This window comes from Phalacrocorax aristotelis, chromosome 6 (assembly GCF_949628215.1).
Source record: "Phalacrocorax aristotelis chromosome 6, bGulAri2.1, whole genome shotgun sequence".
Taxonomy (NCBI): Eukaryota; Metazoa; Chordata; class Aves; order Suliformes; family Phalacrocoracidae; genus Phalacrocorax; species Phalacrocorax aristotelis.
The window spans coordinates 23,039,951-23,101,892 of NC_134281.1; the positions used below are offsets into that span (position 1 = coordinate 23,039,951).

The 61,942-nt window shown below is 47.8% G+C and overlaps 3 protein-coding genes and 1 long non-coding RNA gene across 13 annotated transcripts in view; all 4 read left to right on the top strand.

Moving 5' to 3' along the window:
- The window catches only part of LOC142058795 (antigen-presenting glycoprotein CD1d-like), a 3,306-nt gene extending 2,787 nt beyond the window's left edge, over positions 1–519 (top strand). For 4 of the 8 annotated variants that reach the window (XM_075096624.1, XM_075096622.1, XM_075096620.1 and 1 more), the window contains one exon: positions 235–519. In XM_075096624.1, coding sequence (XP_074952725.1) covers positions 235–253 — 19 coding nt within the window. In that variant the 3' untranslated portion in view covers positions 254–519. The other 4 variants (XM_075096621.1, XM_075096625.1, XM_075096623.1 and 1 more) reach the window with 2 other exon arrangements.
- Positions 520–3,565: 3,046 nt separating this feature from the next.
- Positions 3,566–7,020, top strand: LOC142058796 (T-cell surface glycoprotein CD1b-3-like). Of its 2 annotated transcripts, none has more exons than XM_075096628.1 (6): positions 3,566–3,662; positions 5,002–5,262; positions 5,811–6,092; positions 6,204–6,488; positions 6,610–6,706; positions 6,839–7,020. In XM_075096628.1, the coding sequence occupies exons 1-6, from the start codon at positions 3,590–3,592 to the stop codon at positions 6,957–6,959; spliced, it is 1,119 nt and encodes a 372-aa protein (XP_074952729.1). In that variant the 5' UTR covers positions 3,566–3,589; the 3' UTR covers positions 6,960–7,020. The 2 variants fall into 2 exon arrangements, with proteins under 2 accessions (XP_074952729.1, XP_074952730.1); XM_075096629.1 differs by having other exon boundaries at positions 5,005–5,262.
- Positions 7,021–8,583: 1,563 nt separating this feature from the next.
- LOC142058797 (antigen-presenting glycoprotein CD1d-like) lies at positions 8,584–14,164 on the top strand. 2 transcript variants are annotated; one of them, XM_075096631.1, is made up of 6 exons: positions 8,584–9,030; positions 10,216–10,470; positions 13,025–13,306; positions 13,418–13,702; positions 13,852–13,948; positions 14,071–14,164. In XM_075096631.1, the coding sequence occupies exons 1-6, from the start codon at positions 8,889–8,891 to the stop codon at positions 14,075–14,077; spliced, it is 1,068 nt and encodes a 355-aa protein (XP_074952732.1). In that variant the 5' UTR covers positions 8,584–8,888; the 3' UTR covers positions 14,078–14,164. The 2 variants fall into 2 exon arrangements, with proteins under 2 accessions (XP_074952732.1, XP_074952733.1); XM_075096632.1 differs by having other exon boundaries at positions 13,490–13,702.
- Positions 14,165–38,157: 23,993 nt separating this feature from the next.
- LOC142058798 (uncharacterized) lies at positions 38,158–47,278 on the top strand. The gene is made up of 4 exons (XR_012661111.1): positions 38,158–38,559; positions 45,756–45,829; positions 45,960–46,071; positions 47,146–47,278. It is a non-coding gene; the product is annotated as an uncharacterized LOC142058798 (long non-coding RNA).
- Positions 47,279–61,942: the final 14,664 nt, after the last annotated feature.

Sequence of the window (61,942 nt, forward strand, 5' to 3'; positions counted from 1 at the left end):
GCAGAGTTCAGATAGGCATAGGAAGGAATCTAGGTCGTACTCCAAATCAACCACACACTTGAATGTGTGTCCTGATTTCATCTGGGATAGTTAATTTTCTTCATAGTAGCTAGTATGGGCCTATGGTTTGGATTTGTGCTGAAAACAGTGTTGATAATGCAGAGATATTTTAGTTGTTGCTAAGTAATGCTTAAACTAGTCAAGGACTTTTTTCAGCTTCCCATGCTCTGCCAGGTGCAGAAGAAGCTGGTAGAGGACACAGCCTGAACAGCTGACCCCAACTGACCCAAGGGATATTCCATACCATATGACATCATGCTCAGTATATAAAGCTGGGGGAAGAAAAAGGAAAGGGGGAGACATTCGGAGTGTTCCCAAGTAACCATTACACATGATGGAGCCCTGCTTTCCTGTAGATGGCTGCACACCTGCCTGCTGATAGGAGCTAGAGAATGAATTCCTTGTTTTGCTTTGCTGTGAGCATGGCTTTTGCTTTACCTATTAAACTGTCTTTATCTCAACCCACGAGTTTTCTCACTTTTACTCTTCTGATTCTCTCCCCCATCCTGCTGGGGGAGATTGAATGAGCAGCTGTGTGGGGCTTAGTTGGCAGCTGGGGTTAAACCACAACAGTGTGGCTTCAAAAGATTTGGTTTCACAGGACAGCTTCATGGCAAAGTTTCACAGGAAAAGTCTCTGGCAGCCATGTGTGAGCCAGCTACCAGCTGAGTCAGAAAAAACCTGATTTGCCTGTGGCTACACCCACCACAATTCCACCAGGACTGCTTCCTCCCCTGGCCAAACCCTGTGAAACACAGTTCTGTGGGCAGGACTGAATTTACCTGACAGCTAGAGTCACCTGCTGGCACCACAGGGCTCAAGGATCTCACTGCAGGAGGAGTGATGCTGAGACTCTCCCAGCCCTTGCTGAGCTAGGTCACACAAATGAAACTTTCAGCTGTGGGCAGGGCTTACCTCAGGACTGGGAGCCCTCAGCCTCAGCACCAACAGTGCACATGGGGCAAGTCATGTCCCAAACAGAGTTGAACACCCTGCAGCAGTTAGAGAACATAGCAGGATGAAGCTTACCCACCAAATCTGGAGAGCAGGTGCACCCAGTGAGCAAACCTAGTAAGAAAAGGTGGTTGTGTGCACAGCCTCCCAAGAGACCCTACAGTAGCACATACCCAAACAGCCAGTACTGGGGAGGTGTCTGCAAGTGTTTGTTCACAGCCCCCCAGGAGATCCTACAATAACACAAACACCCAGGCATTTTGAGAGGTCTTTCTGGGTTTTTCAGCCCAGCTCAGCCCAGTAGCACACCCAGTGCAGTACCCAGAGGCACTGCATACCTGGCCACCCCACTCCAACTCACCCAGGTGCAGTTCTGGTCTCAGGGGGTTTACAGCCCTCACCTGAGGGAGAACTGCCAAGACCAACAGTCAACTGAGGGGACTGCAAGGACCAGTTTTACCTGTGGGGTTTGTGAGGACCAATAGTAACATGAGGTGGAACTGCAAAGTCCTACAGTCACCTAGGGAGGGACAGTGAGGACAAGTGTTCACTTTGGAGGACTCTAAGAACCAGTGTCACCTGAGGGGACTGTGGGAATCAATGGTAAGCTGGGGGAGGTGGGACAGGACGACTCTGAGGACCAACAGTCACCTTAAGTGACTGTGAGGACCAATGGTCTGTATAGATGAACAGCCCCCTGCACCCTTTGATCATCTGCTGACCAAAGGAAGTGACAATATCAAGGAGGAAGAAGTTGAGAGCTGTTGTGCTGCTACCAGCAAGTAAGAAATTGCAAAGAAAAAACAACCAACAAAACATGAGGACAAGTACATTCAATAGAGATGAGGAAGAGCTAAAGCAAAACTTCTGAGGCATTACAACAGTGGGAGACATCTAGAGAGATTATAGAGGGGGCTGAACACATCATGAGCACCTGCAAAGTCAAGTGCCTGCACCTGCCCTATCAGCTACCAAGCCACCAGTGACCTCACATGCACCCGCACAAGCCAGAAGCCTGTTAATGGCCTGTCAGCTGTTCAGCAAGAAGTGACCAACAGCCACCTTAGTAGGGACCGTGAGGACAAATGGCCACTTCATAGGATTGCATGGACAAACATCCTCCTGCCCTTTCCATCACTGGCCACCGCATGGCTGCACTTTGCCATCCCACCAGCCAAACACTCCCCTCTGACCCATAGCACTGGTGGCCCTGCCAGGAGTGATGTGGACATTGTGGTGGCATGGCTGGACATCACCTGGGTGATGCTGTGGGGAGCTCCTGTGGAAGTGGAACCATTGGTGCTATTTCTGGGCCTGCCAGGCCACCGCAGCATCCCTACTTCTCCATGGCACAGTTCCACAGAAGGGAAGTGGTTCAGTGTCCTTCTTTCCACATGTCTGACTCAGTGTCATGGGGTCCTGGAGCTCAGCCCACAGCCGCCCCATATGGGCCTTCCCTTCCACAGCTGGGGACGCCCAAGATGAAGACATGGAGCAGGGACACCTGGTCCCAGTTGTGCTTGGAGGGGTCACATGGTGTCCTGCAACATTGCAGAGGGGACATCTTGGCCCTGGTAGTGTCTGGAAGTTATCAGGGTACCCCACCTCAAACTTCCCCTTGGCTGTGGTTTCAGTTCTGCCTTTGGCCCCACGTGGGCACCTCCAGGGAAGGGGAAGAGAAACTGCAGGGTGAGGGGAGGTGCCAGGGGACAGCTGGGGAGGAGCAGTGGGTAGAGGGCTTTGTGGGGTGAGGCCAGCTCTGGTCACCCTATTGTCCCTCCAGTGCTGGACACTGGTGACGATGGGGACAGACCAGGGGAATGGCCACCACCATTCCTGTTCCCATGCCCCGGGGACACTTGAGGAGGGGGACAGGATTCCCCAGCAAAGATGGTGGGAAGGAATGGGGAGTGCCAGGCTGCAGCCCAGCCCCGGGCCCTCTCCTGGGGGTGTTTACAGGAGAGTTGGAGCTCCCCAGCACAGCTCCCACAGCCATGGGCAGGGTGGGCACTGCTTATCACCTCCTCCCTGTGGAACCTTGTCCCCAGGGTTAGGCAGGCTGTGCTGGAGGAGCCTGAGCTAGAGATGCCGAGGGCAGCCCAAAGCAGCCTTTCTCCCCATGTGGGTCTGAGAGGACAGTAGACATCTTTCTCCAGTCAGGGCAGAAACCCAAAAGCCATCATCACCTCCATTGGAGCTGATGCAGCTCAGCTGATGGGGGCAAGGTTCCGCTAGTGGGGAGCAGGAATCAGGGTGACCCATTTCAGGTCCTTGAGCACCTGTTTCCTCCTAGTGCCACTTTCTGGGCCTCCCTTTCCCTACCCTTTCCTCCTGGCTAGTCTCTTCAGCTCCAGCCTGTCACGGCACTTCATGTTCAAGAACTTATCTTGGCTTTCCTCCCTTCCGCATATACCCAGCCCCCAGTTCAGGACCTCTGGGGTCCTCCCCAACATATCCACACCTGTCCCATTGGTGGAGAGCTACCACCATGACTGCTGGGTGGATTGACACATAGGACCCCACGGGTACTTCCTCCTCCCACAATGACTGCTGCTTCATCCTTGCCGCTTGCACCATGCAACCCCCTCACCTCCTCCTGTTCCTCTTTCTTCCCCTCTTCCTCCCTGGGATGTGGGCAGATCTAGACGGTAAGTGGGAGCCCAGGCTCACCCCAACCGCTCTCATCCCCCCCGTCAGAGGACCCCATAGGTTCCTCAGGGGAGGCTCGGCTAGGCCACTGTCACCTGCATTGGGAGGGATGATGCCCAGCATGAAAGGGCCAACCCCCTACCGCACAGCACCTAAAGGTGCCCTGTCCCTGCCCACCCTCTCTGTTCCTGCCTCCAGCCTGGGGCTTCATGGCCCACCAGCTCCAGTACCAGGGCTCGGGCACTCAAGCAGAAGTGGGGCCAGGGGTCTCCATTCAGGCCTGGGGTGTTGGGGTTCCCCCAAAGGTGCCTTTCTTCTGCAGGGAGCCCATGGGTGCCAGAGGCACCTCAGCTCCTGAGGTACTGTGGGCGTCTTCCAGCAGCCCCTTGTTTGCTGGGGAGCTGCACCTGCAAGAGTGTGTTTCCAGTGCTGCCATCACACAGAGCATTTCACCACAACCCTGTGAGACCTCATGTTTCCGGTGGCGGGGGTGTGCAGCAGCAGCAGACATTGGAACACAGGACTGATCTCTGGGCTGGACTACTCTTCTGCCCCTGTTGGGGTTTCATCTCCTTGAGCTCCCAATGGCCAGCAGCCCCCAAACCTGGACAAATGCCCTTTCCTCTCCTCCATCTTCCATGTCCTCTGCATCACATGTAGTTCTCTGGCAGATCCAGGTCCTGGCATGGGTGCTTCTTCTGGGGGAAGTATCATCCTAAATAAGCACTGAGGTGCCCCCCCACCATCTGCTATCCACAGCTAGACAGCAGGTGCTGGGCAGTAGAGGGACAGGGATGGGAGGGGACAAGGTGCCTGAAATCCTGTATGGGAGAGAAATACCTCACTGAAAGTAAAATAAAGAAGGAAAAAGAGCAGCAGAGGCAGAGGAAGTTCAGACAGGAAAGCAACTTGAAGCAGGCAAGGAGGTGGGAATCCAGCAAAGACATGGTTTGGGGATTGCCAAGGCAGGGCTGGGTGCAGGCTGTTGGGGGTCCCCATGGTGTGGGGTGATGAGCAAAGAATCATAGAATAGTTTGGGTTGGAAAGCACCTTTAGAGGTCATCTAGTCCAACCCCACTCCCACCCCTCCAACTCCCCACAATGAGCAGTGACATCTTTAACTAGAGCAGGTTGCTCAGAGCCCACTCCAAGCTGACCTTGAATGCTTCCAGGGATGGGGCACCTACGACTTCTCTGGGCAACCTGTGCCAGTGTTTTACCATCCACACTGTAAAAATTTTCTTCCTTATATCTAGTCTGAATCCCCTGTTTCCCCTCCAGCCTCCCCACTCATTTTGTCTATCCTGCAGCCCTTCCCATACCCATCCTCTTTCTCAGCAGAGCCACAGGTTTTCCAGCTGCTCCAGACCAGCCTCTTTGCCAACGTCAGCTCTGCTGAGGTGTCCGGGATGACTTTCCTAGGGGATGTGCCCATCTTTGCACTGGATCCTGCCAACTGGAGCATAAACTTCTACTGGCTGTGGGCCCACCAGGCCACATCTGAGGGTGATGCAGAGAAGATCAAGGCCCAGTACAAATTCTTTCTGCGCAATATGGTCCGATATGTCCACAAAATGGCCCAGCAGGCACAAATGGACTGTGAGTATGGGGGCAACCCCAGACAGAGCCCCAGCCCTTTTCCCTGGGTTCCAGCTGTGCCCTCCTCTCCACTGGGGTGGCATTTGTGGGGTTTCATAGGGTACAACAGCTCCTGAAAGGGTACAGGGTAATGCTGCAGCTCACAGGGCACGTGGCTAGCAGGGGTGTGGTGGGCAGTGTACTGAAAACACCCCTCAGGGCCCTGCCATCTGGCACAGGGAAACCCCTCTGCATACTGGGGAGCTGCCACCAAATTTACTGGGGGTGCAGGACCCACACAGCACAGATCAGGGAAAGACAAAGTTGGGGGCAAATATTCTGGGGGCCAACATTCTGTTTGAGCAACGACCTTGTGCTAACTGGTCCCGTATCCACTCCAGCCTTCCAAGGGGACTGAGAGCTTGCAGGGTGTTCCGGGGCTTCCTGAAGCATGGTCCCATGTCCTGCTGCCCATTGCACCCCTGCACATGCCTCCAGCCACATCCTGCCTCATGCTACTCATGACCCATACACTCATGGAATGTCTCCAACGTCTCTGCCCTTGGCAGACCCCTTGGTGGTCCAGATCCGTGCGGGCTGTGTGCTGTACCCCAACAGGACAAGCTGGGGCTTCATGGATGTCGGGGAGGATGGCAGAGACCTCACAGCTTTCAAAATGGAGTTGAGACACTGGGAGCCCCTGCAGCAATCCCGTCTAGCGCAGCTGGTCAGCGAGTCCCTCACCAGCAAGAAGGCCATCACGGGGCTCCTGGAGCACCTCCTCTTAATATCCTGCCAAAGCTTCATCCTTACCCTGTGCAGGTATGGGAGGTCTGATCTGGAGAGACAAGGTGAGACTGCCCTGATCCTGGCACAGCCACCCCAAAGCCCCACACATACTGGGGCCAAGCAGTGCCCCATCAGGGCTCCCCCACCCAAAGAGTGGCTCTCATGTCCCCCAGAGGCCCCCGGGGCCACGGTCTTTGCCCGCACGCCCAGACCAGACCAGCTCCTGCTGGTTTGCCGCGTTACAGGCTTCTACCCACGGCCCATCAGCGTGGCCTGGCTGCGGGATGGCCAGGAGGTGCCACCGGGCCCGGCACTCAACACCAGCACCATCCTGCCCAATGCCGACCTCACCTACCAGTTCCGCAGCATCCTTGCCGTGGCCCCTGGTGATGGGCACAGCTACGCCTGCCGCGTGAGCCACCGCAGTCTGGGTACCCGCAGCCTCCTCATCCCATGGGGTAGGTGCCACCTGTGGGGATGGGGCACAGGGTGCAGGTAACAGCCACTGGCCCTGCAAGGGGCAGCTTCTGCCTGGTGCTGCCACACTCACATGGCTGCCCTCTACTCTCCCTGTCCCAGAAAACAGCAGCACAGCTCCAACAGTCAGCATTGCCATCGCAGTGCTCTTCCTTGCAGCTGCAGCCTCTGCTGGGGGGCTTTGGTGGTGGAAGCACAGGTACAGTCTCCCTCCCGCCACATGGTCTCAGGCTTATGGGCAGATTGGTTGGGCAATGGGTTGCAGCAGCAGCATCTCTGCAGGGATGAACCCCCTGGTCCCAAACATGGCTCACGGTGGCCCCCTTTGCAGGAAAGGTGACGAGGCCATATGGGAGACTCAGGAATTTTGTTATTTAAGGACTGGCTGCCTGTCCAGCAATGAGCTCCCTTGCCACCAGCTCTCCATGATCACCTCATCTCCCATCCCTTGATGCATCATTACCAACAGGTGTTTGCTCCGGAAAACCACTGTATTAAACAGCTACAAACTTCCCCAGCTGCACATGGCTCCTGTGGCCCTAACACTCCTTCCCCTCTCGAGGTCCCCCTAGGAAACCCCCCCAAGCGTGCTGCAGAGACCTCACGTTGCAGCCAGGAAGACGCTCCCTTTTCCTGGACACTGGCCTATCTCCCCTGGCATGTCAGGAGAAGCAATTCCTCTGCCAGCCTCTCCCACACCTCGGCATCTCTGTGGCCAGTGTCTGTCCCTGGCAGAAGGGCAGTGACAACCTTGGGCCAGACCAGCACAGAGCCGCTGAGCAGGCCACAAACCTGGGGGGGATGGAGGGATTTGAGCTGTTTCACTGGGGAGAGAAGGGGAAGGGAGGACCCAAGTGACATCTCCAAGCCTGATGTGGGGAGGCATTTCAAGCAGGTGCAAAGCTGCTCTGGCTCCAGTTCTGATCTCACCCTCTGTCTGGAATGATTTTGGGTCAGATCTCCTCCACTCCTGAGTCCTGCCCCTGCAAAAGCTGGAGGTATTGGGAACAGTCACCCTCCCAACATGCCTGCCAGCCATGAAAGAGCCACACTGAGGCTCTGGGGGACTCTGAACGACATGCCCCCAAGAACGGTGGTGTGGTGGCTTGACCCTGGCTGGCTGCCAGGTGCCCCCCAAGCCACTCTATCATTCCCTCTCTTCAACTGGACAAGGGGTAGAAAGTACAACAAAAGGCTCATGGCTTGAGATGAGGACAGAGAGATCACTCATCAATTACCATCACAGGCAAAACAGGCTCAGCTTGGGGAAATGAATTTAATTTATTGCCAGTCAAAATCAGAGTAGGATAATGAGAAACAAGGACAAATCTAAAAACATCTTCCCCCACACCTTCCTTCTTCCCGGGTTCAACTTCACTCTTGACTTTACCTCCTCCACCCAAGCGGCATAGTGGGCTGGGGAATGGGGATTGCCATCAGATGATTATGCATTATCATCTCTGTCACTCCTTCCTCCTCACCCTGCTTCCTGCTCCACCATGGGTAGTTTCCATGGGGTGCAGTCCTTCAGGAACAGACTGCTTCAGCATGGGTCCCCCCATGGTGTCACAAGTCCTGCCAGAAGACCTGCTCCAGCGTAGGCTCTCCCTGGTGTCACAGACTCCTTCAGGCACATCCCCCTGCTCTGACATGGGGTCCTCGATGGGCTGCAGGTAGATATCTGTTCCACTGTGGTCCTTCACCACAGGCTGCATGGGCACCATCTCTTCTCCAGTGCCTGGAGCATCTCCTCCTCCTTCTTTACTAACTTTGGCATCCCCATAGTTGTTTCTCTCACATATTCTCAATTCCCTCCCCCAGATGATGTTGTGCAGCAGTTTTTACCCCTTCTTAAATACATTATCACAGAGGCACCAACAGCATCACTGACTGATTCAGCCTCAGCCTGTGGCGAGGCTGTCTTGGAGCTGGCTGGAACTGGCTCTGTTTGACATCAGGGTAGCTCTGGTATATTCTCACAGAAGCTACCCCTGCAGACTGCCTGCTACCAAAACCTTGTCATGTAAACACAATACTGTCTGCAAGGGATCTACAGAGTAAACCCCTGGGGGTTACCATGGGAGGAGGTAAAGGCCACCAAGGGCCAGGCTCAGCCTACATCTCTTTGGATGGCTGGGTGCTGCTGCAGCCAGGAGGGATGACCCCTGCAGCCACGAGGGACAGCTTTGCACCCACCCAAATTCCCCTGGCACTTGCAGCAACCAGCCAGCGGGCCCCAGCCCAGCCCTCTCCAGTGACATCATCTCCCCCTGGGGAACACACCCAGCCAGCTCCTCCCCAAAACCTCAGCATGAGCCTCATTGGCTTCTGGGGCTGCCCCACGTTACTGGCACCGCCAGAGCTGCCTAGGCAGAGCAGTCATGGCTCCCGTGGCCCCTTCCACCTCCTGCTACACTTGCTCCTGCACACTTACTGCTGGTACCATGATGCCCCCTCGCCGGCACCGCCTCCTCTTCCTCTTCCTTCTCCTCCTCCTCCCTGTGATGTGGGCAGATCCAGAGGGTAAGTGGGAACCCTGGCTTATCCCCACCTGCTCCCATCCCCGCACTGCAGGACCCCACAGAAGTGGCAGCGGGTGGGCACAGACAGGTGATTATCCCCATCACCAAGGGGCCACCCCCCACTCCATGGCACCCAAAGGTGCTCCATCCCTGCCCACCTGCTCACGGTTCCCTGCCCCACACCACCCTGCCCAGCCAGCACCACTGGTGCTGGGGTTCAGGCACCTGAGCAACCAAGAGGCAAGGGGGCCATCAACGAGGCCTGGGGTGCTGGGGTGCCCCCAAAGACACCTTCCTCCTTCAGGCATCCTGGAGTGAGCAGGATTCTCAGCCCCTCATGGCACAATAGCCCGGCACTGGACTCCAACCCCTTGAGCAGGTCCTGAGCACTGCCCCCAGCCTGCATGATCATTTCTCTTGCAGTTGAAGGGTCCCTGGATCCTCTGCATTCTCCCCCTGTGCAACAACTCTTGAAGGTCCACCCTGCAGCTGCAATGAACCTTCATCTGCATCCCAGCCTGTGTTTTCCATTCTGGGGGCAGGCACTCAGGGTGCCCTGGCTATGGGGGCACCCACTGCTCCAAAGCAAGCTTCACTCTGCACTGTTTACCATCAGAACCTCTTTCAGTACTGCAGCATCGAACTCAGTCTCCTGCCTTCTGTTAGGGTTCAGTCTCAAGCATTGCCTGGGGGCCCCTAAACTGGAGTGAAATGCCCCTCCACCCCAGCCCCCCCAGCCCATGCATTGCATGCAGGGCTCCAGTGTATGTGGGTCTGACACGGGTTCTCGTTGCTGGGGGAAGCATTGTCCCAAACCAGCACTGAGGTCCACACTGCAATCCCTTCCACACAGCTAAGTGACAGCTCCCAGAAGGTCACATTCTCCTTTACCTGTAAATAAATACAACATAATGTATTACCCACATTAGCAGGGGTGGCTAAAAAAAGGAAATTAGAGAAGAAGCAGGGAGAGGCTCAGAGAGGCCATGGAAGGAAATTGCAAACTGAGTGATATGAGGGGATTTCCCCCAACCTGCCTTGTCTCACCCTGCCTATCCCCAGGGACACTGCAAACTACCCTTCCCCAGTGGGGGCTGCCCACAACCACTGGAGCCAGCAGTCCCCTGATTTCCTCCTTTATTCTCATGCACCCCAATGCCACTTCCTCTCCCCTCTCTCCTCACAGGCTCTTGTAAGCTCCACCTTTTCCAGACCTTCATCTTCCACAACAACTTTGTGGACATTTCATTCTGGGCCACCCTAGAGGATATCATCTTTGCTACCAGGCAGAAATACACTGGGAACATCCTCTACCTCCACCCATGGGTCTATCCAGCCCTGCCTGCAGCAGAGTGGGAGAACCTGCAAAACCTCTTCAAGGTCTACGTGCACAACTTTATCCGGTCACTGTCCAGTGATGCCACACTGTACAAGATACCCTGTGAGTACCAGGTGCTCAGCACCTCCTCGCCAAAGCAGGAAGAAGTAAGAAGGAGCTCAGAGCCACCACAAACAGCTTTCCCACACTGGGGCTAGCAGGGGGGCAGGGAATGGTCTTCATCTTTCACCAGCAAGACCCCCAAACCATCCTGTCCTGTGCAGAGGTCACACAGAACCACCCTAGTCCCCAGCACAAACCTCAGCTGCATTTAGCTCCACTTACACCCTCACATCAGTCCTCGCTATTGCTCTCTGGGCACCCAAAATCCCACCAGAGAAGCCTTCTGAGAAAGTGGAGCAGAAGGTCAAAGGGCCCTCTCTGTTAATGTCTGTGGGACCGGACACAGAGTAAGCACCTGGCTCACACTCTGGTGCAGCGCTGATTAACCAAGGGGAATGGGCTGGGCAGAGTGTCACCATCCTCCTACTTACCTGTAGCCTATGTCCCATCACTCCTCCAAAGCAGTGCTTCCTACTTTTCCATGGCTGCTGGCCCTGCTGTAGGCAGAGGTAGTCAAGGACAATGAGCTACGGGACTCAGGACGAGTTTCTCACCAGCAGAGTTTCCACCTGGCATAAAGCACAGCAGTGACGGGGGAATAGAAAAGTATAGAATATAGACTAGACTAGACACTAGAAGAGAATAGTTCAGTTGGAAGGGATGTACAACAATCATCTAGTCCAACCACCTGACCACTTCAGGGTTGTCAAAAAGTTAAAGCAAATTATTAAGAGCATGGTCCAAATGCCTCTTAAAAACTGGCAGGCATCAACCACCTCTATAAAGAAAAGTTTCCTAATGTCAAGTCTGAACCTCCCCCGATGCAGCTTTGAACAATTCCCACACACCCTGTCACAGGATCCCAGGGAGAAGAGACCAGCACCTCCCTCTCCATGTCCTCTCCTCAGGAAGCTGCAGAGAGCTAAAAGGTCAACCTCAGCCTCCTTTTCCCCAAACTAGACAAGTCCAGAATCCTCAGCCATGCCTCACAGGACATGCCTTCCAGCCCCTTCACTAGTTCTGTTGCCTTCGTCTGGGAATATTCTAGTACCTTCACGTCCTTCTTAAACGATGGGGCCCAGAGCACACACAGTACTCAAGGTGAGGCTGCACCAATGCTAAATACAGTGGGATAATCCCCTCTCCTGGCCATCTGCTTATGCTGAGTTTGATGCCCCCCAGAATGCATTTTGCCCTCCTGGCTGCCAGGGCACACTGCTGACTCCTATTGAGCCTGCTGTCAGCCAGCACCCCCACATCCCTTTCCACAGGGCTGCTCTCCAGAAACTCCCTTCCCAGTTGTGTGCATTGTTACTCCATCCCAGGTGCAGAATCTGGCATTTTTAATTGTTGAATTTCATACCATTGATGATTGCCCAATGGTCCAATCTATGTAGATCCATCTGCAAGGCCTCTTGTCCCTCAAGAGAGTTAAGAGACCTCCCAGTTTTGTATCATCTGCAAACTTGCTAATGGTGCATTCAACATCTGCATCCAGATCATCAATCAAAATATTGAATAGCATTGGCCCTAGGAGTGAGCCCTGAGGAACACTGCTGGTGACCAGTCACCAGCCAGATGTAGACCCATTCACTATGACCCTTTGAGCCCTGCCATCCAGCCTGTTCTTCAGCCAGTGCACAGTGAACCTGCTCACCCCACAGTTGGGCAACTTGTCCAGAAGGATGTTGTGAGGGACAGTATCAAAGCCTTACTAAAATACAGAAAAACTACATTCACTGCCTTCCCCTCACCCACTAGGTGGATGACCTTTTCATAGAAGGATATCAAATTCATTATAGGACTTCCCCTTTGTGGACACATTGACTGTGCCTGTTGATTGCATTATCCTTTAAATGCCTTTCAATAGCACCCAGTATGATCTTCTCCATAATTTTTCTAGGTACTGAGGTTAGACTAATAGGTCCATGGTTTTCTGGGTGTTCCCTCACACCCTTCTTGTAAATGGGAATAACAATGACTAGCTTGCAGTCAGCGGGGACCTCCCCAGACTCTCAAGACCTTTGGTATATGATCAAAAGGTGTCCTTCCATAACATCTGCTAGCTCCTTCAGTACTCTGAGATTAACCCCATCAGGCCCCATGGACTTGTGAACATTCAGCTGATACAGCTGGTCCCTTACAATTTCAGTGTCCAGAAATGGAAAGTCACTGTTCCCACAGGCCTCTGACTCAGAGGACTGGGCACCTCAAGGTCTACCAGCATTATTAAAACAGACACAAAAAAAGCATTGAATGCCTCCACTTCTTCTTCATCCTTATTAGTCAGGTGACCATCTTCAACAAGTATCGGTCCAAAGTTTTCTTTAGACCTCCTCTTGCTATTAACATACTTTAAAAAGCATTTCTTGTTGCCTGACAGAACACTGGTGAGTTTCAACTCTGAGCTTCGGCCTTTCGCGTCTTCTCCCTGGGGAGAATGAGTTGGGGTGCAGAGGGAAGGCGGAAAGGACTGTGCCCAAAGAAGTGGGTACCAGGCTGCAAGTTTGGGGTCCAGATCAGCTGCACTCATGATGCCCATCATCCCCCACAGACCCCTTTGTGTTCCAGGGCGCGACTGGCTGCGACTTATATCCTAATGGTTCCTATACCAAATTCTACCATCTCGCCTACAACGCCCACGACTTCCTGAGCTTTGATGTGGACAAGAGCCGCTGGGAGGGGCAGCAAGAGTGTGAGCTGGCAGCGCAAGTTGAGAGGCAGTTCAACACCTTCACCGGCTTCTCTGTGACCCTGCAGCACCTTCTCAATGTCACCTGCGTTGACCACATGAAGAAATTCATTGAGTATGGGAGGTCTGATCTGGAGAGACAAGGTGAGACTGCCCTGATCCTGGCACAGCCACCCCAAAGCCCCACACATACTGGGGCCAAGCAGTGCCCCATCAGGGCTCCCCCACCCAAAGAGTGGCTCTCATGTCCCCCAGAGGCCCCCGTGGCCACGGTCTTTGCCCGCACGCCCAGACCAGACCAGCTCCTGCTGGTTTGCCGCGTCACAGGCTTCTACCCACGGCCCATCAGCGTGGCCTGGCTGCGGGATGGCCAGGAGGTGCCACCGGGCCCGGCACTCAACACCAGCACCATCCTGCCCAATGCTGACCTCACCTACCAGTTCCGCAGCATCCTTGCCGTGGCCCCTGGTGATGGGCACAGCTACGCCTGCCGCGTGAGCCACCGCAGTCTGGGTACCCGCAGCCTCCTCATCCCATGGGGTAGGTGCCACCTGTGGGGATGGGGCACAGGGTGCGGGCAGAGACCCTGGCTCCATGCAGATGCCTGAAGGATGGTGGGTCAGGCTCCAATGGGACCTCCAGCCATGGCCTTCTGTGAGCCTGCAACCTCTCTCTCCTCTCTCCTCCAGGCAGCTCCAAGGTAGCTCTTAGTGTTGGCGTCACCATCGTAGTGCTGCTGACCATGGCTGCAGCCCTTGCTGGGGTCATCTGGCACTACAGGCGCAGGTGAGGTCTCCTCCTCACCCAGCTGCACCAGCTCCATCGGCTCCAGGCCATGGTGGGTGTGAGATGCCTGGCCAGCACTGCCTGCCCTTATCCAGCCTCACTTAGCTCCTACCTTCTTGCAGGAGCTGAGACCATGGGACACACTGCACCACATATGCCTCAGGGCCACACTGGCCACCCACATCTGCCTGATAATAAAGTGCTAATTAATACCCCATGCATGTGGGAACTCCTGGTGTGTCATGCCCAGCATCCACAAGCATATAGCATCACACAGCTCCTGCACAACCCAGGACATATGGGAAGAGTCCCGGTGCCATGCAGGGGCATGCCCACACTCCGCATCCCAGGGTGAAACACTGGGGCAGCCCCCCAACACCAACTGGGTTTCCCTGGCCCCAGCCCCTAGTCCTGGTGGGCACCAGGCTCCCCACAAAACAGCAGGACTCAGCCAGTGTCAACACAGGCTGGGGCAGCAATGCAGCAGGGCGAGGAAGGACCATCTCTCCCCCACCCACCCTTCCTGGGGCAAATCAGCACCACTGCACCAAACCCCAGTCCCTGGGACCAGGGGATGGTGACAAACAGGCGTGAGGCCAGCACACAGCTTGGGGGCACAGGTAGCCCAGGCACATGGCCAGCTGTGGGAACAGGGTTCGCCTCCCCTGTGGGAAACACAACCACACTGGAACAATCCCGCCTGGTTCAGTGCTGGGCGTAGCAGCACCAAGTGGACAGAGATGTCTGTACCATGCAGACCTAGGCTCTCCGGGCATGAGTGGCAGCACATTTCTATCAGGGACAGAACTCCCACCTGCTCCAGGGGTAGAAAAGAGGGGTGTCAGGGTGATGCCAGGTGTCAGGGTGCTGCCATGGCCATGGGGGACCCTACCTGCAGCCAGGGGGATGGACCTGCTCCCACTCACATTCCCCCATCACTTGTGGCCACAGGCCAGGGCACCCCTGTCCAGCCTTCCCATCCTCCTGGGTGACCACACGGGCAAGGGTCTCCCTCTTGCCCGCCCGCCCACCCAGTCACCCACCCTCACGCCCCTCCTCATCCCCCTTCCCACTGTGTCCGTACACCATCTCTTATCCCCATGTCTCCCTCTCCCCACACATCCCCAGCTCTGCCACTGGCCCTGATCCTCACCCCAAACTGCCCATTCCCTGTTCCCCTTCCACAGCCCCACCTGTCCCTCCTCTGACCCCACAGGTCCCTTCCTCCTCCCAACATGTCCCCATATCCCTACCCTGTGGTGCAAGGGCGAGAGGACCTCCTGCGAATCCCATACCCCTTGGCCCAATGCTCAGCCCAGGACCCCCACCAGCAGCCCAAGGCCTGACCTGGCCTCACGGTGCCCAAGTGCTCTGCCAATGGCCATGTGCACTGCACCTGACATCACCAGTCACCAGGCGGAACCCTGTCCCCACTGCCAGGCACCACAGCACTGCTGACCTGCCCCACCCAGGCAGCCTTTCATGGTGCCCCTACCCCCACACCTCCCAGCCTGCCATTGGCTGTGTCACGGCCCATTCACCAATGGTGATCTGCACTGCTTCCAGCATCAGCTCGCAGGGCAGGTGAGGGGTGACCACAGCTGGGGGTGGAGGCGCCCACCAGTGCACTGGTGGAGCTCCATGGAGCAGTGGCTCCATTCCCAGGAGACTGAAACCCTCTCACAAAGCAGCATTTCTGTCTATGGGGCAGCTCTGCCTCAAAGTGCCCAGCCAGCAGGGACACCTGGGCCTGCCTCAGCCCCCACGGAACCTCCTGAGCAGCCCCAGCCTCATCCAAACGCTGGCTACCCATGCCAAGCATCCCCCAGAGCATCCCCCTGAGCCCCCCATCCCCCCCAGGTCCAGACCTCAGCCACCCCAAACCCCAGCACCCATGGGTCCATGCTATCCCAGTCCTCACCAGGACCAGCCTCCCAGGCAGAGCCCATCAGTTGCCATCCCCAAAGGCCCCTTTCTGGCCCACCCCTGCCCTGCCCAATGTCAGCCTGCTGCAATGTCACACCTATGGTGCCTGGGGCTCAGGGCAAGGCCCTCGCTCTCAGCACTGGGGGTCCCTGACCTGGAGGCTGCAACACCCTGTACCCCCTCAGACCTCTTTCCGTGTGTTCCCTCCATCCCATACCCTATCATCCTCTGCCAGACAGGGTCAAAGGCAGCCAATGTGCACTGCACTGCCTTTGGGTCTGCAGGGAGGCCCTCCCTTCCCAAGGAGCCCCTGCTCCCACATGGGGATGCTCTCCTTCCCCAAGTAGGACGAGGATCCCAGCCTGAGATTCAACAAGGCTAAGTGCCAGGTCCTGCACTTTGGTCACAACAACCCCACGCAACGCTACAGGCTTGGGGAAGAGTGGCTGGAGAGATGCCTGGAGGAAAAGGACCTGGGGGTGTTGGTTGACAGCCAGCTGAACATGAGCCAACAGTGCACTTAGGCGGGCAAGAAGGCCAATGGCATCCTGGCTTGTATCAGGAATAGTGTAGCCAGCAGGAGCAGGGAGGTGATTGTGCCCCTGTACTCGGCACTGGTGAGGCCGCACCTTGAGTACTGTGTTCAGTTTTGGGCCCCTCACTACAAGAAGAACATTGAGGTGCTGGAGTGTGTCCAAAGAAGGGCAACAAAGTTGGTGAAGGGTCTAGAGAACAAGTCTTATGAGGAGCAGCTGAGGGAAGTGGGGTTGTTTAGTTCTGGAGAAGAGGAGCCTGAGGGGAGACCTTATCACTCTCTTACAACTACCTGAAAGGAGGTTGTAGTGAGGCCGGGGTCGGTCTCTTCTCCCTAGTAACAAGTGACAGGATGAGAGGAAATTGCCTCGAGCTGTGCCAGGGGAAGTTTAGGTTGGATATTAGGAAAAACTGCTTCACCGGAAGGGTTGTCAAACATTGGAACAGGCTGCCCAGAGAGGTGGTTGAGTCTCCATCCCTGGAGATATTTAAAAGAAGGGTAGACGTGATGCTTGAGGATGTGGTTTAGTGGTGGACTTGGCAGTGATAGGTTAGCAGTTGGACTCGATGATGTTAAGGGTCTTTTCAAACATTAATGATTCTATGATTCTATGATTCCACCTTGTCCTCCTGTCATTGAGGACAAGCGCTGTAGGCACCATATGGGAGATCCCAGGGGGCACGGAGGAACCATGAGAGCAGTCCCTGAAATAGGTGAGGAGAGCAACAGCAAGAGAAGGTCCATGCAATTCCTCACCCTTGGAGGCAAGATCAGCAGCATCTGGTCCTTTGAGCTTGCACATGTGATCAACAAGCTTGACTGTGTGACTGGCTTCTTCACGGAAACATTTGGACAGATTGTCATGCCTTCATAATCAATATGAGATAATTTAAACTTAAACTTCCTGAACGTGCCCAGCACAAAGTCCTCCAGTGCTTCCAAAATGGTGTCCCAGGAATCAACTCTCGTGCTGTCACACAATGAAAAAAATACCCTGGAAAAAGGCAAGTCTTTAAAAACAAATTATCTTCCAAGACTGTAGTGCTTCTTTGAGCCTTTTCCTGCAGCCCCTGCCTCAGTCAAAGGGCTGACATACGGAGTCAGACTGTGTTGTAGCTGCAGCAACACCCCCATATGCCACGCACACAAAGCAGAGGGAGGAGCCACAAAGCACCCAGGAAACCTCTGGGTCCTCCTGCAGAGACAGTGACTGTGGCAGGACTGGGGCTGTCCCCTCCACATTTCTGGAGGCTGTGCTTAGCCCAGGAGTAGCAGTGAGCCTCTGGGACCCTTACATACAGCATCTTTCCCAGCCCGGGAGCAGAAGGAGTGCTCAGGGATCCTTGTACACAGCAGCATGCCAATCAACCAGGAGGGCAGTGGAGATCAGGGACATGTGCCCATAGCACCGTGATCAGCAGTGCTGCTCAGTCAAGCAGCAACTCTCCCACTGACGGTATATCAGCAAGGTCCTGGGATGCAGGCACACAGCTGTGTTCTCAACCAGTGCACTGGTGGAGCTCCATGGAGGAGTGGCTCTATCCCCTGGAGACTGAAACCCTCACACAAAGCAGCATTCCTGTCTCTGAGGTAGCACTGGGGATGCTGGCTCACAGCAGTATGCCCAAACACAGTGCACCAGAGGGGCCTGGAGATGCATGCCCTTAGCAGCCTTTATTTCCATCACGAGTGGCACTAGAGGGATTCAGAGTCCTTGTACACAGAAGCTCTCCCATCCCTGCCAGAGAAGATGGCTCAGGGACCTTGTATAGCATTTTTCTCAACAACACTGCAATGGCAGTGCCTCAGGAATGCTTGTACACAGTGGCAATCTCATTAGCGTGAGACCAGTGGTGATCAAGGAGGACCTGCAGACTGGCTTGTGCAGGTGACAGTGATGTCACTTGTGGCTGAGTAGCTCAAGGGCAGGGGCAGAACCGGCACAAGCCAATGCTCATATCACTGGCAGGTGAGTAGCTGATAGGGCAGGTGCAGGAACCGGGTTTGTGAAGGTTCTTCTCATGTCACTGGTGGCTGAGTAGCTAACAGGGCAGGACCAGGTCTCTGGCTTGTGTTGTCATGCTTATGAGGTCACTGATGGCTGAGCAGCTGTTAGAACATGAGCAGGAACCTGGCTTTTGTAGGTGCTTGTGAGTTCACTGGCAGCTGAGTAGATCATAAGGAAGAGCAGTCCCACAGCCTATGCTGTTTCTTGTAAGCCCACTTGTGGGTGAGTAGCTGATAGGGCAGGAGCAGGCACCTGGCTTGTGCAGATTCTTGTGATGCCACTGGTGGCTGAGTAGATTTGCAGGTTGAGAGAATTGTTGCACCTCTGGTTCCAGTCTGGCCACTTCTGCAGGTGCAGCAATGGTGCAGGAATCCCATTCCTGATACCAATGTTTGGGGAAATTTTTATTGTACCTCTGTGGTGAATTAAACACACTTCTGTGCTGAAGTTTAGACAGGTTTAATGAGTAATGCATTGGACAGAGTCCTACCATCTTAAACTGTTCTACAAGGAACAATTCTGCCTTAAAGTTACTTAAGTGCATGTCTCAGTGCATATCACAAAAGGCAAAAAATACACTGGCTTTTTCAAGTTAGTTCAGTGCAGTATTGCGTTGGGCAGTATGCCTATTGATCCCGTTTGACACTTCAAACCCACCTTGGGTCAAAGCTTATCCTACAAGTACATAGAATAAGCAACCAAATTCTATGTTTTACTGTCTAATATCCTAAATATGTAACTGTGTATTATAATCACATCATTGCAAACTTGCCTATCAAAATATCCCTCAAAAATCCAGAAAAAATGCTTTTTGCATCATAGTTGATTGAATTTTCAGGCTTGAATTAATTATTATCTTTCCTCAACTGGAAGTAATTTGGGGACTTGACTGTGGTATTTAAGCACAACCCATCACAAGAGATAATGCCAAGCAGCTGTGATTCTGGCTGGCCATGGAGAGAAGCAAAATGGGGGCATAAACGTAGGCTGTGTCCCTGGAGGGAAGTTTCTGTCTCCAGGATGCTCTGCTATCTGCTCAGAGTGTGCAGGGAAGGACCTGATGGCTTTCTGGTGCAGCATTTCACTCTGATTGCTCTCTGTGTGGATTGTATCTGTCCTCAGCCAGGTGCACAGTAGCTTTCAGATGAGGAATGGGACTATTCCAGGGCAAAGTGAGCATTTGGCATCCCAAGCCTGTTTTGTTCAAGACAATCAGGTGAAAATGTGGTGTTAAAGCTTACTACATTGCTTACCGTTTTGGTTTCAGTGCTCTTGTCTACTTCTAATGTTACAGTGTTTTTTCTGCAGCATAAAAATTAAATAAAGAAAGCAAGTCTTCCTCACCCACACACAGCCCTTTCCCACAGCTCAAAGTGAAGAAAAAAATCTCTGGGTGTATGTTGGGCAGAAGGCACAGATGGGTTTAACCCCCCATTCTTTAGTTTATGAACTCTCCTCTGCTTGGGGGAAAGAAGGAGCAAGGCAGGGACATTCAGAGTGACAGCATTTGTCTTCCAAAGTCACCATAATGCATGATGGAGCCCTGCTTTCCTGGAGATAGCTGAATACCTGCCTGCCTTTGGGAAGAAGTGAATGAATTCCTTATTTTGCCCATGCGCAGCTTTTGCTTTACCTATTAAACTGTCTTCACCTCAACACACTATTTTCCTCACTTTTACCCTTCTGATCCTCCTCGCTGTCCCAGTGGGTGGGAGTGAACAAGTGGTTGTGTAGGGCTGAGCTGCTGGCCAGGGTTAAAGCACAGTGGTGTCTCTGTCCTATGTTTAGACTAGGAGTGCTTTAGAAAGGAGCTTTCTGCTGGGATTTGCACAGTTCATAGCCCAGATAACCACATCTGTGACCATCACACGAGTTTTACTCTGCCATGCCAAGCTGTGATACAAGGGCTCTGGTCTCCCCCGCCTCCCAGGCAAAGCCAGAAATAGTGTTATATTGTCAAGCTCCTATGGAAAATAAAGGAAGCTTGTAAGGAGATGATTGTGTCTTGCTGCATAGGCTTTGAACTAGCCCTGGTGAAAAAGCTAATCAGCAGATTGTCACTGGAATACACTCAAGCTGCAAGTGTATGTATTTCCCAGGCTTCACTCACATGGAGGGAGGTCTGCTTTGATGGCCGGAAGGACATGGACTGTACAAGCAGGCATTTATAGACCTGTCGTAATTCCGAGTGGAATAATCACCTAGAGAGAAGAAATACCCTACATTTCTGTGGTGTAGAGGAACCCAGTAACTGTTTGCCCCTGCCCCTGCCCTGTTTGTCCTCGTGTTTGCATTGATTCCACAACAAGGCTTTTCAGGAAAAGTGTAGTGAAAACAGCTGGTTGTGCTAATTTCACCCAAGAATGGGACATTCTTGAAGAGGTGAAATGCCTGCTGTTTTGTTTTATCCATGTGTGTTGGTTTTGGCTGAGAAGGCGTTAATTTTCTCCACTGTGGTGTCTGCGGTAGTCAGGGACCTTTCCAGTTTCCTGCACTCTGCCACATCGGCAGAAGGCTGGGAGGGGTGGGGCCACAGCCAGGGCAGCTGACCCCGACCAGCTAATGGGATGTTCATTCCACACCATGTGACACCATGGCCAGTATATTAATGGGGGCAGTTGTGGCTCAGGGAGGTGTGGTGTTGGGTTGGTGGGTGGTGAGCGGCTGCCTCAAGTGCAGTTTGTTCTGGCAGTTCATTTCCCCACCCAGGATCTTGCGCCTCTCATTGTTTTCCTTTCCATGGTATTTTTTGTTGATGTTTTTTTATGTTAATTATTAAACTGTTCTTATCTCAACCCACAAGCTTTACCCTTCTGATTCTCTTCCCCCATCCCACCGGTGGGAGAGTGAGCAAGCAACTGTGTGGGGCTGTGTCTCCTGCTAAACCACAACAGTCTTTTTTGGTGCCCAAAGTGGGGCTCAAGGGTTGGAGATAACAACAGCTGCTGGTCACAGCACCATGTTGTCCTTTTTACAGTTGGTGTTAAAGATTGGTGTTGGTATGTTTAGTCTGCTGTGACTAGTAATGTTTTGCCTACAAGATTTGTTATACAAACACTCGTTTTCAGCTTTATCTGGTATTTGGGGTTGTTGCTGAAACTGTTACTGTACTTTGGATACCACCTTGTTGAGGCAATTAGCGATTACACCTCCTCCTCCGAAAGATATTATATGGAGGAAATACAGAATGGTGTATTTGCAACCTTTTTTTGTGATGTCTCTGCCTTTATTACAACAACCTTTTTGTACCTTGAACATCCTTGGGTGGTTAAGGTATACTTATTATTAGGTTTTGGGCATGTTGTTCTGGTTTTGACTAAGCAATTTAAGATTATCACCCAGAAATCTGCCCCAAGGCTTGATAGTTACGAGTGGCAGGGCACATGGGATAGCATGGGCAAATACCTAGGGCAGCAGGCACCCCCAGCATTTTGGAGCTTCACCCCTGAACAAGTGCAGAATCCTGAAAAGCTAGTAGAATATTTGGAAAAAGTATGTTGTTATGCTGGGAACTACAGACAGACAGAGATAACTGCAACATGCTGGGGCCTGGCCCATGCATACCGAGCCCTGCTCAACAGTATTCAGTGCTCCCAAGGGGAAGAGAATGTCTCTGGATTGAAAGGCAAAGTGACAGCCACTGCAGCCACTCAAAGCACTGTGGAAAAGCACTGTGACTACTCAAACCCCGACAAGTACAGGACCTGACTCAGAGAATCAACCTGTGCCAGTATCAGTCGCCCCCATACACAAGAAGAAATATTGGAAGTGGATGTCAACTCGTTTAGAATGGGATGATGAAAAACCAGGGCCATCACAAGGAGAGGAGGAAGAAGTCATAAATTAAATAGAAACCACTCGATCCCTATCCTTGAGTGAGTTGTGAGATATGTGAAAATAGTTCAGCCGTCATTCAGGTGAGCACATTGTCACCTGGCTGCTCCGATGCTGGGATAATGGGGCCAGTAGCCTGGAATTAGAGCGAAAAGAAGCCAAACAACTGGGTTGCCTTTCTGGGGAAGGGGGTGTTGACAAAGCAATTGGAAAAAGAACACAAGCAGTCAGCTTCTTGAGGCGACTCCTGTCCGGAGTGAAGGAAACGTATCCCTTCAAAGAAGATGTTACATATCCCCTAGGAAAATGGACAACTATGGAGAAAAACGTCCAGTACCTAAGGGAATTAGCTGTGCTTGAGGTGATTTATGGTGACCTGGACGATCAACGGTCATCCAAAGATCCAGATGAAGCTGAGTGCACACAACCCATGTGGTGGAGGTTTGTACGGAGCCCACCATCGACACATAGGAACTCATTGGCAGTAATGTCCTGGGAAGATGACGAGACACCAACGGTGGTGGAGGTGATTGATAGTCTCCGGGATTACGAAGTAAATAGCTCTTCCTCGCTAGTCTCCGCTGTGGAGAAGCTATCCCGAGAGGTCCAGCAACTCAAAGAAGATATCTCCTGCTCCCCACCTCTACAGAGTAGTGTCTCAACTGTTAAGAATAAGCATCCTTTGGCTCAAAGGAGAGGATACACACCACGGGCCACCCTATGGTTCTACCTTCGTGACCACGGAGAGGACATGACGAGGTGGGATGGCAAGCCTAGCTCGACCCTAGAGGCACCGGTACATAAACTGCAAGGAAGAACAATCACTCAGGGAGGTTCTTCCAGGAAAGTTGCTTCTCCAATTTCCAGTGAGCAGGTCCCTAGACAGAGGAGTAGAAGTGCTGATTTTATTTCTGAGCTTAATAGAGAGACTCTTGATTCACATTTGCAGGAAGTGAGTTGTGAATGCCATGATCAAGACTAGAGGGGCCTGCCTCCAGCCAGGTGGAGGAAAGGGATAACTGGGCTTACTGGACTGTGTGGATCCGATGGCCTGGCACATCTGACCCACAGGAATACAAAGCTTTAGTGGACGCCGGTGCACAGTGCACCCTAATGCCATCAAACCATATAGGGGCAGAACCCATCAGTATTGCTGGAGTGACAGAGGGATCCCAAGAGCTAACTGTATTGGAGGCCGAAGTGAGCCTCACCAGGAATGAGTGGCAAAAGCACTCCATTGTGACTGGCCCAGAGGCTCCGTGCATCCTTGGCATGGACTACCTCAGGAGAGGGTATTTCAAGGACACAGAAGGGTACAGGTGGGCTTTTGGTGTAGTTGCCTTGGAGATGGAGAGAATTAAACAGCTGTCTACCTTGCCCGGTCTCTCAAAGGACCCTTCTGTTGTGGGGTTGCTGAGGGTCAAAGAACTACAGGTGCCGATCACCACCACAACAGTGCACCGACGGCAATATCGCACCAACCAAGACTCTCCGATTCCCATCCATGAGCTCATTCACTGACTGAAAAGCCAAGGAATCATCAGTAAGACGCCCTCACCCTTTAACAGTCCCATATGGCCAGTGTGGAAGTCTAATGGAGAGTGGAGGCTATAGTAGACTATCGTGGCCTGAATGAAGTCACTCCACCGTTGAGTGCTGCTGTGCCAGACATGCTAGAACTTCAATACAAACTGGAGTCAAAGGCAGCCAAGTGGTATGCCACAGTTGATATTGCTAATGCATTCTTCTTAATCCCTCTGGCAGCAGAGTGCAGGCCACAGTTTGCTTTTACTTGGAGGGGCACCCAGTACACCTGGAATCGACTGCCCCAGGGGTGGAAACACAGTCCTACCATTTTCCATGGACTGATTCAGACTGTAATAGAACAGGGAGAAGCTCCAGAACACCTTCAATACATTGATGACATCATCATGTGGGGCAACACAGCAGAAGAAGTTTCTGAGAAAGGGAAGAAAATAGTCCAAATCCTTCTGAAAGCTGGTTTTGCCATAAAACAACGTAAGGTGAAGGGACCCGCGTAAGAGATCCAGTTCTTAGGAATCAAATGGCAAGATGGACGTTGTCAGATCCCAATGGATGTGATCAACAAAATAGCAGCCATGTCTCCACCAACCAGCAAAAAGGAAACACAAGTGTTTTTGGGTGTTGTGGGTTTTTGGAGAATGCATATTCCAAATTACAGTATGATCGTAAGCCCTCTCTATCAAGTGACCCAGAAGAAGAATGATTTCAAATGGGGCCCTGAGCAACGACAAGCATTTGAACAGATTAAACGAGAAATAGTTCATGCAGTAGCCCTTGGGCCAGTCCAGGCAGGACAAGATATAAAAAAATGTGCTACACTGCAGCCGGGGAGAATGGCCCTACCTGGAGCCTCTGGCAGAAAGCACCTCGAGAGACTTGAGGTCGACCCCTAGGGTTTTGGAGTCGGGGATACAGCTGGTCTGAAGCCCGCTATACTCCAACTGAAAAAGAGATATTGGCAGCATATGAAGGCGTTTGAGCTGCTTCAGAAGTGGTTGGTACTGAAGCACAGTTGCTCCTGCCACCCCGACTGCCAGTGCTGGGCTAGATGTTCAAAGGAAACGTCCCCTCTACACACCATGCAACTGATGCTACGTGGAGTAAATGGGTTGCACTGATCACCCAGCAGGCTCAAGTAGGAAACCCCAGTCACCCAGGAATCTTGGAAGTGATTATGGACTGGCCAGAAGGCAAAGATTTTGGATTATCACCAGAGGAGGAGGAGACACGTGCTGAAGAAGCCCCACTGTATAACAAACTGCCAGAAGATGAAAAGCAGTATGCCCTGTTCACTGATGGGTCCTGTCGCCTTGTGGGAAAGCACCGGAGATGGAAGGCTGCTGTATGGAGTCCTACACAACAAGTCGCAGAAACTGCTGAAGGAGAAGGTGAATCGAGCCAGTTTGCAGAGGTAAAGGCCATCCAGCTGGCCTTAGACATCGCTGAACGGGAAAAGTGGCCAGTGCTCTATCTCTATACTGACTGCTGGATGGTGGCACATGCCCTGTGGGGCTGGCTACAGCGGTGAAAGCAAAGCAACTGGCACCATAGAGGCAAACCCATCTGGGCCGCCACATTGTGGCAAGATATTGCTGCCCGGGTAGAGAACCTGGTTGTAAAGGTACGTCACATCGATGCTCACATCCCCAAGAGTCGGGCCACTGAAGAACATCAAAACAACCAGCAGGTAGATCAGGCTGCCAAGATTGAAGTGGCTGAGGTGAATCTGGACTGACAACATAAAGGTGAACTATTTCTAGCTCAGTGGGCCCATGATACCTCAGGCCATCAAGGGAGAGATGCAACATACAGGTGGGCTCGTGATCGAGGGGTGGACTTGACCATGGACGCTATTGTGCAGGTTATCCATGAATGTGAAATGTGCGCTGCAATCAAGCAAGCAAAGCAGGTAAAGCCTCTGTGGTAAGAAGGACAATGGCTGAAATATAAATATGGGGAGGCCTGGCAAATTGACTATATCACACTGCCACAAACCCGCCAAGGCAAGCGCCATGTGCTTACAATGGTGGGAGCAACCACCGGCTGGCTGGAAACATATCCTGTCCCCCACGCTGCTGCCCTGAACACTATCCTGGGTCTCGAAAAACAAGTCCTGTGGCAACATGGCACCCCAGAGAGAATTGAGTCAGACAACGGGACTCATTTCCGAAATAACCTCATAGACACCTGGGCCAAAGAGCACGGCATTGAGTGGGTGTATCACATCCCCTATCACACACCGGCCTCAGGAAAAATTGAACAGTACAATGGACTGTTAAAAACTACGCTAAGAGCAATGGGGGGTGGAACATTCAGGTGCTGGGATACACATTTAGCAAAAGCCACATGGTTAGTCAACATGAGGGGATCTGCCAATCAAGCTGGCCCTGCCCAGTCAGAAATCCTACATATGGTGGAAAGAGATAGAGTCCCTGTAGTGCATGTAAAAATTATGCTGGGCAAAAGAGTCTGGGTTCTTCCGGCCTCAGGCAAAGGCAAACCCGTTCATGGGATTGCTTTTGCTCGAGGACCTGGGTGCAGTTGGTGGGTGATGTGGGAGGATGGAGGAGTCCGGTGTGTACCTCAAGGGGATTTGATTCTGGGTGAAAACAGCCAATGAACTGAATGGCACAATGTGAACTGCTATATAGATATTGTGTCATCTCTGTTGTATCAATGATATCATAGTACAAACCTCCCAATCCATGGAAGATAAACTTTGATGAACCAAGCAAAGTGCAGCAGTGATGGAACAATGACTGACTTGGTATGTAGCAACCCAACACCACACATACCATCTCTCCCATCCTGAAAGACTGATATGACAGATGGAGCCCAGAGTCATGGACTGGGTGAACTCAATTGCCATTTTAATGGACATTTTACAGGGAAGGTCCATAAACTAAGGGAATGATGTCTGTGTATTATGTTGAAAGACGGGAAGGGGAGGGGTGGTGGTTGGTAAGGTTGTATTGGATTGTATGGGACCTGGGCATGGTGTAAATGGTATGAAATAAGGGGTGGAGAATGTGCTGGTTTTGGCTGAGAAGGGGTTCATTCTCTTCACTGTGGTGCCTGCGGTGGTCAGGGACCTTTCCAGCCTCCTGCGCTCTGTCGTGTTGGTGGGAGGCTGGGAGGGGCAGGGCCATGGCCGGGGCAGCTGACTCCAACTGGCCAATGGGATGTTCATTCCATACCATGTGACACCATGGCCAGTATATTAATGGGGGCAGTTGTGGCTTGGGGAGGCATGGTGTCGGGTCAGCAGGTGGTGAGCAGCTGTCTCAAGTGTGGTTTGTTTCAGTGGTTCATTCCCTGCCCCCCCAGTTTTGCGCCTCTCGTTGTTTTTCTTTCCATTGCATTTTTTGTTGTTTTTTTTAATTTTATTAAACTGTTCTTATCTCAACCCACGAGTGTTACGCTTCTGATTCTCTCCCCCATCCCACCGGTGGGAGAGTGAGCGAGCAACTGTGTGGGGTTGAGTCGCCGACTGAACCACCACACCATGGGAGGATTTTAGGAGTCCATTTTTGCTCTTGGCTGACTGTACCTTGTTCCCTGACATGGATTTACTGGGATGTTGTGGAGATGGAGCCTCCCCTCCAGCACACTAAGCCCTGGGATGGGAGAGAAGCAGCACAACCCCCAGTTAGCAAACACAGTGCACCAAAGGGGTTGCAGTGCTCTAGGATTTGGGGTTTTTTCCATAGAAATTAACAAGTCAAATCAAAAGAAAAAAAGGGAAAGGTCATAGATGCTCTCAGAGTATTTGGGATGCAGTTCATCAGATCCACTTCATCAGAAGTGAACCAAAGTAAGACCAAGTGTGAATTGGCATGATTCAATATCATTTATTTCTGGTTTTGGAAACGCATTAAAAAACATCTGAACAGTTTGTTTCTTTTTTATGTTTCTAAATAGATGCAAGGTGAGAATGAGTTGCTGATTAAAAACAAAAACAAGCCTCTTATCTTTTTATATCTTTAAGTAGAAAGTGGAATATGCTGCATTAATCAAGCTTTGATTGGACGTCCTGTGTAGGTTGGGTGTACTGAAAAGGGAGACCTGATAAAGCTTTCCTTTCTCAGGCAATTTTCCCTTTCTCAGGAATTCTTCAGCAAGAAACAGAAACCTTTGATAAGAAACTGTCACAGGGAATATTTTTGATGGACTCTTATTTTCTATGTACACATGAATCAAATTTTGGTATGCCAAGGCCTCCTTGAGACAGTTCCTAACTTTCTGGGTACCTAGTGCACCATAGTATTATGGCCCCTAAATATTTTCTACTGTTGTATTTCACTGTGCCAGTGCTCAAATCATGTATCTGAGATTTGTCCCATTAAAGTTAGACTTTTATTTTTTGGTCCTATTGGTGATGGCCTGCTGTCATGAGCTGTTAGTGTTAATAGAAATTGCAAAGGAGCAGAAGAGTTGCTAGACTGTATGTCATCTGCCTCATGACCTACAAAGCACTGCACTTGCATACAATCTGCCAAGTCAAATCAGTGGTCCTGTTGCCTGGGCTTGCCTATACCATAGTAAATCACAGCATTATTTGAGGAAACCAAGTATGACCCCTGACTACCCGTTATCTTTTCTCCACACTTTCCTCAATGTTATGCTACTACCAACCACGTATACAAAGCATCAAGGTTAAACCAGCTTCAAGGAGAAGACTTCCTCAGTCCCTGTGACCCCGCTTGCATGAGGTTATACGTAGGGGATATTTGTGTACTGGGAACCATTCGACTGCATGCAGTGGTTTGTCTGCCATCTACTGTCCAATAAAAGGGGTTTGGCTTTATAAAAATACTTAGAAATGCAGCATTACATGGCCTTTTTGGAGATGTTGTAACCTATTATACTTCTTGTGGTCTAATCAGTCATAGATCCTTAAGATACAGAGCCTCTGTCGTTTGAGTTGTAATTAATCACATTTTTTAGGTGTGGAGGACACTAATACATTTTTTAAAATGGCAGAAAGGTACTGACCTGTCAGCCTCACCTCTGTGCCTGGGAACATCATGGAACTGATCCTCCTAGAAGCTCTGCTAAGGCACATGGAGGATAGGGACATGATTTGAAACAGCCAGCATGGCTTCACCAGGGGCAAGTCCTGCATGACCAACCTAGTGGCCTTCTATGATGGAGTGACTGTATCGGTGGATAAGGGAAGAGCTACAGATGTCATCTATCTGAACTTATGAAAGACCTTTGACATGGTCCTCCACAACATCCTTCTCTTTAAATTGGAGAGCTATGGATTTGATGGGTGGACTGTTCAGTGACCTTTAAAGGTCCCTTCCAACCCAAATTATTCTATTATTTTATGATTCTGTGTGTCTCTGCCTGGATCTTCACACAGCACAATAGGGAGGCTGTAACCTAGCCTCAGGCAAACCACTGATGTCAGTGGTGCCAGCAGAGACCTGAGAAAAGAGCCTGAGACTGCTGGTGTTTCAAAGCACTGCACACAGCTGTGAATCCTTATGCAAATATCTGAGATAATTTATTAAAAATGGGATGATAATAAGGACTGTAGAAATCTATTTTTGCTTCAACACAGACTTCAATTTTTTTCAACTACTATAATGCAAATCAGCGTGACTGAAATAGGAGCCCAAATAATTTGTCCCTTTCTCTGTTTTTCTAAGTGTCTGTGATTTCTAATTATGTTTTTTGTGCACCACTGCATCTGAGGGCTGGAGAAGGTCAAAGTAATCAAATCTCAACTGAAGCAGGAAAGACATGAGCTTTAAAAGGTAATGACACACTCATGGGGCTAGAGTTAGGCTGTGACCTCCTCCTGCAATAATTTCATACCAAAGACAGAAAACTAAATCAGCACATGCAAGAGTTCATTTCTTACGTTATTTAAAAGTGTACAGGCAAGCAAATGCAGCACAGACCCCGCAGTGGAGATCTGCAGCAGAGAAGTAGCTTATTCTTCACCTCCTTATGCTTCAGGAGAAAGGTCTGAGACACACAAGAGGAAAGAGTAATTAATGCACGTTATGCAAGAACTAAATGAAGGGTCATAGTTAAAGCAAGTTATTGGGTAGGCACCAGGCAATTTTTGCCAAAACTGTTTTTGTCAGATAGATGATGCTAGGCATATCTGTTAGATGTTTCAGTTCCTTGCTTACCTGCTCTTGATAAGATGCTCTCTTTGAAAATATCAAAACCTTAATATAAACCCACCACATTCATGGATTGGCATTTTTATGATCCATAACAGGGGTGACTATTTTGCTGTCCATGTTTATGCACATGTGCCTTTGAACAGACAAAGAAAGGTGCATGCCACATGATAACTGAAAAGAATGAATCTTCTGCACTATGTAGTTAAATCACTGATGCTTCCCTTTGATCACATTTTCTGGATTATTAACCTCAACAAAATTTAATTAGGACAAAACAATTTCCACAGATAAGCTTGTCAAAGGGCACATGGGCGTTATAAAGCACCGTTCCCTTTTGTCACAGTCCCTATAAAATTTGCAAATAACCTTGCAAAGGAACAGTGGTGTTTAAAGATCAGTTTTGCATATCCTAAATTAAAAAAAAGGGTATTTTATAGTTTTTATATTCAAGCTTTTGCGGCCAATCATGTTATTTCAAGCAATGGTTAAGGGCCATTGAGTTAATGATCATTCATCTGCAATTACCATCTTGAATAGTTCTGCTTAGAAAGACCTCAGTTATGTCTCCTCAACTTCAGAATAACTGAACAAAGCTAAAATCAGGGCTTGAACTGCTTCGTTCTGTGCCCTTACATAGCAGCATATCTGCTCTGTAACTAGTGCTGTACTATTTAGGATTTGTCCAGCCCTTCTCCCATTTACTCCAGCCAACTATATAAGCAAATGCAAGTTGCTGTATGTTTCTACGGATGTGCCTACAGGTAGATGCTCTGACCACAAATAGAGAGCAAGGATTGAATGGGAAGAAGAAAAAGAGGTTGCTTACTGTTGTTATTTATTTTATAGTAGCACAAAGACTTTTACTATTATTTGAATGTGCTTAGTGTAAAGAAATAAAATAAATAAGCTCCAGAAGTGGTTTTCACTTGGAGCAACTGCATTTGTCACAAATTAATTTGATTGCTCTAAACAGACTCTCAATGCATTTAGGATGTTATAGGCAAAGAGGGCCCTCTGGAAAGCATGTAGGCTGGCAGGGATGTCCAAGACCTTGACATAGTGGACAAGATATAAAGAGATATGGTATAAAATATTTTCCCTGCCAGGATCTGAGAAGTATATTAAAACAAATACATTTCCTGATTTTTAAAAAAGAGACAGAATGAAATTTAATATCAGGCATTCAAAAAGGGTGAGAACTTGCTGTAATTTTCTATGCTTGGTTGAACAGTTACAGTTTGAATCAGCCCACAAAGACTAAGGCTGGAAAAGCATCTGCTTGCAACAGTGGGCATTTCTGATGTGTGTTTCACTGGGGCCAGGATGCCTCCCTGGGGAGAAGGGATGGGGAGATGTTTTTGTTAATTCCATTGCTGTTTACCCTTTCTCCTCCTTTCTGTTTTTACTTCTAAAGACCTTTAGCAAAAAATCAAGATGAAAATGAGGAAAGCTTTAAATAATAAAATACTGAAAATAATGGCTTCTTTTGTTTAACAGATTTATAGTTTATAATATAACAATGCTATTTGTGTTCAGCAGCTTCACAGAGAAATAGATCATAAGCATGAAGGGTTTTGGTGAAGCTTTTAAGGGTTTCGGTGAAGCTTTTAAGGGTTTTATGACATACACTATACATTAAAGGAGACAATACTTAAATGGTTGTATGGACATATGCCAAACAGATTATCTGATAACAAAAACTTGTTAGCAGCAAAAGATGCTGGTCCCCACCTCCTGAGCACAGCCTGCCCATGCTTGGACTTATCAGACACTGGGAGTTATTATGCAGAAGACAGTTGTGTTCAACAGCGTTGTCAGTAGCTGGGATATACTGGAACTTCCTGGGGTTTAAACACTTGAAGTAATGTATTTTTGCTAAGTAATCATAGAAGAATTTTTTAATGTCTGGGCAAATGCTGGTGAGCAAGGGAAGAGACGGAGTGAATAATGATGGAGCAGGATGCTAGCTGAATGCTTTGCTTGGGCTTAAGGCCAGACTTGTCTGTACCTAGAGGTTGAAGCCAAATAATGGACAAATACAAAATTTGCTAAAGTCTGGAGCTATTTAAAACTCAATTGATCATTTCTGCTGGGAAAAAAAAAACTAGGTTTAGGGGGTTTGCTTGTGACGTGATCCATCATTATCTCTCAAACCACTACTGATTCTGATCAAGCAGAAATGGGCTCTGAATACGACATACTAACTAGCTGCTTAAAATGTCAGCAAAAGTGAGTTAAAAATTTTGGGGAGCCTCATTATTCACTTTGCTCAGCCACGCTTTCTTCAGTGGTATGGAAAGTGGTTTTCTCAATCTACACATGCAATTTTTGGCTGGTGTTGCTGTATGCTTCTACGGGAGAACTTATCTTGGGCCGCATCTCCGGGACACAGGGCTCTACCCACCCTGGGGACAGTGATGCACAGACATGAATATGATGGATGCAAAATGTCCGTTTATTTGGCTGCGTCACACGCTTATATAGCTCTTGCGCTTCCTGTTCCTGCCACTCCTATGGGGAGGAGTCTATCTTTCCGTCACATCCCGTGATCTTCCGGTCGCCGATCCCTGTCTATTCCCCTACATCTCCCCCTCCCCATGCTACTAAAAATTCTACAAAGCTACTTGCGTAAGCGGATACATATTGCGGTCAGGTCTATATTCATGTAACTCTTGCAAGCGCTCTTTGATTTGTCTTATAACACAGCATAACAATGGCAGCCCACAAGTAACCATGGTTACTACACACAACAAGATCCCCCCAATTATTACTATCCAATCCCAGTTCATATCTCTCTTTTGCCTCCCTTTCCCAGTGTCGCTCTCGTTGCAATATTGCTTGCGATCTTGTCAAGGAGCTCATTTCTTTTCCCAATGGTACGGCTAGCATGAGGATCCATGTCAGCAGACCCTGCAAAGAGACAACTCAGAAAGGATTATTCATTGTACATCCTTGCACAGTTCTGCTTTCACACACTTTGCAGGCACCCATTCTATGCGCCCTTCGTTCTCAACCGCAGCGTAGCCCCTTCCCAGGCATCTCACTTTCCATCCTCTCTCCCATTGCTCACTGCCTGGGAACCTTACTCGTACCTGCGGATAGCGCTCGCCTGCTTGAGCTTTGCCAAAGTGCTTCTCCACTGCTGTAACTTGCTCCTGCCCGCGTATAAAATGATTAAGCGAATATAATGCACGCATTAAAATAGTTTGCTGAGCTGCTATGGGTATAGCTCCCTTATACCTCTCCCCCTCCCCAAGCTGCATTATCTTTGCTTTCAAGGTGCGATGAGCGCGTTCAACTATTGCCTGCCCTGTGCTATGGTAAGCAATGCCGTGTTTTAATACAATATTCCAACCTTTACACCATTCTTCGGTACTTTGAGCCAGAAAGCATGGTCCATTGTCTGTTTTTATCTCGGTGGGCTTTCCAAGCCACGCCATCACCGTGGTCCAATGCGCAGCCAAGTGCGTTGCGGTCTGCTTCCGATGTTGAGTAACCATGATGACTCCACTATAAGTATCAACTGTAATTGCCAGGTGCCATCCGGGGGCCAACTGTGGACATTGAGTAAAGTCAGTCTGCCAGATAGCATTTGCTTCCAGTCCTCGAGGGTTGACTCCTGCCTCCCACAATGGCGAGTGCTGACAGTAAGGACAGGTGGCTACTACTTCTCTTGCTGCTCTTATTGAGACGCCACACTCCTTTGCCAAGGCTTTAGTACCCAGGTGCAGTTGTTCATGCAGTTTCTTTGCCTCCGCCAATGTCCAGACTCCCGCGGCTGCCTCATCAGCCATGCGATTCCCCTCAATCAGTGGTCCAGGCCCCGTCTGATGACTGCGAATGTGAATTACTGTCACAGTTGCTCCTCGCTGTGATAAAGCAACCTCTAGCATCAAGGCAATTTCCGTGTGTGGTACACCCTCTCGTTTCATGGACGTGACTAAGTTATACACATATAAAGAGTCCGTGCACACATTTATATGCTGATCTATATCCTTTCGCAGGGCCATGTCTAGCGCTTTCGCTTCTAGCCACTGCACACTTTTACCCTGCTCCTCATACGTCTGGCGCATCCAACTATTCTCTTCTTTCCACACTACCGCCGCTCTGTTCATCTTCGAGGAAGCGTCCATGAAATATGTTGGTCTTGGGTGAGGGGTATCCAAAACTCTACTATCCACACTCAAATCCACCACTTTGTCTGTCTCGGCCCACCTCTGTACCGTGCCTGTGACGATTTTTCCTGGATACGAGTATACCACCAATTGTATATCCTCTTCACTCTCTACCACCTTCCGCCATTTCTCCCCATTCCACGGCACTGTCAGCTTACCTGGCTCTTTCCCAAAGATTTCCTTGCTTTCCCTTCGCAGATGCCAAATCATTCCCCCAGCTACCTTGACTTTTGTGGAGAATGCATCCTTGGGAACCTTCTGATATACCCATCACAGTGGCTTTTCTTCCCCCGCCCGTATCTGATATAGCAATCCTAATCCTCCACTGGCGGTTAGAATCCAACCTGCAATTAATTCCTCCTGAGGGTCCCACTGCCATACTCCTTCCTTTTGCATTCGACGTTCTATCATCTGCAACTGCTGGACTGCCTCAGGGTCTAAAGTCCTGGGCTCCCATGGGTCGGTCCCTTTCAGCAACGCATAGAAAGGTTGCATCTCATCACCGGTGACGTGCACGAATGTCCGCAACCACTGCAGTGCTCCTACCAGCTTCTGTACATCATATAAATTTTTAACCTTAGGTGTAAGTTTAATAGGCTGAGCTTGTATGCAATCCCCTTCTATTCTAGCCCCCAGAAATCCACACACTGGTCCTCGCTGTACCTTTGCCTCAGCTACCTTGAGGCCCTGTCCCTCAAGGACCCTTTGGGTGTCTGAAAAGACTTGTTCACACAACGCTTCGGTGGGCGCAGCTATGAGGACATCATCCATGTAGTGGATCATGTAGATTCTCTCCCGATACTGCTGCCTTACTTGCTGCAATGCAGAAGCCACATACCTCTGGCAGATTGCTGGAGAATTTTTCATCCCCTGCGGAAGTACTGTCCACTGCCATCTACTACCTGGTTCTGCGCAGTTCACCGCAGGCAGAGTAAAGGCAAATCTCTTTCTATCATCTAGATGTAGCGGAATGCTGAAGAAGCAGTCTTTGATATCTAAAACAATGACTCGCCATCCTTTCGGGACAGCACTCAGATCTGGTAGGCCGGGTTGGAGAGGCCCCATGTCCTCCATTTGCTGATTCACTGCTCTAAGGTCATGCAGCATCCTCCATTGGTTTTTATCTTTCTTTTTTATAGCAAATATAGGGGTGTTCCACAGGCTCATCGAGGGCTCTAGGTGCCCTGCTTTGTGCTCTCGTTTTACTATAGCTCTTACAGCCTCTGTTTTCTCTGTTGTCAGGGGCCACTGCTCCACCCAGACGGTCTGTTCGGTTTTCCACACTAACTTGTGGTGACGAAGTCCCTCTGAGGCAGTGGCCCCTATGCTAAATTTTTCAACCCGATCCCCATCTGGGCAAGGGCGTCTCGCCCTAACAAGGGGCTTGCTACCCCATCTGCTACTAGTATGGTCACTACGGCCGTGAGGAGCTTCCCTGCCTCCTTGTCCATGACTTCGAGTTTTACAGGGCAAGTACTAGTTCTCATCTGTTGTTCTCCTCCCACCCCTATTATACGCTTTCCCATGGCAAGGGGCCAAGTTGGTGGCCACTGTTCGAGTGGCATCACTGTGACATCTGCCCCGGTATCCACTAACATTCCCAGGCATATCCGTGCCGGGCAACTCGGCTCTTGCAGGGTAATCATCACTGCTGCCATGGGTCTCTCGTCACAGCCTATGACCAAGGCCACGCGGGGGCCGTAACCTGCAAATCTTGCTGGTTCTGCTCCCCTGCCTGAAGGTTCACTCCCCCTTGGCCTGCTACGGTGGGCCAAGCTCCTGGCGCTGGCACCATGATGGGGGCCATTTGACTCACAGGAGGCGCGAATCCCCCTCGCTTCGCCCTCCTTTGGCCGTTTCCCGGCTTCGTAGTTGGACAATCTCTTGCCAGGTGTCCTGGCTTCCCACATGCCCAGCACCTCCCTACTGGGCGCGCTCCTCCTCCATTACGTCCTCCCCTTTCCGCTAGCGGGCACCCAGCTTTAAAGTGCCCTTCCCGTCCACACAAGTGACATCTCGGCCCCACCCCGGCCGCTTGCACCATCACCCTTTCTTCGCTTCCACAGTCAGGGTTCTGGCAGACGTGTGCTCCCGCACCGCCATGCTGATTCAACGCTTCCTGGCGCAAGACATGCCTAATGGTTTGACCCAATGAAGCCCCCACCGGCATGGTGTGGAGGATATCTTGTGTTTGCGGATTTGCTTGATTTCAGAGGCAATCCATAAGGACTGCCTCCTTGGCTGCTGGTGGCAATTCTGATTCTATAATAGCCTTCTGCAACCTGTCACAAAACATTGTAAATGGCTCTGCTAGTCCTTGCTGTATCTTTTGCCAAGGTTCTGCTTTTTTCTCATACCTGCCCACTTCGCTATACGCTTTGCGGGAACTCTCCGTTACCGCTTGCACTCCCTGCCCCTTAATTCTGCTGCTTGCAACTGCGGGGTTTCCAGTCCTTGACTTCTGCCAGTGAGCCGGTCAAGGGTGGTCCCTCTCAGCGGGTGGCCCGGAACTGCCACCGCTTGCTGTACGAGGGCATGGCAGGCACTGTGCATTGCCTCCTTCCAAAGTATGTACATTGTGGGAGCCAATATGGCTTTCGCCAACTGCTTAGCATCAGAGGGGGTCAACGGCGCTGCATGCACAGCGTCCAGCAGCAATCCTACTCCTTCGTCTTTCAGCCCCTTTTCTCTAATTTCTCGCCATAAACTTCGCACTAGCTTGGCATCTATCGGCGTCCACTCCACCCCTCCTCCTGGAGCTAGTCGGACAGGGAAGATCCCGGGCGTCTCTATCCTTACTCCATCGAGGCTACAATCTCTAGCTATCAGCCGCCAGTTAGGTAACTCGACTGACTGTCGCTGGGGCGCCCCCTTCGTTAAGAGTCCCGTCTGCCGCCGAGTTACTTCCCCTAGTGCGCGCATAGCCTGCTGCAGCTTCCGCAGCACGTCCTCCGCGGACCCCTCCGGAGCTGCAGCGCCCCGGACGTCCTTTTTTGATGGTCCCTCTCTTCCCTCACTCTGATTGGTCCTCCGAGTCCCTGCTGCCTTATGCCTCTTTTTTGCGCGCTGCAGGCAAGCTGCCCCCTCTTCCCACATGTGGGCATCGGTTTCTCCCCCAACGTCTGATTCGCTGCTACTCAAGGTTGTTCTATACCCCCCCGTCCTCCCCTCCAGGCACCCCAATCCCCCTCCTCGTCCGACTCCCATCTCAAGGGTTGCCCCGGGAGCCAGTCTCGAGGGTCGGGCAGAGGGCGGCGCCGCTGCCGGCACTGATCATCCTCTTCCTTCCGCTCCGTCACTCCCGTTGCGTCCGCTGCCACGTCCCCCTCCCCGTGCGCAGGTACCCGTGCCTGTGCCAAATCGTCCCAGGGGTATGCAGGGGGCATTCCAAAGGTCCTGCTGGCTCAACAGGGAACACCGCCGCTTCCCAATCCACCTCCCTGGGAGCCTCAGACTGAGTCGCTGGCCAGGCTACTCCGTCCGAACTCTCCCCTTCTTTCCCATCCCCTGCGATGCTTGCCCCTGTCTGCGTCCCCACTGCCCCTCCTGGGTCTATTTCCGGGCTACTGTCGCCTGTAGCACCATGCAGGCACCGCCGCGCCTGCCGCCACGTCTCCCGATCCTCCCGAGCTTTCAATAGCAATCGGTGTATTTTTCCCCAGAGTTGTATGTACTGCGGTTTTCCCCTCATAGCCCTTTCGGCTAACTCCTCTTTAATTCTCGCCCAATTATCTTTATTAAATATGTCTGTGGGACTCCGTATGAGCCCGTGTAATCATCCATTGGATACCCTTTGAGGTAGGCGCCTTCGAAATCGAAGTACCATATTCCCCTCCAATCCCTTCGGTACCTTTACGACTGTACCCATGGTGCGCCCACTGTCCTGCGGCTCCCCGTCCCACCCCTGCGTGCCTCAAGCTATCATTTCTCCCTGGCGAACTTGCCATGCCGCCCCGCTGATCATGTCGGGGTCACCACTTGTGGCTGTACACTTCTGTGGGAGAACTTATCCTGGGCCGCATACCTCCAGGACACAGGGCTCTACCCACCCTGGGGACAGTAATGCACAGACATCAATATGATGGATGCAAAATGTCCATTTATTTGGCTGCGTCACATGAGTATATAGCTCTTGTGCTTCCTGTTCCTGCCACTCCTATGGGGAGGAGTCTATCCCTCACAGCTCATGATCTCCTGGTCCCCGATCCCTGTCTATTTCCCTACAGTTTAGAAATACATGCATGGGAGGGAATAAAAAGTAATACTAAATTCAGAAAGAAAATGGTGGAATTTTGTTTTCCTTGATTCAGATTTCTTCATGAGACAAGAAAACAGGAAGATGATGTTTGTAATTGTCAAGCCGATTGGAAAACACAGAGCTATGCTGCATCCCCTGTCTTGGGAAGCTGTAGTGACATAAGAAAATCTATGCATTTTGTAAGGTACAGAATGGTCAGACCTCTGTGGACCTCATTATCATCACATCATTTCTCTCTTCCTCTCCTTCTGTATGCATATATGTATGTGTATATATAAAAAGTGTGTGTATAAAAATATTGAAAATATTCCAATTTCATACCAAAGCAAGCAAATCTCCCTGTTTGGGTAGGTTATCCTGCAATTCCCAACTTTTTTGTGAAATATCTCTTGCTGACAGGTATAGCAGGCAGAACTCTGAGATGTCACAGTACTGGCACACTTGGGGACTGACACCAGTAAAATAAATTCTTATGAGCTCGAGGAAAAAACTTTATTGTAAAACAAATTAACTGATGGATATTATAAACTGAAAAGATTAAAACATATCTGATTTGCGAACCTTTTACCCATCATTCAAACAATGAGCTCTGTATGCTTTTGAAACCTTCTCACTGGTATCAGTTTATCAGCAGCTGGCTGCAAACCACAAACTGCAGAGCCAGGCATAAACTCCCTGGCATTTGGAGGGGGCATCTGTATGGGCGTTTGGACTCCAGTCCAGCCGTATTAATGACCTGGAAGAAGGACAAGCCCTAAACACTGATAGTCAGGGTTTCCTAGGTCATCGTTTTCTTCCAGATCGTCATTAATCCCCAGAAAATGCATGCTGTGCCTCCGTTGCTAATGCCTAATTAACCCCATAACGGCAACACCTCTGTCACAGCTATAGGTATTTTTTCTTCCCCCCCTTAAATGTGTAGCAGACCCTAATACTTCTCAATCAAGGCACATGCTTTCCAAGAGGCACAGCAGACTGTAGGTTATCAACTACACTCCAATTACTGGGAAAAAAGGTCCCTGTGGAGTATAGCTATGTCAGATGACACTTTGTACAGCTGCTGGAAATGCATTAACCGTTAAAAACCTGATGATCCCAAGACTGTATATGCATCTCAGATCTTTGAATACAATGTTCTCTTGGAAGATATAATGCAGAGAAAGGCTGTCAGCTTTAGTATCTTTTCTTGCAAAATATGCTTTCCCAGGACTTCCTTCAGCTGTTGGACATAGGGTGACTTTCCAGGATTCCCAGAGAATTATGGCTGTCACTGAACCAATCAGAGCAGCAAAGAGCAGCTGTGACTAAGTAGTTAAAAGTTTATTTTCTCTTCACTAGCAGTGGGTGACTCAAGTTTTACCTCCTGCATCCATGATGACTGTTGAGAATTACCAAATCCTTCTGGCTTATGGCATACAGTAAAGGCACTTGTGCTTCACATGTTATTTTCAGCCCTGTGGAGGCAGAGCATATTTTGACCTCTGTTTTAGAGAGGAGCCAAAGCAAAGAGGGATATTTTAATCATCCCTCATTTTGGATGCCCAGGTCAAATAATCTCTGACCAGATTTTTCAGAACACGTGTTAGGATGTAGGTGACCCTCCCACTGCTCCTCATATGGGGAGACACCCCATGCACCTCTGCCAGCAAGATGTTAAGCTTTTCACCTGATGTTAGCTTCTCCAGACTGTTTTGTTAAACTTTTCTGCCTTAGGCAATTTCTCCAGCATCTCTTTAGCAATGCCTGCCTTATTCCTGGTCTGCGAAAACAAGTCATCAGCTTCCCTCTCATGCTTACTGCAGTCGTTCATCAGAGTGGAAAGTGCTGTTTGCCCCCACAGTTTGTGACAGAGAAGTATAAATTCTGTCTCTCTAAGCTTATTACTGTTTGGAGCAAACATATTTAGAGCAGGAGGAAGATCTATCTTTGTGTCATTTGATTCCTACAAATAATCTGAACTTGGTTAATTCTGGCCTGGATTTTGGAAGTTCATCCATGCTGGCCAAATTACATGTCTCTTTATTGCCTTCTGTATTTCATTATTTTCTGATCCTCTCAAAATCTCTCTGAGCAAGCTGCTGAGCTGAGGCTTCTTACTTTCATGGGCTGTCTACAGCACAGTCCAGGAGCTGAAGTGCTCAGAAAGTACACAGAAGCTGTTTCAATCATGCTTTAAAATTATTTGTTCCAGATTTTTGCTTTTGCAAACAGCCTTCAAATTTTAATAATCAACTCAAAATTTGATGAGACACAGTTTTGCTCTTAAAGATACGGATATGCTAAATATACACTGTTCCTATTTCTCCCACAAGTACAGAAATGGGGGTGAACATGCTCAAAACACCCAGCAAGTTATTCTAGCCAGCATGATCCCCAGTTGTCCTCTTGGGCTTTCCTGGAATATATTGGAAGTAGAATAAGAAGCCCCTAAACTCTGTGCTCAAGCCCAGAGCAATTTTCAGGAAAATCTTGATACACACCAGAGAAAGAAGGGTCAGGAATCCACCTATTAATCCTTTGCTGTTGCTATTCACCTCAGTTTAGCCCTTTTTTCTTTTAATCCTTAGGTGGTACCAGCCCACCAGTCAGAAACACTGGTATGTTTATTTTAGCTTGTAGCAATCTGGCAACTGGAATCACTCAGCCCCAAGCACCACATCACCTGCTCAGACCATAAACATGGTCCATACAGCTTGCTCAGGACATTCCCCTGTTCATAGCTTTTTTCGGCTTCACCTTTGCTACCCACTCACCACTGCCCTTACTAGCACTGCAGTTCTTATGCATATGTGCTTTTGCAGATGGGGTGTGTGTGCCACTTTAAAGGTTTGCTCCCCCAGGCCTAAAGGCAACATTGTGTGGACCACTTAGGACAGCACCATACAGGCAGAGCAATGGAGGGGCGCAGCTTTGCTGCGGGAGCCTGTGACCTAGGTCTCTTTTCACTGGGGGTGGAAGCTTGCCACCTGGAAATTGCTTTTCCTTTGCCATAGCACTTTCTGGCTTTCACATACTGCTGGAAAGAGCAATGGTTATCTGTAAAGGTAAGAGCAGCATTTAAAATGGCATTGGTCAAAATGAAGAGGGTAGCAGTGTAGTAACTGTAATTTTGAAGGCTACACAGATGGATTTGAATAATGGAATAAAGCTAAAATCTGAAGATATATATCTCTCTCTCCCTTCCCTCCCTTTACCTTCTCCCCCCCAAGCCAGAGTAATCTGAGCATTAGTGCTAATTCAATAGCTGATTCAGCTCTTTACTTGGGAATTGTCTGTGCAGATGATAGAGGTCACCTTAAGTCATTCGTCAGATTTACTTTTTGGAAAGCAGAGGATGGAGACATTAGCTCCCTTCAGGGACTGGGATGTGGATATTTGGGGTTTGGGTTTTGTTTAGATTTCTTTTGACAATCTGTGTATAGAGGCTTGAAACAGAAATGGACTTCAGAAATATGTACTATACCTAGCAATAGCATGTTAGATTTTAATCCTCGCAGCTGTGATAAACGGGGAAAGAGCATCGAACTTGTTCTCAAAATTTGCATTAAGTGTGTTGACGCTGACAAACTGTTTCTCTGGGGTGTACTGTGGTTGTTGTGCGGAAGAGATGGGAGAAACTTCTTTTTGCCTAAAACCCCCTTTGGTTATTTCCAGGGTGATCAGGCAGACCCTTTTTTCTCCAGAATTAGTTTTAACACTTTGAAAAATAGTGGTTTTCTCTCTGAAAGAGGCTATGTATACTGAATAACACAGAAGATTTTAAGTTCATTTTTACCTAGTCTGTAGGTCATTAATTTTTCCTGATCTACTTGCTCATCTAAACGTTGAATTAGCTTTGATGGAACAGGAATTAGTTTTGGAAATAATCTGGCTTAAGTTTAAAAGCTATTCAAGCCTATCAGCCCTACCTAAACCCTACCTTAGCATTCCTGGATAAAATATCTGTGTTCCAATGCATCACATCCACAATGACCAATGCTGTCAAATTTAACTTTTTGAATTTGGATACCCAGGTAGAAACCTGACAGCTTTTCTCCCAGATAGGCTGATCCCCACCATACTGATGCAGAAGAATTGTATTCCACCGCTTGAAGGAATGTTTTGTAAAATGGTGAGAAGTCAAAGATAGCCTGTGGCCCAGACCTTGGTACAAAACATCATAGATCTGCCAGACCATCCACTAGATGGAAGTGTTATCCAGTCCCTTCGTGATAGGATAGCCACTTGCAAGGACAGAAGCATCACATGGATTTGAGAGGCCACAAAAATTCATCTCAAAGTCCCTTACTGTCTGCTTTCCCCTGCCACCAGCGCACTCAGCTCCAGTTTGAGCAGAGCACAGCAAGAGGGACCTGCACTACACTTAAGACACTCATTTGCCCATGGTTGGAACACTGCGGGGCATTTTGCCCTGGTATTATGTTACAAGACCTGCACAGAGACTCAGGCAGTGCTATGTGAATGGTGAGGGTAGTGAATTACAACCGTCAGTGAAAATGAAACAGAAGACAGTATTTTTTCAGCTTTTCCTGCCACAGTTATCACCCGAAATCCAAGAGACAGTTTTTCCCTTTTTGTATGTTTCTTCCATCCTCTCCCCAACATTCTGTTTATTCCTGCCCTCTTTTTTTCTCATCTTTCAAAAGATCAAATACTGTATAAACATTGTCTTCATTATTACAGCCACATATATGATCTGCACAGTTGCTCCTTCTGTCATAACTGCCCTGCTCTCCTGGTGTATTCTTCATTCCCATACTTAAATAATTTTTTCTTTTTGATTATCCTTCCAGAAAAGGTCAGCTCTTTGAACAATTGCTCTTACCTTTGTCTCCTTGTTAATAATCTCCCCACCCTCTTTTCCTGCACACTGATCTCAGGTCCAGTCATGCTTACCTTCAATTGGAAATGCCTGAGGCTAGGGAGTATGTGTAATTATGAAAGGAGTGATTAAATCTCATTACTCTGAAGAAATCACAGTTAACAATGTCCTTAAGAAGCCAGATGAATGTGTATTGAATCAATGATGCTATAAGAAGATGGAAGAATTACTATATGACGTTTATGCCTTTACAAAAATCAGTCTCAAATTAGGCTTATTTTTGTCCAAAACCTAGATAAATCCTTTATAATAGTATGCTCTCTTTATTCTAGAAAAAAAAAATCTCTGCTTGTGGCAAGCTGCCGCATCAGATTCTTTACTACATAAGAACACCATGTGCTGCTAAAACTTGTGCTTGAAACAATAAAATATAAGTTGTCATGATTGGAAAAAAATTATAGGATCAAGAGCTGTACCTATATACAATTAAAACCATCATCGACTGAAGACAGCCTTCTTGTTATAGCTACTATTTCCTTAGTTATTGGCAGGACAGATGCAACTGTCAGAGAGAGGAGTATTAAGCAATAGGTCAAAAATGTTAGCAAAACACTTTGAAGGCTCACAATGTACTGGTAAAAAAGGCTTGTCCTCAGCACAGTTGGTGAAGATTAACTTCAGTGGCTTTGCTCTGAAGTACCTCACACCCACAAACCTTTTTCCTTGGATTTTTTTTAATAACTAAATGCTTGGAGGAATAATTTGGCACTTGAATATATGATTAAACCCATTCATAGTGATGCAAGACCTACTGGCTTTGAACAAAGTACAGTGTGGAGGCATCTCTGTTCCAATATCACTGCTGCTTACTGATCAGGTCCTACCACTTCCACGCTGCTCTGCTGAGCCCCATCTTTCCACCTTCATTCCCTATGTGATGACAGGTCTTTCCAGGCAGATGCAGCTTCCATCTCCAAGCACGCAACACCAGGGCTTGTCCTCTCTGACGTTTGCTTTCCCATCTCCCAGTACTTTGGATTACCTGTCAGCTGCAGGGAGACCTGTCCTGGCAGCTGGAGCTGGCTGGTCTCAGGGAGATAGGAACCACCATCACTCTCTGTATCTCCAAATAGATATAACAAATACAAGACAGTGGATGAGCAGGGTTTAGCTGGAATAACAGTTAAACAAAGAAGCTCTGGCACTGGCAACAGGAATGTTAACAACAGCAAAAGGGTTTTAGGAGCATGTGCAAAGTACCCAGTTATGAAGGGGAATAGGTGAGATCCCACAACCAGCTGCTGTATTTTGTAGATTTCCTAATTACTGCCCAAATTTTTGGGACACACAATTTGCACAAAAATTGTTCTCTTCTCTCTCTTCTTTCTCTTTTTTCCTACTGTAAGATCAGCACAATGAAAAGAGGGGACAGAGAGCTGAGTGGGAAATGGCTGCCATATCACATGGAGAGACAATCCAGCTCCCAGGAGCACAGAAGGTTTGAAAACATTACTTCGTCCACATGCACAAGTCTGAAAGATCTGACTACGTATAGCACAAGGCAGCAATACACCCTGTTCTGCCCAAGTGAAAAGCTGAGGATGTATTTCAAAATCTCATGGTGCTCTGCAGCTGCGGTGATTCCACAGGAAAACAAGACAGGGCCAATGAGCCCTGCTTTCCGAGCCGCTCCTGCTGATCCAGTGACAGGGAGACAGAAAACCTGCATAAAATAAGAGTGCCGTGAGATATTTATATAGCCTAGGTGGAGTAACAAAGCAGGGTTCATGCAATGAAGCATTTGAAGTGGGACTATGAAGACTGTAACCATGCAGGAGAAAGAATTATAGCAGGAGTTGAACTGAGGGCTTTGATGACAAAGTCTTAGTAAAGGAGATTGTGAACAGCTGCAGGTGTTTAATCTAAAGATGGGGTTGGACCTTTTAAAGGCTTACTGGACAGGCAAGCAGCATGAGGTAATGGCAGGAAAAAAAACTGAATAGAAGAGAAATTCAGCCTTGTGAATATAGCTGCATGGGATCAGTCTGACTGACCATCTACATATCTATCATCATCTATCTGCCAGAAGTGAAGGAGGAAAGGGCAATCTCAGCATCAGTTTCTCAAAATGCTCCAGTTTCAGTCATTCGGTGTTTACGTAGATTATAAATAGTTTAGCAGAGTACAGGGTCTTGAAGTAGGGGAACATGGAGGCCATGGTATAAAATCTCATTCAGCTGTCTCTAAGGATACCCCACAAATCTCAGTTTTCTGATTGGCTTGCTTAGTTCTCACTCTCACTTCAGCTCTTCTCATTGGGAAATTACACTATAATCACAGCCTGCTGCAGAACTAGGTGGAAAAGCTGTGGGAAATCATCCCTTTCTTTTGCTGTTGATTTTATCAGTATTTGTGGAAATGCAGAAGTTCAGTTCTGTCCAATCTGAATTACTGGCATATAGAAAAATCTGTAACAGTGATGTGCAGGCATAGCTGTATATAGCCAGCACATATACTTTAAGGATCCTGGAGTTGACAATGTATTTGCTTGTTTACAGAAGCAGTAAAAACAAAAAGACTCTTCATTTCACCACTACAAATATTTTCTTTTCATGGAGAATTTTGGCACATGGTAAGTGTTTGGACCATGTAATAAATACAGTTTATGTTCCCATTTTTATATTTCATTCTAACCTTGTATATGAAAGCCATAGGATTTATATTTTTCTAATCAATTTGTCTCCTTCTACCTCACCCTTCAGTATTTCCTTTGGAGCAACATTGGTTTCCAGGCTGAAAATGTTCATGATTCAGTCTCAGCTCTTTTCTAAAGGGAATAAATGCAAGCATCTCTGTGCAAATTGCAACATTCTGGTCAGTATCTTCTAAGCAGAAGAACTCAAGATACCTAATTACAGTTCTGTATATGCTAGTTGGTTCACATATATTTTTAACATTCTAAAAGTAGGAATCCTTCTGGTTTCGCCTCACCTTCCAGGACTTTGGTGGGGAATCCATTCTCCTTACAACACTGACACTTCAGTGTTTCCTTCTGTTTGCTTGTGTCAGGATAAGAGCCACAGCTGCACAAGTAAATAAGCCAGGGAATAGCCTGGCTTTATTCTGCTGGAAGAAAGCTGTAGAGAACAAGGTACAGAAATAATATGTGCTAGGCTCAGGAAATGCTCTCTTCCCTCTCTCTTTCTTGTTAGGTCAACAGGCAGTAGAGATGGCTGAAAAGAGCTGTTGAAGCAAGGTCTGTTGTGAGCCTGCAGCCTGGCATGCCTCTTCACTAATGGCCAGAGCTCAGCTGTTGTGCATGAGGGCAGATTTGTTTACCTTAGGGGCCAGCTGGGGTGGTAGGTTTCTACCCAGTGCAAGTTGAAGTGAAATGTGATGCCTGAGAGTGCCTTTAACAGGGATGTAGATGATCTGTAATTGCAGCTGGGCAATTGGTAGAGATGACATTGCATGCTAGCAATTCTGCCTAAACAAAAGTAGGATACGTTACCCAGAGAGGCTGGGAGTAGCTGAATCAAGCTATGGGAGACCTGACCTTCCCATGGGGTGTTGGACTGTGTCCCCCAAGGTGCATCCTTCCAACTTGCCCTTCCGTGATCTGGGGCTTGGCGCAGGTCTGGTTCTCACAGGAGATGCTAGAGGGGCAGCCTGCACCCCAGAGACCCTCTGTCTGTCAAAGTCCTCTGTCCCTGGATCAGTAAGTCTCCTCCAGCCTGTTCAGATACCTCTGTGCACAGCTGTTGGGTATGAGTCTTTCAGCCAATGTTACTCAGGGAAGAACAATCCTCCCAGGGGGGAGCATCTGCACTGGTTACATGCAAATCTCTGTGAGAAGCAGTAAAACTGATGTGGTGTCTAGGAAATTGGAACAGCATTTAGCCTCCATGGGTAGTGCCTGTGCTGACCCTTTTCTTCTTTCTTTTGTAGTTATAGAAGAGAAGAAAATATACTTGGTTCCTGCTCCTACTGCTGCAAGCCATTAACTCCATTCCATTTCACAGCTGGGTGCTGTTTTCCTTGGGGGGAAAGTGATGCAATAAACATGCTTGGAATAATAAAAGCTCTCTACCCCATTAATGACTTTTTGAATTAGGTCTTTGGGAAGAGATTTTGAAAGGTAGTGCATGAGGTCCTATTTCTCCATCTACTTTTGAAATCTTTCTCTCTTACTGTATAGGCTCCAGGAGTGACTGGGTCACCCGATACAAGTCACAGCAGGGTCTTGGCTTTGGCCAGATTTCTACTTAGATAACCAGGCTGCAATGCCCTAGTGGATGAGTTGTTGGTGAGCACCACCTTAAGTTACTGCTTGACTGTTTACACCAGACCAAAAATGTGGTAGGCAAAAAAATCTTTTTGCATGGGGGATGTGTTGTGCTGTAGAGAAGGTTAAGGAGGCATTCTTCCTTCTCCAGAAAGCAGACAGTCATCCAACTACTAAAGAGGATAGGGGATATATTATTTGAAAGGTTCAGTGAAATTAAAGTTTAGTCTTGTCCCTGAAACAAGTCACACTTTTTTTTTTTATAATGCATCTATTGCCAAGAAGAGTATTCTAGAGATTAGAATAGGAAACTGTGATTTTCTTGGACCTCCTCCTAGCTGACTGCATTGAGACTACCTGCCAAAAAGTAGTTTCAAAGTGTCTTCTCTGTATCTGGCTTATGGGTGCATGTTCCTGCATTCACTATATCTGCAGCTCCCACTGGCTTTATCACTACTGAACATCCAGAGCTGCAGTGGAAATTAAAAACCCAGAATCCAAAGCCTTTCCCAGAAATAAATATATACTTCTGTGTAAAAGGTGTTGTAATTCATAGCTGTTACGTGGTTGTCCATGCAGATATCAAGCTATATAAATAGTAGTTATCTATATCAAACATTCAAATAATCATTGTGTAGTTTAGTGAACCTTATCTGAAGACTGTCACACAAATGCAAAGCTTTCATTTCAAAGCAGATCATTTGCTTTCAGGGCTCTTTTAGCTGCAGTTTGTATTTCATGGGTCTGACTCACCTTTCCCACAAAAGGCCAAATGTACTTACCAGCCACTCTCAAAACCAAATTTCCTATGTAGTAAGAGGGACTCTTTCATGCTTTCAAAGAACAACCCCTTCCCTATATAGGTACCTTATATGAAAACAGAATGTACAGGACATGCTATGAAGAGCACAAGAGTTAGCTTCCAAAGAATAAAAGTCAGTCCTGCAGTGATGTTTTATTTGGGTGTGCGATGTAATAAAAGAAGGTACACTGAGTTATACAATTTCCTTTAGGCTGGTTTAATTTTAAGATAAATGCCGTCACATATGTCAAGTTAATGTGCTTTTATCCCACTTATGTCAAACTGGGAGACAGTATCCCTTTCCTCACTGGACCAACAACAGTTAAGGAGCAAAATAAAGCACTTCTCCGGCCATGATGTCTCTTGCATGACATTGCAGACACCTAGGTAAGGAATTTTACTCATGTCAATGGGATCTTTGAAGTTATTCAAATACAGAACTGTTTGCAGAAATTGGCCTGTGGTTTGCCTAATCAGTGTTGTAGTTTTAGACAGATACTTCTGGTCAAAACTCTGCTTTCCTTGGTCCTAGCTGGGCCTAATTTCTGACATCTCCTTATCCTAAATATGTGTTCAAAGGCCAACTTGATGATTCCAGTTGGTTTATTTAATTTTTCTTAATGTTTATGTCTTTGCACTGAATTATACTCTCAAGCACTAGAACAGGCTGCCCAAGGAATTGGTTGAGTCATCACCCCTGGAGGTATTTAAAAGACATGCAGATGTGGTGCTTAGGGACATGGTTTAGTGGTAGACTTGGCAGTGTTGGGTTAACAGTTGGCCTCAATGATCTTAAAGGTTTTCCAACCTAAATGATTTTATGATCCTTAGAATAATTTGCCATTTTAAATATGTTACTTTACATAGCAGTACATAATCAGCTGGCCAAGTAAAACATTTGGTTTACTATTCTCTCCATGAGAATGTCTTCAGGAAGCAATGTGACATTAATTGCCCATGTGCAAAAGGTCCACAGCAGTAGGAGTTTAATATTCAGTGCTAACAGGTAAAGGTGAGGCTGATGGATTTAGAAATGTTGAGAGTGGCACTGCATTGTGGCAGGGGCCATGCACAATTGCAACAAAGAGGAGGTTTTGAGGTGGCCAAAGCCTGGTCTCCTAGGCTTAGCTGAGCAGTGAAAGACAGGAAGCAAGAAGAGCTTGGGAAAATGGGAAGGAAACAGAGGTTGCAAGAGCAAAACATATGGGTGAAATACTGATAAATGCTGTACTCTTAAAAATTGATAGTCACAATGATGTAAAAAATATAGCTAGTTTCAGTGAAGTGGCACACATGTGGAGGATCTTTTTCAAGTGTGACAGATCTGGGATATATATGGGATATCTGTGTGGAAGGTATGCTTAGATGGAAACAGAAGAATGCTGGTTTGTCTTGGCATCATATGTGATATGGGTTTTCATTTATAGTAGCACTTCTTCAGTGGACCTTCTCATTGTAATGGTGGGTTATAATTACCATATAATTTGCATTCATTACTGCCTCTGAGAATTGCAGGTATTCAGTCAAGAATAGGACCATTAACATTTCTTTTATTTGTGCTACATGTTGAATGATGTTAACTGTGTAATAGTCTGAATTTCTTCATGACAAGGTGATAAAGGGTTGCAGTTCTTTGGATGAGGTTTCACATCAGGCTGGTTTCCAGCTGGTTTCCAGCTCTTCCCCTCCAACTGCAAGTCTTTTTCCAGATACAGTGATGAAAGATGTAGCTTATGCTTTGGCTAGCCTACAGTCTTTCCTGACAGAAGAAGAAAGCAAAAGTCTAATTCTATTTTTGTTTGTATTTTTGTCAACAGTTTTCTTTTTTTATGTGTTATTGACAGCCCACCATCATATGGGGAGTCCTTGGCAGCTACCAAAAGCAATGGGGCATGTGCTAAGAAGAAAATGCACTTCTTCCCTTGCACAGTCCTAGTGGCCAGTCTGGTGGGCTGACACTATGGATGGAGGCACCTAGTCCCACAGACATTGCTTAGGAAAAGCTGTGGCATGTCTGCTTTTATCTTGCTATGGGATTAGTTACATTTATAGCAGCAAAGAATTTGACTGCTGGGTAAAAGCATGTGCTTCTCAAGTACTGCACCTCTGTTTTTTTATCAGTATAAATGTAGGCTCATTCTTGCTTTTTAAGCAAGTCTCTCTGTAGAAGAGACCTGACTCTTGCTGTGCACCAGTAGTATCTCCAGTGAAGACAGTACAGCTATATTTGTCTATAACTAGTGTGAATAGACGCCTGCTATGCAGCCTGTGAGTTTACACCCTGCACCAATACACCCCCGAGTCTGCTTTGCAGATACACAAAAGACACTTTCAAAAATTATTCAGACATATAAAACTGCAGTAGTCACAGAAAGTACCCTATTAAGGTCTAATTGTTTAAATGGTTACATTTAACAAGGTGCAATTAACTTGGTGCTCTGTTTCTTTTTCTTCTCCAAACTGAGCAGTGAGGCTTTTTGTTATATTTTAATTGTGGATTTTATAACATCCGGTGAAAATGCTGGCCATGTCAACACATTATAGCCATCCCTGAAAACACATTAGAGTTATCCCTAAAAATGTCTGATTTTTTTTTGTCGCCTGGGGTTGCCGCCTTTTGGATTTTGGGTTTTGGTTGGGTGTTTTTTTTTAATAGCAAGTGTTTTTAATCAGTTCTTGAATGGCAATATTATCTGAAGGCCTGAGCAGAAGGATAGACATCAAAGGACAAAAAATAAGATAGAAGTCTATTTATTTCTAACCAGATGTATAAAACAGGAACCTACTGTTACAATATCAAATCCACACAGTAATATTTCCAAGTGCTAAAGTTGAGCCCTGCCTCAGTTATCAGCTGCTGACATTGACCAGAATGATACATTTTGCTTTCATAAAATATTTTAGTTAGGAATAATAGGAATTTAGTAGGAATTCAAGTTATTAGTAATTAATACATTAATTATAGCAGATGTCAGTGAAATCTGTGAATTCCCAAAACACAGAAGTAGAAATAGCATTATCCAAAACCCAATACATTTCTGTTTCATAACTCATTAGTTCAGTGCTAAAAGCACAGACTAATTCAGCTGGGTTCTGGATCATACCCTGTTTCTTTTACAGTACCACTATCAGTGAGCTGACAGGCTGGCAGCTTTGTCCCTGCATACTGTGACCTCTCTGTGTGCTTCTACCTCTTCCCAAAATGCAGTAACTTTGCTTTACTACCAGTCTATGCAGCTTCACCAGCCTTCTGATTTTTCTTTATTTAAACCTGATGTTCATGTCATTGAGGGCCCTTATATTTATATAACAGAAGAAAATAACAAGCTCAGACCTACTGTGAATTTAGTTGATTAGTTTTTAAATTAATGAAAATTAACACCACAGTTAGGTTTTGAGGGTTTTTAAAAAGTTTTTCCTTAATCTAGTCTAGAAAATTGGCACTATGTTTAGAACAGGGCAAAATGAGTAGAGAGGGACTAACAGCCATTTCTCACAATGTTGGGCGACTTAGCAGTGCAATGGTCATGTGAATGCACCAGGAAGAGATTTAATTTACAGTATGGCTTCAATGATGTGGGGAAAATGCTCTATTTTAAAGTTAGGCTCATCTATTGAGTGACATTAAGTCATTCAAAATAGATAAATTCTGGCCCAGAGGTGAGGTGAGGTGACATAGAAGTGTACTTGCTTGGAAGTAGAAAAACTTTTGAAAGTGGCTTTTACATGAGCCTTGTCTTGAACAAAAAGCAGATCTGATGCACTTCCCAGAGACTTGCTTTATATTAGGAAAACTGGCATTGCCAAGAAGATATTCTAGCAGCAAGGAAATCACCTGACTGCAGAAATGCTACCTCACTGCTTTTCACAAATTAGCTCTTCAGCAAAAACTATGGAGAAGGAGGTGCCAGCAGCAAACTAGGACTCTGGTACTCACAGGGGGTGCACAGATGCTCTTCAAAGGCACCAAAGCGGCTGTGTCCCATTGGTGTTATAAGAGCATCCTCTCTGGGGCCAAAACTCTGACTCACTGATTTTACCAGTGTCACATCAATCTGGAGGAATTCAACTGACTTTAGTGAAATTCCTGCTGTGCGTAACAGTGGAGCCAAAAGCAGACTCCAGCTACACCTGTCTCACTTCAGAGCTTATGAGAAAAGGGAAAATACACAAACTTCATTTATCACACTGTTGAAAGTAAGTAGAAATATTTCTTAATTGTTCAGAGGAAAGCAAAATCTGTCCCTGCCAAAATGCATGCTGCATTTCCGTGTGTCTGCATAACTATATTACTCCCCTGTAAGTGAGCTTTGGCACCTGGGACCCTTTTGAGTTATAATATGAAAATGAAGATGGGGAAGGGGTGGGGGTGGGGAAGAGAGAGAGAGAAATAGCATTGCAATGTTCCACTTGGTTATACTGGTACATCCTGCTGTGCAGGCTCTTGTTTTGCTTCACTTTAAATATATGCCTAAATGATTTATCTAAAATAAAACAGCCTTGGTTTAAATCCAAATAAGGGTGTGTTTACCTCATCAAAAGAGAGTGAGTAATGGCAGCTCATTTACTGCTCATCAATCAGATTTGCAAAGATTATTTAAAAGGGAACATTTTCAGCAGGGTGAAGCATAAACACGGTCCATTACTGCAGTTCAGTAGAAGAGGTCAACCACTTGGAATGGCCTGGCCTTTTCTGCAGATCTACAGGAGAGGCTTCCTCAGGTGACTCAGACTAAGGAAGAAAACTGCTGAAAAGCAAAAGGGCACAGCATGGTCTAGAGAAGCTGTAGATGGCTCTGTGGGAGGTGCTGGGCTTGCAGTGCAAGGACGGGGGAAGAGAAAACAGGTACATCACATAAGCATAGAACAATTAAGGTTGAAAAAGACCTCTAAGATCATCAAGACCAACTGTCAACCCAACACCACCATGCCTCCTAAGCCACGCCCTGAAGTGCCACATCCACACATTTTTTTTAAACACCTCCAGGGATGGTGACTCCACCACCTCTCTGGGCGGGCTCTTCCAATGCCTGACCACTCTTTCAGTAAAGAATTTTTTCCTAATATCCAAGCTAAACCTCCCACGGTGCAACTTGAGGTCTTTTCCTCTCATTCTATCACTAGTAACCTGGGAGAAGAGACCAACACCCACCTCACTACAACCTCCTTTCAGGTACTTGTAGAGAGCAATGAGGTCTCCCCTCAGCCTACTCTTCTCCAGGTTAAACCACCCCAGTTCCCTCATCTGCTCCTCTTAGGACATTTTCTCCATACCCTTCACCAGCTTTGTTGCCCTTCTCTGGACACACTCCACAACTCAATATCCTTCTTGTAGTGAGGGGCCCAAGATGTTTGAGGTGGGAAAAAATCCTGCCTTCATCTCTGGCTTGTTCGCTCCTGGCAGAGTAAGGAAGTATCCTGAGCATCTGGCTCCTGCTATGACTAGCAGATGGTGTGCCAGACATGCCGTTATTTGGACCCTCCGGCCATTCTTCCTTTGCAGCTCCTGGCAGTAGGCCAAGCACTTATCAGGCTGGATATCCAAGCGCTCAGGTTAAGGAGCGATCCCACAGTTGTATGCTCCCAAATCCAGCCCAGGCATTCCATCAAATGTCCAAAGTCACCTCTTTCTCTTGATGCTTAGACATATCTACATTTCAGTTTCATGACAAACATCTCTTAATTCCTCTGCTCATTTCTTGCATACAGATGTTACTTCCAGCAGCTTTCTACCAGGAACTCACGAAACTCTTGAAAATAAACCTTTTCAAGTCACCTGAGCCTTTCAGGTTCTTATTTTGAAGCATGTTTTGTTTAAGAACAGTCATTACCATACCTTACCCAAACATCTAGGCAGTCCCAAATTGTTCTTAGCCCTAAAATTTTTTTTCTTAAATAGAAAAAAAGAGAAGAAACTGGGGACAGCTCAATGGGATTTCTTTTGGCTGTTTCAGGGCCAGTTTAAATATTTGTTGTTCTATGTTTGCTATAGCTAAGCTGTACACAAATGAAGTGAATAAAAGGAAAATGAAACAATGATGAGCTGTACCATCATATTTTAGTACACTTGAACTAATCCAAAGTAAGATATAGAAAGAAAGGTGTATTTAAGTATTCTTATGTCTGCAGTCATCCCAATTTTAGGCACAGGTTAGGTTGCCTTTCTACTTTCATTTAGAATCACAGAATCACAGGTTGGAAGGGACCTCAGCGATCACCTAGTCCAACCTTTCTAGGAAGAGCACAGTCTAGACAAGGTGGCCCAGCACCCTGTCCAGATGACTCTTGAAGGTGTCCAACGTGGCCAAGTCAACCACTTCCCTGGTGAGATTATTCCAATGGTTGACTGTTCTCACTGTGAAAAATTTTCCTTTCATGTCCAATTGGAATCTCCCCAAGAGCAACTTGTGTTTATTCCCCCTTGGCCTCTCCATGTGACTCCTTGCAAAAACAAAGTCTCCGTCTTCTTTGTAGCTACCCCTTAAGTACTGGTACACGGTGATGAGATCCCCTCTAAGCCTCCTTTTCTCGAGGCTGAACAAACCCAGTTCTCCCAGCCTATCCTCATATGGCAGGCTTCCCAGTCCTTTGATCATCCTGGTGGCCCTTCTCTGGACCCCTTCCAGCCTGTCCATATCTTTTCTGTATAGCAAGGATCAGAACTGCACACAGTACTCCAGGTGTGGCCTGACAAGCACTGAGTAGAGTGGGATAATGACTCCTTTCTCTCTGCTGGCGATGCCCTTTTTGATGCAACCCAGCATCCTGTTGGCCTTCTTGGCTGCAGCAGCACACTGTTCACTCATATTGAGCTTCTTGTCCACCAGGACCCCCAGGTCCCTTTCCACAGAGCTGCTCTCCAGCCAGGTGGATCCCAGTCTGTGCTGCACTCCCGGATTATGTTTTCCCAGGTGCATGACCTTACACTTCTCCTTGTTGAACTTCATAAGGTTCTTGCTGGCCCACTCTTCCAGCCTATCCAGATCTTTCTGCAGAGCAGCTCTTCCTTCTGGAAGGGAGATCCCTTCTGGAAGGGATAACCCCTTCCGCAGGGGTTATCAGAAAGTTCAGCTTGTTCGAAGCTGATCATGCCTGCAGATCCCTGAACATTTTGCAGCATTGGACTAGAGTGCCTACATGCCTAGGCGTTTGGACTCAGGTTAAATAAAACTCGCATTGTAGGGCTTTGTCTTTGCTGTGATTTCCCCTCTGGGGAAAAATTTTTCTGTGGGTTAACTCCCACAGGAAGAAACACTACCCAACTTTATTTTAGTATTCAGGATGGATCCTGTGTGATTCTACCACCTTGTGGTCAGCAGTTAGCTTTAAAATGTCAGCAGTTAAAAAAGACTGACAGTGCCTTCTCCACCTATTGTGTAAGTCTTATCGCACCATAAACACACTTGGCTGTGTCACCTTGAATCAGTGGGGTAACAGCCAAGCCTTTGCATTAATGGAGTTTAGGGACAGTGAACAGTGCCCAAAATGGGCAGTGGCCTCTGGCTGTGCCCAGGAGGAGGTGATGGGCATGGGCCAGGCTGTGCTCATTACAAGATTTTATTATGCTGCATCATTACCTTCGATGATGATGGGAACCTTAGCTTTGACAGGCCACTCCAGTTTTCTAAAACTGTGCAGAAATGTTTTTGAAATAGCTGTTGTAGGTTTTATAATTGCTGCTGGATATTTGCCTTTGCATCTTGGGCAGTTATCAAAATAACAAAGAGTGAAACCTAGCAACAGATCTTAGCCTTAAAAATTACCTAGAAAACTAATAATTACCCACTGAAGTCACTTGCACTATGATGAGTTGATCAGCTCATGTCTATTAATCCCCAAAACTGGTCAGGACTCACAATTTACTTGTGAGCTCAGCAATATTCAGCATGTGAACTGAAGCTTTGTGTCCTGAGAGCAAGTCATTACGTGCAGATTACAGTTTCAGAAAGGGAGGAGCACCGAAGGGTAGCTAATTTGTTTGAGTCTTGAGTTGCAGAGAAAAACCTGAGCACAGTGAAGTCTCAGAAAGTAAAAGGTGAAAGAAAACAAGCCAATATTTGTTATTAAAAATACCTTATTGATGAATCAGTTGTGAATGGGTGGGATTAGCAATGCTATCTAGCAGGGCCAGAGAAAAGAAAAACATAAAATGCAACAGATTTGAGAAGAAATCCTAATACTTAAAAACGTAGTGTGGAGGAAAAGCTGAGAGACAATGTTTTTATTTTCCTCAGTTGGGTTTAAAGAAGAATTGGGGCGTTTAAACTCCCTAAAAAATGTACTAGGTTGCACAGTGGTGGTTGTAATCGTACAGCAGCATAAATCCAGTGCAAGAGAGTGAAGACACCTTTACATGAGAATTCAGCTTTATGGAAATACCATTAAACTTTTGTTTTCACATTAATTTCATCTGGAAGTGGTGAGTTGCAGCTACTTCCATTTTTATGTGGGCATTTATTGATAAATCCATGGGGCAGGCACTGTTTTGAAGGCTACCAGAGCCTGAGCAGAGAAGGAGCAGGAGGCAGCTCTGCCACCTCAGCTGGGGTGCCTGGGGCAGGATTTCAGGGGGTGAGGTCTAACACAGGTCCCCTGCCAGGCCTGGGGCTGCCTCCACACCGCTCACCTCCCTGGTGGGTTTCAAGGTATTCTGAGCTGGTGCAAGATTCCCAGCACAGAGCTGTAATATGGTTTGATTTGGAAGAAGAGGATTTGGTTAATTTACACCTCGTTTATGATATATTTTTACAGTCTTCCCAGTGTGTCAGCTATGGCATGTTAACTCCCAGGGACACCTGAGTTGAGGGATTAAAAGTAACTCTGAGGAAATATTATCTGTCTGGACTTCTGTAAGGCCTTTGACAAGGTCCCACACAGCATCCTTCTCTTTAAACTGGAGAGATATGGATTTGATTAGTGGACTGTTCAGTGGATAAGGAACTGGCTGGAAGGTCACATTCAGAGGGTAATCATCAATGGCTTGATGTCCAGATGGAGACCGGTGATGAGTCGTGTCCCTCAGGGGTCCGTACTGGGACTAGTACTATTTAATATCTTCATCAACGACATAGTGGGATCGAGTGCACCCTCAGCAAGTTTGCAGATGACACCAAGCTGAGCAGTGCAGCTCACAGACCAGAGGATGGGATGTCATCCTGAGAGACCTAGACAATCTGGAGAGGTGGGCCTGTGAGCACCTCATGAGGTTCAACAACACCAAGTGCAGGGTCCTTCACCTGGGTTGGGGCAACCCCCACTATCAATACAGGCTGGGGGATGAAGAGAGCAGGGGGCACAGGACCACATCCAGGCAGGTCTGGAATATATCCAGAGAAGGAGACTCCACAACCTCTCTGGGCAGCCTATTCCACTGCTCTGTCACCCTCAAAGTAAATAAGCTTTTCCTCATATTCAGGTGGAACTGCCTGTGTTCCAACTTGTGCCCATTGCCCCTTGTCCTGTTGTTGGGCACTATTTAAAAGAGTCTATTCCCGTCATCCTGACACCCACCCTTTAGATATTTGTAAGTATTGATGAGATCCCCCTCAGTCTTCTTTCCTCCAGGCTTAACAGACCCAAGTCTCTCAGCCGTTCCTTATAAGAGATATGCTCCAGTGCCCTGATCATCTTCATAGCTCTCTGCTGGACTTGCTCAGCCAGTTCCGCATCTTGAACTGGGGAGCCCAGAACTGGACACAGCACTCCAGGTGTGGCCACACTAGGGCAGAGTAGAGGAGGAGGATAACCTCCCTCGACCTGCTGGCCACGCTCCTTTTAATGCAGCCCAGCATTTTACTTCCTGCTGACACAGCTGAAGCTTAGAAAGAGATGCACAGTGACCTTTTTCTGCTAAAGTGGTACCTAGACAAATAGTATTTTTCAAGCAATCTTTGTTTGTCTTGCTGGCAAGTAACAAATCATCTACATATTGTACAAGTATAGAACCTCCACGTAATATAGTATCTTTTCAAGTAATCTTTAAGCAAATGGGAAAGTATTGTGGGAGAGCCAGTGAGCCCATGGGGCAGGCAGGTCCACATTAGTTGTTGGCCTTCCTACATAAATGCCACATATGCTGGCTGTCTTCTGCTATAGGAATGCTAAAGAATGCAGCTGTTAAATCAATTACAGTAAAGTATTTTGTCCAATGTGGAATTTGTCCTTAGGTTTGAAATTCAAAAGTGATATAGTGGCTCCTGTGTCCACTAGAAATGGTATTTCCTTGTCTTCTATTTTTCCCACAGTTTGACCCTTATGGTTCAGTTTAGTAGTGCAAACCCCATGTATACCCTGAGATTCTTCTGAGTCCCCTTCCTCCTGTCCTTGCTGTTCAGCAATATTAATCTGATCTTTCCCAAATCTGAGTCTGCAGGGCCTCACAGGACATCCTCTTTTGCAGTGTCCTAGCTCCCCACAGTAGTTACAACAATCATTCCAATCATGACCTAATCTACCATCAGCTCCTCTCCCCCTACCTTTCTGCCAAGCTCCTTGATGCCCTGGTGGTCTCCACCCTAGAGACAGAGCTCTGCCTCAGCCTTGCCCTCACATTCCTTGAACAATTGCAGCTGCAAACAGACTAGCCTCTGGCTGTCTCCCCTTTTACCTTACCTTCTCTAACTTGTGTTTCTTCTTTTCATCTCTGCCATCAAAAATGAATATTGCAATGCTCAGAGTTTTTGCAAATTTTCTCCTTTACCTTTGCCTGGCATGTGATCCTTAAAATAGTTATGGACGTCAGAGGCATCCTGGTCCACAAATACACTAGCAGTCAATACACCATTAAAATTCTGTTCCATTATTCCTCTGTGTTTTAGGAGGGTTTGTCTCAGCCTGGCCCAAAAGTCACTGGGGTGCTCATCTGGTCATTCTTGATATCCTTGCACTTTAGACCAATTTGTGCCCATTTCCCCACATGCTCTGATCACCTCTATTAAGTTCCAACACATGGTTTGCCACTTTGCCATGTCACCTGCTGCATTATAATCATAATGGGGGTCAGCAGCTGGGAATGGCTGGCAACCCCCTCTGGCTTGTCAAGTCAGTTCAGCACCCTTTTCAAATATCCTCTCTCTCGTCTGCTCTAAATAACTCTTTCAACAGTATTTGAACATCAGAATATGAGGATGTTTTCCCTTAGCACTAATCCAAGCTCCCTGGGGGCTCCATGTCAGTTGGACAGTTTTCTGAGGTTCCTTATTAAACACGTGAGTAAATGGACTAAGCCACAGTTGCCACCACGTGATTTGTGGGCATTTGTGCTAGTGGGGCAACCCCCACTATCAATACAGGCTGGGGGATGAAGAGACTGAAAGCAGCCCTGCGGAGAAGGGCTTGGGGGTACTGGTGGATGAAAAGCTGGACATGAGCCAACAATGTGTGCTTGCAGCCCAGAAGGCCAACCATATCCTGGGCTGCAACAAAAGAAGCATGGGCAGCAGGTTGAGGGAGGTGATTCACCTGGAGTGACACCTGGAGTACTGCATCCAGCTCTGGAACCTTCAGCACAGAAAGGACATGGACCTCTTGGAGCTCGTCCAGATGAGGGCCACAAAAATGATCCAAGGGCTGGAGCACTTCTCCTATGAAGACAGGCTGAAAGAGTTGGGGTTGTTCAGCCTGGAGAAGAGAAGGTTGTGGGGAGACCTTATTGCAGCCTTCCAGTTCTTAAAGGGGGACTATAGAAAAGATGGGGGCAATCTCTTTAGCAAGGCCTGTTGTGACAGGACGAGGGGTAATGGTTTTAAACTAAAGGAGGGTAGATTTAGACTGGATATAAGGAAAAAACTTTTTACTATGAGGGTGGTGAAACACTGGAACGGGTTGCCCTGAGAGGTGGTAGATGCCCCATCCCTGGAAACATTCAAGGTCAGGTTGGATGGGGCTCTGACCAACCTAATCTAATTAACGGGTGTTTGGGCTGCAGGGTGGTTGGACTAGATTAACTCTAAAGGTTCCTTCCAACCCAAACCATTCTATGATTCTATGATTCTATGACTTGAATTTATTCCAGCATGTCATTCAAATAAGAACACTTATATTTTCTATTGAGTATTGTGAAGTTTTTTCTGCTTTTCTTGTATCCAGTTGGAGTCTATAAAGCATGTCTGCTATTCCATTCCTGTGGTGAGTTGTTAGAAAGATAGTATCCATGCTTAATTCTTGGTCTTGCAAACTTGCTGAGCATGCTAGGTCTAATAAACCATGCATACATTTCACTGATTTAAGCATTTGGCTACAGCTACACGTGCATATGAATAGTGTGCTAGACCAAAATGGCATTACTAGGCAATCCACATGTAAGCATATCTTTTTAAAAAGCAGTAGAAACTGTTGACCACTGCTACCCTTACATCTTGAAGGAGTTACTGAACAGTTTCAATTACATCAGTTGGGCAATTTTAATATCAGCATTACTAGTCCTACTATCAATGATGTAGCTTTGCTACTGTGGGCTAGATGATCTTTTAAATGAATGCCAAGGAGATTTTTACTCCCTCTGCACCAAAACATTAATAATCCTATCCAGAGCTGTGTTCTAGTTCATGGGTATTCTCCCTGTAAAATTAATGAATGTTGGTTTCTGCAGTGCAGCTGCATATTTCTGGTGAGTTCTAATTTTTGTAATGTAGAAACTTAAAGACAGAAGAGTGTGCTCAGTAAAGTAATGTTAGCAACATAAGTGTTCAGAATACATAAATCATGATCTAAAATTGTGAGATTAGAAAGAAATGTGTTGAAGTGGGGTGAAGGTCTCCCATTTCTATGAGTGCATTATATTTTCAAATGTCAGTAATTAAGAGGGTAGAAAACTCAGTCAATGAGAGGAGCTCGGGGGCCAGACATCAGGCTGAGAGCTATGTGAAATGAAGTTGCAAGATATGTTTTCTTTTTTTGAATCATTGGATGACTACAGAATGTGAAAATGACCAGCAGCTGTGTCTGAAAGGGGTGTCTCGTGCCTACCAAGGAAGAAGTTTTCTACCTGCCTATTGAATGGAACAGACGGGTCCAGCTGATCAACATGTGGCTCCGAGGCTGGTGTCATTGGTGGAATATCAGCTTTTTCGATCACGGGACAGACTATTCAACACCAGATCTGCTGACATCCGATGGGATGCAACTTTCTCAGAAGTGGAAAAGGGCTTTTGCTCAGGAGCTAGCAGGGCTGATTGACAGAGCTTGAAACTATATTGGAAGGGGGAAAGGGGCAGTACCAAGGTAGTCAGCGACAGGCAATGGGTAGACACACCAAAGTCTGAGGACATGCATGCTAATGAGACTCTTCAGACTGCTACATGTGGTGATGGGCACAATGAGCCACACTTGAAGTGTTTTTACACAAATGCATGCAGCATAAGGAACAAGCAAGAGGAGCTGGAAGCCTTGGCCCAGTCCCAGAGATATGACATCATTGGTATAAGTGAAACCTGGTGGGACTGGTGTGCCATGATGGATGGTTACATCATACATACATTCTTCAGGAGGGATAGGCAGGGCAGGAGAGGCAGGGGGATAGCATTGTATGTAGCAGAGGATGTGGAATGCATGGAGCTTGCTGTTGGTGGTGGCACAGTTGAGAGCCTCTGTATAAGGATTAAGGGACAGACAGACAAATAAAGCAGATGTTATTGTGGAAGTCTACTATAGGCCACCCA

Excerpts from the sequence above, each read along its gene's own strand:
- LOC142058796 (XM_075096628.1), top strand. The coding sequence starts at position 3,590 with ATGCAACCCCCTCACCTCCTCCTGTTCCTCTTTCTTCCCCTCTTCCTC. Across the intron at positions 3,663-5,001 it reads GATGTGGGCAGATCTAGACG|CAGAGCCACAGGTTTTCCAG; the intron begins GTAAGTGGGAGC and ends CCTCTTTCTCAG. Across the intron at positions 6,707-6,838 it reads CTTTGGTGGTGGAAGCACAG|GAAAGGTGACGAGGCCATAT; the intron begins GTACAGTCTCCC and ends CCCCCTTTGCAG.
- LOC142058797 (XM_075096631.1), top strand. The coding sequence starts at position 8,889 with ATGGCTCCCGTGGCCCCTTCCACCTCCTGCTACACTTGCTCCTGCACA. Across the intron at positions 9,031-10,215 it reads GATGTGGGCAGATCCAGAGG|GCTCTTGTAAGCTCCACCTT; the intron begins GTAAGTGGGAAC and ends CTCTCCTCACAG. Across the intron at positions 13,307-13,417 it reads GTCTGATCTGGAGAGACAAG|AGGCCCCCGTGGCCACGGTC; the intron begins GTGAGACTGCCC and ends CATGTCCCCCAG.